This window comes from Carcharodon carcharias, chromosome 7 (genome assembly GCF_017639515.1).
Source record: "Carcharodon carcharias isolate sCarCar2 chromosome 7, sCarCar2.pri, whole genome shotgun sequence".
In the NCBI taxonomy this organism is placed as follows: domain Eukaryota; kingdom Metazoa; phylum Chordata; class Chondrichthyes; order Lamniformes; family Lamnidae; genus Carcharodon; species Carcharodon carcharias.
Window position 1 is genome coordinate 102,448,195 of NC_054473.1, and position 60,948 is coordinate 102,509,142.

Below are 60,948 nucleotides of genomic sequence, written 5' to 3' on the forward strand. Positions count from 1 at the left end.
AGTGTAGAGGGAGATTTACTCTGTCTCTTACCCCGTGCTGTAACTATCCGGGGAGTGTTTGATGGGGACAGTGTAGAGGGAGCTTTACTCTTTGTTGAACAAAGTGCTGTACCTGTCCTGGGAGTGTTTTCCGGGGACAGTGTAGAGGGAGATTTACTCTGTATCTAACACTGTGCTGTTCCTGTCCTGTGAGTGTTTGATGGGACGGTGTAGAGGGAGCTTTACTCTGTAACTAATCACGTTCTGTACTTGTCCTGGGAGTGGTTGCTGGGGACAGTTTAGAGGGAGCTTTACTCTGTATGTAACCCCGTGTTCTCCCTGCCCTGGGAGTGTTTGCTGGGCACAGTGTAGAGGTAGCGTTACCCTGTATCTAATCCTGTGCTGTACCTGTCCTGGGAGTCTTGGATGGGAACAGTGTAGAGGGAGCTTTACTCTGTATCTAACTCCGTGTTGCACCAGTTCTGTGAATGTTTGATGGGGACAGTAGAGAGAGCTTTAATCTGTATCGAACCAACTGCTGTGCCTGTCCTGGGACTGTTTGATGGGACAGATGTAGAGACAGCTTTACTCTGTATCTAACCCCGTGCTGTACCTGTCCTGGGAGTGTTTGTTGGGAACATTGTAGAAGGAGATTTACTCTGTATCTAACACCAAGCTCTAACTATGCTGTGAGTGTTTGATGGGGACATTGTACAGGGAGATTTGTTCTGTATCGAAACAATTGCTGTGCCTGTCCTGGGAGTTTTTGATGGGAGAGTGTAGAGGGAGCTTTACTCTGTATTTTACACAGTGCTGTACATGTCCCCGGAGAGTTTGATGGGGACAGTGTAGAGGGAGCTTTAATCTGTATCTAACCCCGTGCTGTACCTGTCCCTGGAGTTTTTGGTTGGGGCAGTGTAGAGGGAGATTTAGCTGTATCTAACACCGTGCTCTACTTGTTCTGTGAGTGTTTGATGGAGACAGTGAAGAGGGAGCTTTACTCTGTATCTAACCCCGTGCTGTACCTGTCCCCGGACTGTTTGATGGAAACAGTGTAGAGGAAGCTTTACTCTGTATCTAACCCTGTGTTGTACCTGTCCCCGGAGTGTTTGATGGGGACACTGTAGAGGGAGCTTTACTCTGGATCTGACGTTGTGCTTTACTTGTCCTGCGAGTGTTTGCTGGGGACTGTGTAGTAGGAGCTTTACTCTGTATCTAACCCGGTGCTGTACCTGTCCTGGGAGTGTTTAAACGGGGGAGTGTAGAGGGATCTTTACTCTGTATTTTACACCGTGCTGTACTTGTTCTGTGAATGTTTGATGGGGACATTGTAGAGGGAGTTTACTCTGTATCTAACCCTGTGCTGTACCTGTCCTGTGAGTTCTTGATGGGTTCAGTGTAGAGGGAGCTTTACTCTGTATCTAACCCCGTGCTGTACCTGTCCCCGGAGTGTATGATGGGTTCAGTGTAGAGGGAGATTTACTCTGTCTCTTACCCCGTGCTGTAACTATCCGGGGAGTGTTTGATGGGGACAGTGTAGAGGGAGCTTTACTCTTTGTTGAACAAAGTGCTGTACCTGTCCTGGGAGTGTTTTCCGGGGACAGTGTAGAGGGAGATTTACTCTGTATCTAACACTGTGCTATTCCTGTCCTGTGAGTGTTTGATGGGACGGTGTAGAGGGAGCTTTACTCTGTAACTAATCACGTTCTGTACTTGTCCTGGGAGTGGTTGCTGGGGACAGTTTAGAGGGAGCTTTACTCTGTAAGTAACCCCGTGTTCTACCTGCCCTGGGAGTGTTTGCTGGGCACAGTGTAGAGGTAGCGTTACCCTGTATCTAATCCTGTGCTGTACCTGTCCTGGGAGTCTTGGATGGGAACAGTGTAGAGGGAGCTTTACTCTGTATCTAACTCCGTGTTGCACCAGTTCTGTGAATGTTTGATGGGGACAGTAGAGAGAGCTTTAATCTGTATCGAACCAACTGCTGTGCCTGTCCTGGGACTGTTTGATGGGACAGTTGTAGAGACAGCTTTACTCTGTATCTAACCCCGTGCTGTAACTGTCCTCGGAGTGTTTGATGGGGACAGTGTAGAAGAAGCTTTATTCTGTATCTAATCCCATGCTGTACTGGTCCTGGGAGAGTTTACAGGGGACAGTGTAGAGGGAGATTTAAGCTGTGTCTAATCTCGTGCTGTACCTGTCCTGGGAGTGTTTGTTGGGAACATTGTAGAAGGAGATTTACTCTGTATCTAACACCAAGCTCTAACTATGCTGTGAGTGTTTGATGGGGACATTGTACAGGGAGATTTGTTCTGTATCGAAACAATTGCTGTGCCTGTCCTGGGAGTGTTTGATGGGAGAGTGTAGAGGGAGCTTTACTGTGTATTTTACACAGTGCTGTACATGTCCCCGGAGAGTTTGATGGGGACAGTGTAGAGGGAGCTTTAATCTGTATCTAACCCCGTGCTGTACCTTTCCCTGGAGTCTTTGGTTGGGGCAGTGTAGAGGGAGATTTAGCTGTATCTAACACCGTGCTCTACTTGTTCTGTGAGTGTTTGATGGAGACAGTGTAGAGGGAGCTTTACTCTGTATCTAACCCCGTGCTGTCCCTGTCCCCGGAGTGTTTGATGGAGACAGTGTAGAGGAAGCTTTACTCTGTATCTAACCCTGTGTTGTACCTGTCCCCGGAGTGTTTGATGGGGACACTGTAGAGGGAGCTTTACTCTGGATCTGACGTCGTGCTTTACTTGTCCTGCGAGTGTTTGCTGGGGACTGTGTAGTAGGAGCTTTACTCTGTATCTAACCCGGTGCTGTACCTGTCCTGGGAGTGTTTAAACGGGGGAGTGTAGAGGGATCTTTACTCTGTATTTTACACCGTGCTGTACTTGTTCTGTGAGTGTTTGATGGGGACAGTGTAGAGGGAGCTTTACTCTGTATCTAAACCCGTGCTGTACCTGTCCCCGGAGTGTATGATGGGTTCAGTGTAGAGGGAGATTTACTCTGTAGCTAAACCTGTGCTGTACCTGTCCTGTGAGTACTTGATGGGGACAGTGTAGAGGGAGATTTAGCTGTATCTAACACCATGCTCTACTTGTTCTGTGAGTGTTTGATGGAGACAGTGTAGAGGGAGATTTACTCTGTATCTAAACCCGTGCTGTACCTGGCCCCGGAATGTATGATGGTTCAGTGTAGAGGGAGCTTTACTCTGTATCTAACCCCATGCTGTATATGTCCTGGGAGTGTTTGATGGGGAGGGCGTAGAGGGAGCTTTACTCTGTATCTAAACCCATGGTGTACCTGCCCCCAGAGTGTTTGATGGGGACACTGTAGAGGGAGCTTTACTCTGTATTGAACCAAGTGCTGTGCATGTCGTGTGAGTGTTTGATGGAGACAGTGGATAGGGAGCTTTACACTCTATTTTAGACAGTGATGTATGTGTCCTGTAAGAGTTTGATGGGGACAGTGTAGAGGGATCTTTCCTCTGTATCTAACCCCGTGCTGTACCTGTCCCCGGAGTGTTTGATGGGACAGTATAGAAGGAGCTTTACTCTGTATCTAACCCGTGCTGTACCTGTCCTGGGAGTGTTTACCGGGGACAGTGTAGAGGGAGATTTACTCTGTATCTAACACTGTGCTGTTCCTGTCCTGGGAGTGATTGATGGGGAGAATGTAGATGTAGCTTTAGTCAGTATCTAACCCCGTGCTGTACCTGTCCTGTGAGTGTTTGATGGGACGGTGTAGAGGGAGCTTTAATCTGTATCTAATCACGTTCTGTACTTGTCCTCGGAGTGGTTGCTGGGGACAGTTTAGAGGGAGCTTTACTCTGCATATAACCCCGTGTTGTACCTGCCCTGGGAGTGTTTGCTGGGGACAGTGTAGAGGTAGCTTTAGCCTGTATCTAATCCTGTGCTGTACGTGTCCTGGGAGTCTTTGATGGGAACAGTGTAGAGGGACCTTCACTCTGTATCTAACTCCGTGCTGTACCAGTTTTGTGAGTGTTTGATGGGGACAGTAGAGGTAGCGTTATTCTGTATGGAACCAACTGCTGTGCCTGTCCTGGGACTGTTTGATGGGACAGTTGTAGAGACAGCTTTACTCTGTATCTAACCCCGTGCTGTACCTATCCAGGGAGAGTATACAGGGGACAGTGTAGAGGGAGATTTACTCTGTATCTAACCCCGTACAGTACCTGTCCTGGGATTGTTTGTTGGGAACATTGTAGAAGAAGATTTACTCTGTATCTAACACCAAGCTCTAACTATGCTGTGAGTGTTTGATGGGGACAGTGTACAGGGAGATTTATTCTGTATCGAAACAATTGCTGTGCCTGTCCTGGGAGTTGTTGATGGGACAGTAGAAGGGGAGCTTTACTCTGTATCTAACTCCGTGCTTTACTTGTTCTGGGAGTATTTGTTGGGGACAGTGTAGAAGGAGCTTTATTCAGTATCTAACCACTTGCTGTACCTGTCCTGGGAGTGTTTGATGGGCACAGTGTAGAGATAGCATTACTCTATATCTTAACCAGTGCTGCACCTGTCCTAGGAGTGTTTGATTGGGACATTGTAGAGGGAGCATTACTCTATATCTAAGCCTGTGCTTTACCTGTCCTGGAAGTGCTTGATGGGGACAGTGCGGAGGGAGATTTACTCTGTGTCTAACCCCGTGCCGTAACATTCCTGGGAGTGTTTGTTGGGGACAGTGTAGAGGGAGCTTTACTCTGTATCTAAGCCTGTGCTGTACCTGTCCCCGGAGTGTTTGATGGGGACAGTGTAGAGGGAGCTTTACTCTGTATCTAAGCCTGTGCTGTACCTGTCCCCGGAGTGTTTGATGGGGACAGTGTAGAGGGATCTTTACTCTGTATCTAAGCCTGTGCTGTACCTGTCCCCAGAGTGTTTGATGGGGACAGTGTAGAGGGAGCTTTACTCTGTATCTAACCCAGTGCTTTACCTGTCCCCGGAGTGTTTGATGGGTACACTGTAGAGGGAGCTTTACTCAGTATCTAACCCCCTGCTTTAACTGTCCCTGAAGTGTTGGATGGGGACACTGTAGAGGGAGCTTTACTCTGTATCTAACACTGTGCTTTACCTGTCCCTGGAGTGTTTGATGGGAACAGTGTAGAGGGAGCTTTACTCTGGAGCTGACGTCGTGCTGTACTTGTCCTGCGAGTGTTTGCTGGGGACTGTGTAGTAGGAGCTTTACTCTGTATCTAAACCCGTGCTTGACCTGTCCTTGGAGTGTTTAAAGGGGGGACTGTAGAGGCAGCTTTACTCTGTATTTTACACAGTGCTGTACCTGTCCTGATAGCGTTTGATGGGGTCAGTGTAGATGGAGCTTTACTCAGTATCTAACCCTGTGCTGTAACTGTCCAGGGAATGTTTGATGGTGAGAATGTAGATGGAGCTCTACTCTGTATCTAACCCCCTGCTGTACCTGTCCTGGGAGTGATTGATGGTACGGTGTAGAGGGAGCTTTAGTCTGTATCTAACCCCCTGCATTACCTGTCCCTTGACTGTTTGCTGGGGACAGAGTAGAGGGAGCATTACTCTGGATCTGACGTCGTGCTGTACTTGTCCTGCGAGTGTTTGCAGGGGACTGTGTAGTAGGAGCTTTAATCTGTATCTAACCCTGTGCTGTACCTGTCCTGTGAGTGCTTGATGGGGACAGTGCAAAGGGAGATATAGCTGTATCCAACACCGTGCTGTACTTGTTCTGGGAGTGTTTGATGGGGACAGTGTAGAGGGAGCTTTACTCTGTATCTAACCCCGTACTGTACCTGTCCCCGGAGTGCTTGATGGGGACACTGTAGAGGGAGCTTTACTTTGTATTTTACACAGTGCTGTACCTGTCCCCGAAGAGTTTGATGGAGATAGTGTAGAGGGAGCTTTACTCTGCATCTAACCCCGTGCTGTACCTGTCCCTGGAGTGTTTGATGGGAACAGTGTAGAGGGAGCTTTACTCTGGAGCTGACGTCGTGCTGTACTTGTCCTGCGAGTGTTTGCTGGGGACTGTGTAGTAGGAGCTTTACTCTGTATCTAAACCCATGCTCGACCTGTCCTTGGAGTGTTTAAAGGGGGGACTGTAGAGGCAGCTTTACTCTGTATTTTACACAGTGCTATACCTGTCCTGATAGCGTTTGATGGGGACAGTGTAGATGGAGCTTTACTCAGTATCTAACCCCCTGCTGTACCTGTCCTGGGAGTGATTGATGGTACGGTGTAGAGGGAGCTTTAGTCTGTATCTAACCCCCTGCATTACCTGTCCCTTGACTGTTTGCTGGGGACAGAGTAGAGGGAGCACTACACTGGATCTGACGTCGTGCTGTACTTGTCCTGCGAGTGTTTGCAGGGGACTGTGTAGTAGGAGCTTTAATCTGTATCTAACCCTGTGCTGTACCTGTCCTGTGAGTGCTTGATGGGGACAGTGCAAAGGGAGATATAGCTGTATCCAACACCGTGCTGTACTTGTTCTGGGAGTGTTTGATGGGGACAGTGTAGAGGGAGCTTTACTCTCTATCTAACCCCGTACTGTACTTGTCCCCGGAGTGCTTGATGGGGACACTGTAGATGGAGCTTTACTTTGTATTTTACACAGTGCTGTACCTGTCCCCGAAGAGTTTGATGGAGACAGTGTAGAGGGAGCTTTACTCTGCATCTAACCCCGTGCTGTACCTGTCCCCAGAGTGTTTGATGGGGACACTGTAGAGGGAGCTTTACACTGGGTCTGACGTCATGCTTTACTTGTCCTGCGAGTGTTTGCTGGGGACTGTGTAGTAGGAGCTTTACTCTGTATCTAACCCGGTGCTGTACCTGTCCTGGGAGTGTTTAAACGGGGGAGTGTAGAGGGATCTTTACTCTGTATTTTACACCGTGCTGTACTTGTTCTGTGAATGTTTGATGGGGACATTGTAGAGGGAGCTTTACTCTGTATCTAACCCTGTGCTGTACCTGTCCTGTGAGTTCTTGATGGCGACAGTGTAGAGGGAGATTTAACTGCATCTAACACCGTGCTCTACTTGTTCTGTGAGTGTTTGATGGGGACAGTGTAGAGGGAGCTTTACTCTGTATCTAAACCCGTGCTGTACCTGTCCCCGGCGTGTATGATTGGTTCAGTGTAGAGGGAGATTTACTCTGTAGCTAAACCTGTGCTGTACCTGTCCTGTGAGAACTTGATGGGGACAGTGTAGAGAGAGATTTAGCTGTATCTAACACCGTGCTCTACTTGTTCTGTGAGTGTTTGATGGGGAAAGTGTAGAGGGAGCTTTACTCTGTATTGAACCAAGTGCTGTGCATGTCCTGTGAGTGTTTGATGGAGACAGTGGATAGGGAGCTTTACACTGTATTTTAGGCAGTGCTCTATGTGTCCTGTAAGAGATTGATGGGGACAGTGTAGAGGGATCTTTCCTCTGTATCTAACCCCGTGCTGTACCTGTCCCCGGAGTGTTTGATGGGACAGTATAGAAGGAGCTTTACTCTGTATCTAACCCGTGCTGCAACTGTCCTGGGAGTGTTTACAGGGAACGGTGTAGAGGGAGATTTACTCTGTATCTAAAACTGTGCTGTTCCTGTCCTGGGAGTGATTGATGGGGAGAATGTAGATGGAGCTTTAGTCTGTATCTATCCCCGTGCTGTACCTGTCCTGTGAGTGTTTGATGGGACGGTGTAGAGGGAGCTTTACTCTGTATCTAATCACGTTCTGTACTTGTCCTGGGACTGGTTGCTGGGGACAGTTTAGAGGGAGCATTACTCTGTATATAACCCCGTGTTATACCTGCCCTGGGAGTGTTTGCTGGGGACAGTGTAGAGGTAGCTTTAGCCTGTATCTAATCCTGTGCTGTACCTGTCCTGGGAGTCTTTGATGGGAACATTGTAGAGGGACCTTTACTCTGTATCTAACTCCGTGCTGTACCAGTTCTGTGAGTGTTTGATGGGGACAGTAGAGGGAGCGTTAATCTGTATCAAACCAACTGCTGTGCCTGTCCTGGGACTGTTTGATGGGACAGATGTGGAGACAGCTTTGCTCTGTATCTAAACCCATGCTGTACCTCTCCCCGGAGTGTATGATGGTTCAGTGTAGTGGGAGCTAAACTCTGTATCTAACCCCATGCTGAACCTGTCCTGGGAGAGTTTACAGGGGACATTGTAGAGGGAGATTTACTCTGTATCTAACCCCGTGCTGTACCTGTCCTGGGAGTGTTTGTTGGGAAAAGTGTAGAAGGAGCTTTACTCTGTATCTAACGCCAAGCTCTAACTATGCTGTGAGTGTTTGATGGGGACAGTGGAAGGGGAGCTTTACTCTGTATCTAACCCCGTGCTTTACTTGTCCTGGGAGTATTTGAGGGGGACAGTGTAGAAGGAGCTTTATTCAGTATCTAACCACTTGCTGTACCTGTCCTGGGAGTGTTTGATGGGCACAGTGTAGATATAGCATTACTCTATATCTTGACCAGTGCTGCACCTGTCCTAGGAGTGTTTAATTGGGACATTGTAGGGGGAGCTTTACTCTATATCTAAGCCTGTGCTGTACCTGTCCTGGAAGTGCTTGATGGGGACAGTGCAGAGGGAGATTTAATCTGTGTCTAACCCCGTGCAGTAACGTTCCTGGGAGTGTTTGATGGGGACCGTGTAGAGGGAGCTTTACTCTGTATCTAACCCCGAGCTGTACCTGTCCCCGGAGTGCTTGATGGGGACACTGTAGAGGGAGCTTTACTCTGTATCTAACACTGTGCTTTACCTGTCCCCGGAGTGTTTGATGTGTACACTGTAGAGGGAGATTTACTCTGTATCTAACCCCGTGCTTTAACTGTCCCCGGAGTGTTGGATGGGGACAGTGTAGAGGGAGCTTTACTCTGTATCTAACACTGTGCTTTACCTGTCCTTGGAGTGTTTGATGGGGACAGTGTAGAGGGAGCATTACTCTGGAGCTGACGTCGTGCTGTAATTGTCCTGCGAGTGTTTGCTGGGGACTGTGTAGTAGGAGCTTTACTCTGTATCTAAACCCGTACTCAACCTGTCCTTGGAGTGTTTAAAGGGGGGAGTGGAGAGGTAGCTTTACTCTGTATCTAACCCTGTGCTGTAACTGTCCTGGGAATGTTTGATGGTGAGAATGTAGATGGAGATTTACTCTGTATCTAACCAACTGCTGTGCCTGTCCTGGGACTGTTTGATGGGACAGTTGTAGAGACAGCTTTACTCTGTATCTAACCCCATGCTGTAACTGTCCTCGGAGTGTTTAATGGGGACAGTGTAGAAGAAGCTTTACTCTGTATCTAACCCCATGCTGTACCTGTCCTGGGAGAGTTTACAGGGGACAGTGTAGAGGGAGATTTACACTGTATCTAAGCCCGTGCTGTACCTGTCCTGGGAGTGTTTGTTGGGAACATTGTAGAAGGAGATTTACTCTGTATCTATCACCAAGCTCTAACTATGCTGTGAGTGTGTGATGGGGACAGCGTACAGGGAGATTTATTCTGTATCGAAACAATTGCTGTGCCTGTCCTTGGAGTGTTTGATGGGACAGTGTAGAGGGAGCTTTACTCTGTATTTTACACAGTGCTGTACATGTCCCCGGAGAGTTTGATGGGGACAGTGTAATGGGAGCTTTAATCTGTTTCTAACCCCGTGCTGTACCTGTCCCTGGAGTGTTTGGTGAGGACAGTGTAAAGGGAGCTTTACTCTGTATCTAACCCCGTGCTGTACCTGTCCCTGGAGTGTATGATGGTTCAGTGTAGAGGGAGCTTTACTCTGTATCTAACCCCAAGCAGTACATGTCCTGGGAATGTTTGATGGGGAGGGTGTAGCGGGAGCTTTACTCTGTATCTAAACCCGTGCTGTACCTGTCCTGGGATTGTTTAAACGGGGGAGTGTAGAGGGAGCTTTACTCTGTATTTTAGACCGTGCTGTACTTGTTCTGTGAGTGTTTGATGGGGCCAGTGTAGTGGTAGCTTTACTCTGTATCTAACCCTGTGCTGTACCTTTCCTGTGAGTGCTTGATGGGGAGAGTGTAGAGAGAGATTTAGCTGTATGTAACACCGTGCTCTACTTTTCTGTGAGTGTTTGATGGGGAAAGTGTAGGGGGAGCTTTACTCTGTATCTAACCCCGTGCTGTACCTGTCCCCGGAGTGTATGATGGGTTCAGTGTAGAGGGAGATTTACTCTGTCTCTTACCCCGTGCTGTACCTCTCCGGGGAGTGTTTGATGGGGAGAGTTTAGAGGGATCTTTACTCTGTATTGAACCAAGTGCTGTACCTGTCCTGGGAGTGTTTACCGGGGACAGTGTAGAGGGAGATTTACTCTGTATCTAACACTGTGCTGTTCCTGTCCTGGGAGTGTTTGATGGGACGGTGTAGAGGGAGCTTTACTCTGTAACTAGTCACGTTCTGTACTTGTCCTGGGAGTGGTTGCTGGGGACAGTTTAGAATAAGCTTTACTCTGTATCTAACCCCGTGTTCTACCTGCCCTGGGAGTGTTTGCTGGGCACAGTGTAGAGGTAGCGTTACCCTGTATCTAATCCTGTGCTGTACCTGTCCTGGGAGTCTTTGATGGGAACAGTGTATAGGGAGCTTTACTCTGTATCTAACTCTGTGTTGCACCAGTTCTGTGAATGTTTGATGGGGACAGTAGAGGGAGCGTTAATCTGTATCAAACCAACTGCTGTGCCTGTCCTGGGACTGTTTGATGGGACAGTTGTAGAGACAGCTTTACTCTGTATCTAACCCCGTGCTGCAACTGTCCTCGGAGTGTTTGATGGGGACAGTGTAGAAGAAGCTTTATTCTGTATCTAATCCCATGCTGTACTGGTCCTGGGAGAGTTTACAGGGGACAGTGTAGAGGGAGATTTACTCTGTATCTAACCCCGTGCTGTACCTGTCCTGGGAGTGTTTGTTGGGAACATTGTAGAAGGAGATTTACTCTGTATCTATCACCAAGCTCTAACTATGCTGTGAGTGTTTGATGGGGACATTGTACAGGGAGATTTGTTCTGTATCGAAACAATTGCTGTGCCTGTCCTGGGAGTGTTTGATGGGAGAGTGTAGAGGGAGCTTTACTCTGTATTTTACACAGTGCTATACATGTCCCCGGAGAGTTTGATGGGGACAGTGTAGAGGGAGCTTTAATCTGTATCTAACCCCGTGCTGTACCTGTCCCCGGATTGTTTGATGGGTACACTGTAGAGGGAGATTTACTCAGTATCTAACCCCGTGCTTTAACTGTCCCCGAAGTGTTGGATGGGGACACTGTAGAGGGAGCTTTACTCTGTATCTAACACTGTGCTTTACCTGTCTCCGGAGTGTTTGATGGGAACAGTGTAGAGGGAGCTTTACTCTGGAGCTGATGTCGTGCTGTACTTGTCCTGCGAGTTTTTGCTAGGGACTGTGTAGTAGGAGCTTTACTCTGTATCAAAACCCGCGCTCGACCTGTCCTTGGAGTGTTTAAAGGGGGGACTGTAGAGGCAGCCTTACTCTGTATTTTACACAGTGCTGTACCTGTCCTGATAGCGTTTGATGGGGACAGTGTAGATGGAGCTTTACTCAGTATCTAACCCTGTGCTGTAACTATCCAGGGAATGTTTGATGGTGAGAATGTAGATGGAGCTCTACTCTGTATCTAACCCCCTGCTGTACCTGTCCTGGGAGTGATTGATGGTACGGTGTAGAGGGAGCTTTAGTCTGTATCTAACCCCCTGCATTACCTGTCCCTTGACTGTTTGCTGGGGACAGAGTAGAGGGAGCATTACTCTGGATCTGACGTCGTGCTGTACTTGTCCTGCGATTGTTTGCAGGGGACTGTGTAGTAGGAGCTTTAATCTGTATCTAACCCTGTGCTGTACCTGCCCTGTGAGTGCTTGATGGGGACAGTGTAGAGGGAGATATAGCTGTATCCAACACCGTGCTGTATTTGTTCTGTGAGTGTTTGATGGGGACAGTGTAGAGGGAGCTTTACTCTGTATCTAACCCCGTACTGTACCTGTCCCCGGAGTGCTTGATGGGGACACTGTAGAGGGAGCTTTACTTTGTATTTTACACAGTGCTATACCTGTCCCCGAAGAGTTTGATGGAGACAGTGTAGAGGGAGATTTACTCTGTATCTAACCCCGTGCTGTACATGTCCTGGGAGTGTTTGATGGGGAGGGTGTACAGGCAGCTTTACTCTGCATCTAACCCCGTGCTGTACCTGTCCCCGGAGTGTTTGATGGAGACAGTGTAGAGGAAGCTTTACTCTGTATCTAACCCCGTGCTGTACATGTCCTGGGAGTGTTTGATGGGGAGGGTGTACAGGCAGCTTTACTCGGCATCTAACCCCGTGCTGTACCTGTCCCCGGAGTGTTTGATGGGGACACTGTAGAGGGAGCTTTACTCTGGATCTGACGTCGTGCTTTACTTGTCCTGCGACTGTTTGCTGGGGACTGTGTAGTAGGAGCTTTACTCTGTATCTAACCCGGTACTGTACCTGTCCTGGAAGTGTTTAAACGGGGGAGTGTAGAGGAATCTTTACTCTGTATTTTACACCGTGCTGTACTTGTTCTGTGAATGTTTGATGGGGACATTGTAGAGGGAGCTTTACTCTGTATCTAAACCCGTGCTGTACCTGTCCCCAGAGTGTATGATGGGTTCAGTGTAGAGGGAGATTTACTCTGTAGCTAAACCTGTGCTGTACCTGTCCTGTGAGTGCTTGATGGGGACAGTGTAGAGGGAGATTTAGTTGTATCTAACACCGTGCTCTACTTGTTCTGTGAGTGTTTGATGGAGATAGTGTAGAGGGAGCTTTACTCTGTATCTAAACCCGTGCTGTACCTGTCCCCGGAGTGAATGATGGTTCAGTGTAGTGGGAGCTTTACTCTGTATCTAACCCCATGCTGTACATGTCCTGGGATTTTTTGATGGGGAGGGTGTAGAGGGAGCATTACTCTGGAGCTGACGTCGTGCTGTACTTGTCCTGCGAGTGTTTGCTGGGGACTCAGTAGTAGGAGCTTTATTCTGTATCTAAACCCGTACTCAACCTGTCCTTGGAGTGTTTAAAGGGGGGAGTGGAGAGGTAGCTTTACTCTGTAGCTAACCCTGTGCTGTAACTGTCCTGGGAATGTTTGATGGTGAGAATGTAGATGGAGCTTTACTCTGTATCTAACCCCGTGCTGTACCTGTCCTGGGAGTGTTTGATGGGATGGTGTATAGGGAACTTTACACTGTATCTAACCCCCTGCTTTACCTGTCCCTGGACTATTTGCTGGGGACAGTGTAGGGGGAGCATTACTCTGGATCTGACGTCTTGCTGTACTTGTCCTGTGAGTGTTTGCTGGGGACTGTGTAGTAGGAGCTTTAATCTGTATCTAACCCTGTGCTGTACCTGTATTGTGAGTGCTTGATGGGGACAGTGTAGAGGGAGATTTAGCTGTATGTAACACCGTGCTGTACTTGTCCTGTGAGTGTTTGATGGGGACAGTGTAGAGGGAGCTTTACTCTGTATCTAACCCCGTGCTGTACCTGTCCCCGCAGTGTATGATGGGTTCAGTGTAGAGGGAGCTTTTCTCTGTCTCTAACCCCGTGCTGTACCTGTCCCCGGAGTGTTTGATGGGGACAGTGTAGAGGGAGATTTACTCTGTATTGAACCAATTGCTGTACATGTCCTGGGAGTGTTTACCGGGGACAGTGTAGAGTGAGATTTACTCTGTATCTAACACTGTGCTGTACCAGTTCTGTGAGTGTTTGATGGGGACAGTAGAGGGAGCTTTAATCTGTATCGAACCAACAGCTGTGCCTGTCCTGGGACTGTTTGATGGGACAGTTGTAGAGACAGCTTTACTCTGTATCTAACCCCGTGCTGTAACTGTCCTCGGAGTGTTTGATGGGGACAGTGTAGAAGAAGCTTTACTCTGTATCTAACCACATGCTGTACTTGTCCTGCGAGTGTTTGCTGGGGACTGTATAGTAGGAGCTTTACTCTGTATCTAACCCGGTGCTGTACCTGTCCTGGGAGTGTTTAAACGGGGGAGTGTAGAGGGAGCTTTACTCTGTATTTTACACCGTGCTGTACTTGTTCTGTGAGTGTTTGATGGGGACAGTGTAGAGAGAGATTTACTCTGTATCTAACCCTGTGCTGTACCTGTCCTGTGAGTGCTTGATGGGGACAGTGTAGAGGGAGATTTAGCTGTATCTAACACCGTGCTCTGCTTGTTCTGTGAGTGTTTGATGGAGGTAGTGTAGAGGGAGCTTTACTCTGTATCTAACCCCGTGCTGTACCTGTCCCCGGAGTGTATGATGGTTCAGTGTAGTGGGAGCATTACTCTGTATCTAACCCCATGCTGTACATGTCCTGGGATTGTTTGATGGGGAGGGTGTAGAGGGAGCTTTACTCTGTATCTAACCCCGTGCTGTACCTGTCCCCGGAGTGTTTGATGGGGACAGTGTAGAGGAAGCTTTACTCTGTATCTAATCCTGTGCTGTACCTGTCCTGGGAGTCTTTGATGGGAACAGTGTGGAGGGACCTTTACTCTGTATCTAACTCCGTGCTGTACCAGTTCTGTGAGTGTTTGATGGGGACAGTAGAGGGAGCTTTAATCTGTATCGAACCAACTGCTGTGCCTCTCCTGGGACTGTTTGATGGGACAGTTGTAGAGACAGCTTTACTCTTTATCTAACCCCGTGCTGTAACAGTCCTCGTAGTGTTTGATGGGGTCAGTGTAGAAGAAGCTTTACTCTGTATCTAACCCCATGCTGTACCTGTCCTGGGAGAGTTTACAGGGGACATTGTAGAGGGAGATTTACACTGCATCTAAACCCGTGCTGTACGTGTCCTAGGAGTGTTTGTTGGGAACATTGTAGAAGGAGATTTACTCTGTATCTAACACCAAGCTCTAACTATGCTGTGAGTGTTTGATGGGGACAGTGTAGAGGGAGCTTTACTCTGGATCTGACGTCGTGCTATACTTGTCCTGCGAGTGTTTGCTGGGGACTGTATAGTAGGAGCTTTACTCTGTATCTAACTCCGTGCAGTACCTGTCCTGGGAGTGTTTGATGTGGAGAGTGTACAGGGAGCTTTACTCTGCATCTAACCCCGTGCTGTACCTGTCCCCGGAGTGTTTGATGGGGACAGTGTAGAGGAAGCTTTACTCTGTATCTAACACCATGCTTTACCTTTACCCGCAGTGTTTGAGGGGGAAAGTGTAGAGCGAGCTTTACTCTGGATCTGACGCCGTGCTGTATTTGTACTGTGAGTGTTTGCTGGGGACTGTGTAGTAGGAGCTTTACTCTGTATCTAACCCCGTGCTGGACCTGTCCTGGGAGTGTTTAAACGGGGGTGTGTAGAGGGAGATTTGCTCTGTATTTTACACAGTGCTGTACCTGACCCCGGAGAGTTTGATGGGGACAGAGTAGTGGGAGCTTTACTCTGTATCTACCCCAGTGCTGTACATGTCCTGGGTGTGTTTGATGGAGACAGTGTAGAGGAAGCTTTACTCTGTATCTAACCCCGTGCTTTACCTTTCCCCGGATTGTTTGAGGGGGACAGTGTAGAGGGAGCTTTACTCTGTGTCTAACACTGTGTTTTACCTGTCCCCGGAGTGTTTGATGGGGACACTGTAGAGGGAGCTTTATTCTGCATCTAACCCCGTGCTTTAACTGTCCCCGGAGTGTTTGATGGGTACAGTGTAGAGGGAGCTTTACTCTGTATCTAACTCTGTGCTTTACCTCTCCCCGGAGTGTTTGATGGGGAAAGTGGAGAGGGAGCTTTACTCTGGATCTGACGTCGTGCTGTGTTTGTCCTGCGAGTGTTTGCTGGGGACTGTGTAGTAGGAGCTTTACTCTGTATCTAACCCCGTGCTGGACCTGTCCTGGGAGTGTTTAAACCGGGGGACTGTAGAGGGAGCTTTACTCTGGATCTGACTTCGTGCTGTACTTGTCCTGCGAGTGTTTGCTGGGGACTGTGTAGTAGGAGCTTTACTCTTTATTTAACCCCGTGCAGTCCCTGTCCTGGGAGTGTTTGATGTGGAGGGTGTTCAGGGAGCTTTACTCTGCATCTAACTCCGTGCTGTACCTGTCCCCGGAGTGTTTGATGGAGACAGTTTAGAGGAAGCTTCACTCTGTATCTAACCCCGTGCTTTAAATTTCCCCGAAGTGTTTGAAGGGGACAGTGTAGAGGGAGCTTTACTCTGGATCTGACGTCGTGCTGTATTGGTCCTGCGAGTGTTTGCTGGGGACTGTGTAGTAGGAGCTTTACTCTGTATCTAACCCCGTGCTGGACCTGTCCTGGGAGTGTTTAAACGGTGGTGTGTAGAGGGAGCTTTGCTCTGTATTTTACACAGTGCTGTACATGTCCTGGGTGTGTTTGATGTGGAGGGTGTACAGGGAGCTTTACTCTGCATCTAAAACAGTGCTGTACCTGTCCCCGGAGTGTTTGATGGAGACAGTGTAGAGGAAGATTTACTCTGTATCTAACCCCGTGCTGTACCTGTCCCCGGAGTGTTTGATGGGGACACTGTAGAGGGAGCTTTACTCTGTATCTAACCCCGTGCTTTACCTGTCCTGGGAGTGTTTGATGGGGACAGTGTAGAGACAGCAATACTCTATATCTTAACCAGTGCTGCACCTGTCCTAGGAGTTTTTGATAGGGACATTGTAGAGGGAGTTTTACTCTATATCTATGCCTGTGCTGTACCTGTCCTGGAAGTGCTTGATGGGGACAGTGCAGAGGGAGATTCACTCTGTATCTAACCCCGTGCCGTAACATTGCTGGGAGTGTTTGATGGGGACAGTATAGAGGGAGCTTTAGTCTGTATCTAACCCTGTGCTTTACCTGTCCACGGAGTGTTGGATGGGGACAGTGTAGAGGGAGCTTTACTCTGTATCTAAGCCTGTGCTTTACCTGTCACCAGAGTGTTTGATAGGGAGAGTGTAGAGGGAGCTTTACTCTGTATCTAACACTGTGCTTTACCTGTCACCAGAGTGTTTGATAGGGAGAGTGTAGAGGGAGCTTTACTCTGGAGCTGACGTCGTGCTGTACTTGTCCTACGAGTGTTTACTGGGGACTGTGTAGTAGGAGCTTTAATCTTTATCTAACCCCGTGCTGTACCTGTCCCTGGACTGTTTGGTGGGGACAGTGTAGAGGGAGCATTACTCTCTATCTAACCCCATGCTGTACCTGTCCCCAGAGTGTTTGATGGTTCAGTGTAGATGGAGCTTTACTCTGTATCGAACCCCATGCTGTACATGTCCTGGGAGCGTTTGATGGGGAGGGTGTAGAGTGAGCTTTACTCTGTATCTAAACCCGTGCTGTACCTGTCCCTGGAGTGTTTGATGGGAATTGTTAGAGGAAGCTTTACTCTGTATCTAACACCGTGCTGTGTTTGTCCTGGGAGTGTTTGATGTGTAGGGTGTAGAGGGAGCTTTACTCTGTATCTAAACCCGTGCTGTACCTGTCCGCGGAGTGTTTGATGGGGACAGTGTAGAGGGAGCTTTACTCTGTATTGAACCAAGTGCTGTGCATGTCCTGTGAGTGTTTGATGGGGACAGTGTAGAGGGATCTTTCCTCTGTATCTAACGCCGTGCTGTACCTGTCCCCAGAGTGTTTGATGGGACAGTATAGAAGGAGCTTTACTCTGTATCTAACCCGTGCTGCAACTGTCCTGGGAGTGTTTACTGGGGACAGTGTAGCGGGAGATTAACTCTGTATCTAACACTGTGCTGTTCCTGTCCTATGAGTGTCTGATGGGACGGTGTAGAGGGAGCTTTACTCTGTATCTATTCAGGTTCTGTACTTGTCCAGGGAGTGGTTGCTGGGGATAGTTTAGAGGGAGCTTTACTCTGTATATAACCCGGTGTTGTACCTGCCCTGGGAGTGTTTGCTGGGCACAGTGTAGAGATAGCTTTACCCTGTATCTATTCCTGTGCTGTACGTGTCCTGGGAGTCTTTGATGGGAACAGTGTGGAGGGACCTTTACTCTGTATCTAACTCCGTGCTGTACCAGTTCTGTGAGTGTTTGATGGGGACAATAGAGGGAGCTTTAATCTGTTTCGAACCAACTGCTGTGCCTGCCCTGGGAGAGTTTACCGGGGACATTGTAGAGGGAGATTTACTCTGCATCTAACCCCGTGCTGTACCTGTCCTGGGAGTGTTTGTTGGGAACAGTGTAGAAGGAGCTTTACTCTGTATCTAACACCAAGCTTTAACTATGATGTGAGTGTTTGATGGGGACAGTGTACAGGGAGATTTACTCTGTGTCTAACCCTGTGTTGTAACTGTCCCAGGCGTATTTGATGGAGACAGTGTAGAGGGAGATTTACTCTGTATCTTACCCCGTTCTTTAACTGTCCCCGGAGTGTTTGATGGGGACAGTGTAGAGGGAGCTTTACTGTGGAGCTGACTTCGTGCTGTACTTGTCCTGGGAGTGTTTGCTGGGGATGGGTAGTAGGAGCTTTACGCTGTATCTTACCCCGTGCTGGATCTGTCCTGCGAGTGTTTAAACGGGGGAGAGTAGAGGGAGCTTTACTCTGCATCTAACCCCGTGCTGTACCTGTCCCCGGAGTGTATGATGGTTCAGTGTAGAGGGAGCTTTACTCTGTATCTAACCCCATGCTATACATGTCCTGGGAGCGTTTGATGGGGAGGGTGTAGAGGGAGCTTTACTCTGTATCTAAACCCGTGCTGTACCTGTCCACGGAGTGTTTGATGGGGACAGTGTAGAGGGAGCTTTACTCTGTATCTAACACTGTGCTTTACCTGTCCCCGGACTGTTTGCTGGGGACAGTGTAGAGGTAGCTTTAATCTGGATCTGACGTCATGCTGTACCTGTCCTGCGAGTGTTTGCTTGGGACTGTGTAGTAGGAGCTTTACTCTGTATCTAACCCCATGCTGTACCTGTCCTGGGAGTGTTTCAATGGGGGAGTGTAGAGGGAGCTTTACTCTGTATTTTACACCGTGCTGTACTTGTTCTGTGAGTGTTGATGGGGACAGTGTAGAGGGCGCTTTACTCTGTATCTAAACTTGTGCTGTACCTGTCCTGTGAGTGCTTGATGGGGACAGTGTAGAGGGAGATTTAGCTGTATCTAAACCCGTGCTGTACCTGTCCCCAGAGTGTATGATGGGTTCAGTGTAGAGGGAGCTTTACTCTGTCTCTAACCCCGTGCTGTACCTGTCCTGGGAGTGTTTGATGAGGAGGGTGTAGAGGGAGCTTTACTCTGTATCTAAACCCGTGGTGCACCTGTCCCCGGAGTGTTTGATGGGGACAGTGTAGAGGGAGCTTTACTCTGTATTGAACCAACTGCTGTGCATGTCCTGTGAGTGTTTGATGGGGACAGTGGATAAGGAGCTTTGCACTGTATTTTAGACCGTGCTGTATGTGTCCTGTAAGAGTTTGATGGGGACAGTGTAGAGGGATCTTTCTTCTGTATCTAACCCCGTGTTATACCTGTCCCCGGAGTCTTTGATGGGACAGTATAGAAGGAGCTTTACTCTGTATCTAACCCGTGCTGCACCTGTCCTGGGAGTGTTTACCGGGGACAGTGTAGAGGGAGCTTTAATCTGTATCTAACCAACTGCTGTGCCTGCCCTGGGACTGTTTGATGGGACAGTTGTAAAGACAGCTTTACTCTGTATCTAACCCCGTGCTGTAACTGTCCTCGGAGTGTTTGATGGGGACAGTGTAGAAGAAGCTTTACTCTGTATCTAACCCCATGCTGTACCTGTCCTTGGAGAGTTTACCGGGGACAGTGTAGAGGGACCTTTACTCTGTATCTAACTCCGTGCTGTACCAGTTCTGTGAGTGTTTGATGGGGAGAGTGGAGGGAGCTTTAATCTGTTTCGAACCAACTGCTGTGCATGCCCTGGGAGAGTTTACCGGGGACATTGTAGAGGGAGATTTACTCTGCATCTAACCCCATGCTGTACCTGTCCTGGGAGTGTTTGTTGGGAACAGTGTAGAAGAAGCTTTACTCTGTATCTAACACCAAGCTCTAACTATGATGTGAGTGTTTGATGGGGACAGTGTACAGGGAGCTTTACTCTGTATCTAACGCAGTGCTTTAACTGTCCCCGGAGTGTTTGATGGGGACAGTGTAGAGGGAGCTTTACTGTGGAGCTGACTTCGTGCTGTACTTGTCCTGGGAGTGTTTGCTGGGGATGGGTAGTAGGAGCTTTATGCTGTATCTAACACCTTGCTGGACCTGTCCTGCGAGTGTTTAAATGGGGGAGAGTAGAGGGAACTTTACTCTGCATCTAACCCCGTGCTGTACCTGTCCCCGGAGTGTATGATGGTTCAGTGTAGAGGGAGCTTTACTCTGTATCTAACCCCATGCTGTACATGTCCTGGGAGCGTTTGATGGGGAGGGTGTAGAGGGAGCTTTACTCTGTATCTAAACCCGTGCTGTATCTGTCCCCGGAGTGTTTGATGGGGACAGTGTAGAGGAAGGCTTTACTCTGAATCTAACCCCGTGTTGTGCATGTACTGGGAGTGTTTGATGCGGAGGGTGTAGAGGGAGCTTTACTCTGTATCTAAACCCATGCTGCACCTGTCCGCGGAGTGTTTGATGGGGACAGTGTAGAGGGAGCTTTACTCTGTATCTAACACTGTGCTTTACCTGTCCCCGGACTGTTTGCTGGGGACAGTATAGAGGGAGCTTTACTCTGGATCTGACGTCATGCTGTACCTGTCCTGCGAGTGTTTGCTTGGGACTGTGTAGTAGGAGCTTTACTCTGTATCTAACCCCATGCTGTACCTATCCTGGGAGTGTTTCAACGGGGGAGTGTAGAGGGAGCTTTACTCTGTATTTTACACCGTGCTGTATTGGTTCTGTGAGTGTTGATGGGGACAGTGTAGAGGGCGCTTTATTCTGTATCTAAACTTGCGCTGTACCTGTCCTGTGAGTGCTTGATGGGGACAGTGTAGAGGGAGATTTAGCTGTATCTAAACCCGTGCTGTACCTGTCCCCGGAGTGTATGATGGGTTAAGTGTAGAGGGAGCTTTACTCTGTCTCTAACCCTGTGCTGTACCTGTCCTGGGAGTGTTTGATGAGGAGGGTGTAGAGGCAGCTTTATTCTGTATTGAACCAATTGCTGTGCATGTCCTGTGAGTGTTTGATGGGGACAGTGGATAAGGAGCTTTGCACTGTATTTTAGACCGTGCTGTATGTGTCCTGTAAGAGTTTGACGGGGACAGTGTAGAGGGATCTTTCCTCTGTATCTAACCCCGTGCTGTACCTGTCCCCGGAGTGTTTGATGGGACAGTATAGAAGGAGCTTTACTCTGTATCTAACCCGTGCTGCACCTGTCCTGGGAGTGTTTACCGGGGACAGTGTAGAGGGAGCTTTAATCTGTATCGAACCAACTGCTGTGCCTGACCTGGGACTGTTTGATGGGACAGTTGTAGAGACAGCTTTGCTCTGTATCTAACCCTGTGCTGTAACTGTCCGCGGAGTGTTTGATGGGGACAGTGTAGAGGGAGATTTACTCTGTATCTAACACTGTGCTTTACCTGTCCCCGGACTGTTTGCTGGGGACAAGGTAGAGGGAGCTTTAATCTGGATCTGACGTCATGCTGTACCTGTCCTGCGAGTGTTTGCTTGGGACTGTGTAGTAGAAGCTTTACTCTGTATCTAACCCCATGCTGTACCTGTCCTGGGAGTGTTTCAACGGGAGAGTGTAGAGGGAGCTTTACTCTGTATTTTACACCGTGCTGTATTTGTTCTGTGAGTGTTGATGGGGACAGTGTAGAGGGCGCTTTACTCTGTATCTAAACTTGTGCTGTACCTGTCCTGTGAGTGCTTGATGGGTCCGTGTAGAGGGAAATTTAGCTGTATCTAACACCGTGCTCTACTTGTTCTGTGAGTGTTTGATGGGTACAGTGTAGAGGGAGCTTTACTCTGTATCTAAACCCATGCTATACCTGTCCCCGGAGTGTATGATGGGTTCAGTGTAGAGGGAGATTTACTCTGTCTCTAACCCCATGCTGTACCTGTCCTGGGTGTGTTTGATGAGGAGGGTGTAGAGGGAGCTTTACTCTATATCTAAACCCGTGGTGCACCTGTCCCCGGAGTGTTTGATGGGGACAGTGTAGAGGGAGCTTTACTCTGTATTGAACCAATTGCTGTGCATGTCCTGTGAGTGTTTGATGGGGACATTGGATAAGGAGCTTTGCACTGTATTTTAGACCGTGCTGTATGTGTCCTGTAAGAGTTTGATGGGGACAGTGTAGAGGGATCTTTCCTCTGTATCTAACCTTGTGCTGTACCTGTCCCCGGAGTCTTTGATGGGACAGTATAGAAGGAGCTTTACTCTGTATCTAACCCGTGCTGCACCTGTCCTGGGAGTGTTTACCGGGAACAGTGTAGAGGGAGATTTACTCTGTATCTAACACTGTGCTGTTCCTGTCCTTTGAGTGTTTGATGAGACGGTGTAGAGGGAGCATTACTCAGTAACTAATCACGTTCTTTACTTTTCCTGGGAGTGGTAGCTGGGGATAGTTTAGACGGAGCTTTACTCTGTATCTAACCCCGTGTTGTACCTGCCCTGGGAGTGTTTGCTGGGCACAGTGTAGAAGTAGCTTTACCCTGTATCTATTCCTGTGCTGTACGTGTCCTGGGAGTCTTTGATGGGAACAGTGTAGAGGGACCTTTACTCTGTATCTAACTCCGTGCTGTACCAGTTCTGTTTTTGTTTGCTGGGCACAGTAGAGGGAGCTTTAATGTGTATCGAACCAACTGCTGTGCCTGTCCTGGGACTGTTTGATGGGACAGTTGTAGAGACAGCTTTACTCTGTATCTAACCCCGTGCTGTAACTGTCCTCGGAGTGTTTGATGGGGACAGTGTAGAAGCAGCTTTACTCTGTATCTAACCCCATGCTGTACCTGTGCTGGGAGAGTTTACCGGGGACAGTGTAGAGGGACCTTTACTCTGTATCTAACTCCGTGCTGTACCTGTGCTGGGAGTCTTTGATGGGAACAGTGTAGAGGGAGCTTTACACTGTATCTAACACCAAGCTCTACCTATGCTGTTAGTGGCTGATGGGGACAGTGTACTGGGAGATTTACTCTGTATCGAAACAAGTGCTGTGTCTGTCATGGGAGTGTTTGGTGGGACAGTGGAAGGGGAGCTTAACTCTGTATCTAACCCCGTGCTGTCCCTGTCCTGGGAGCGTTTGATGGGGACAGTGTAGAGGGAGCTTTACTCTTTATCTAACCATGTGCTGTAACTTTCCTGGGAGTTTTTGATGGGACGGAGTAGAGTGAGCTTTACTCTGTATCAAACCCCATGCTGTACCTGTCCCCGGAGAATATAATGCGTTTAGTGTAGAGGGAGCATTACTCTGTATCTAACCCCGTGCTGTACATGTCCTGGGAGTGTTTGATGGGGAGGGTGTACAGGGAGCTTCACTCTGCATCTAACCCCGTGCTGTAATTGTCCCCAGAGTGCTTGATGGGACATTGTAGAGGGAGCTTTACTCTGTATCTAACCCCGTGCTTTACCTGTCCACAGAGTGTTTGATGGGGACAGTGTAGAGGGAGCTTTACTCTGTATCTAATACTGTGCTTTACCTGTCCCCGGAGTGTTTGATGGGGACAGTGCAGAGGGAGCTTTACTCTGGATCTGACGTCGTGCTGTAACTGTCCTGGGAATGTTTGATGGGAAGAATGTAGATGGAGCTTTACTCTGTATCTAACCCCGTGCTGTACCCGTCCTGGGAGGGTTTGATGGGGACAGTGTAGAGGGAGCTCTTCCCTGTATCTAATCCTGTGCTGTACCTGCCCTGGGAGTCTTTGATGGGAACAGTGTAGAGGGAGCTTTACACTGTATCTAACACCAAGCTCTACCTATGCTGTTAGTGGCTGATGGGGTCAGTGTACTGGGAGATTTACTCTGTATCGAAACAAGTGCTGTGTCTGTCATGGGAGTGTTTGATGGGACAGTGGAAGGGGAGCTTAACTCTGTATCAAACTCCGTGCTGTCCCTGTCCTGGGAGCGTTTGATGGGGACAGTGTAGAGGGAGCTTTACTCTTTATCTAACCATGTGCTGTAACTTTCCTGGGAGTTTTTGATGGGACGGTGCAGAGTGACTTTACTCTGCATCTAACCCTATGCTGTACCTGTCCCCGGAGAATATGATGGATTTAGTGTAGAGGGAGCATTACACTGTATCTAACCCCGTGCTGTACATGTCCTGGGAGTGTTTGATGTGGAGGGTGTACAGGGAGCCTTACGCTGCATCTAACCCCGTGCTGTAATTGTCCCCGGAGTGTTTGATGGGGACATTGTAGAGGGAGCTTTACTCTGTATCTAACCCCGTGCTTTACCTGTCCCCGGAGTGTTTGATGGGGACAGTGTAGAGGGAGCTTTACTCTGTATCTAAACCCATGCTTTACCTGTCCCCAGAGTGTTTGATGGGACAGTGTAGAGACAGCTCTACTCTGTATCTAACCCTGTGCTGTACCTGTCCTGGGAGTGTTTGATGGGGACAATGTAGAGGGAGCTTTACTCTGTATCTAACCCCGTGCTGTACCTGTCCTGGGAGAGTTTACCGGGGACAGTGTAGAGGGAGATTTACTGTGTATCTAACCCTGTGCTGTCCCTGTCCTGGGAGTGTTTGATGGGGAGAATGTAGATGGAGCTTTACTCTGTATCAAACCCCGTGCTGTACCTGTCCTGTGAGTGTTTGATGGGACAGTGTAGAGGGAGCTTTACTCTGTATCTAACCCCGTTTTGTACCTGCCCAGGGAGTGTTTGCTCGGGACAGTGTAGAGGGAGCTTTACCCTGTATCTAATCCTGTGCTGTACCTGTCCTGGGAGTCTTTGATGGGAACAGTGTAGAGGGAGCTTTACACTGTATCTAACACCAAGCTCTACCTATGCTGTTAGTGGTTGATGGGGACAGTGTACTGGGAGATTTACTCTGTATCGAAACAAGTGATGTGTCTGTCATGGGAGTGTTTGATGGGACAGTGGAAGGGGAGCATAACTCTGTATCTAACCCCGTGCTGTCCCTGTCCTGGGAGCGTTTGATGGGGACAGTGTAGAGGGAGCTTTACTCTTTAGCTAACCATGTGCTGTAACTTTCCTGGGAGTTTTTGATGGGACTGAGTAGTGTGAGCTTTACTCTGTATCTAACCCCATGCTGTACCTGTCCCCGGAGAATATGATGGGTTTAGTGTAGAGGGAGCATTACTCTGTATCTAACCCCGTGCTGTACATGTCCTGGGAGTGTTTGATGGGGAGGGTGTACAGGGAGCTTTACTCTGTATCTAACCCCGTGCTTTACCTGTCCACAGAGTGTTTGATGGGGACAGTGTAGAGGGAGCTTTACTCTGTATCTAATACTGTGCTTTACCTGTCCCCGGAATGTTTGATGGGGACAGTGCAGAGGGAACTTTACTCTGGATCTGACGTCGTGCTGTAACTGTCCTGGGAATGTTTGATGGGAAGAATGTAGATGGAGCTTTACTCTGTATCTAACCCCATGCTGTACCCGTTTTGGGAGGGTTTGATGGGACGGTGTAGAGGGAGTTTTAATCTGTATCTACACCCGTGCTGTACCTGCTCCCGGAGTGTTTGATGGGGACAGTGTAGAGGAAGCTTTACTCTGCATCTAACCCCGTGCTGTACCTGTCCCCGGAGTGTTTGATGGGGACACTGTAGGGGGAGCGTTAATCGGTATCTAGACCCGTGCTGTACCTGTCCCCGGAGTGATTGATGGGGACAGTGTAGAAAAAGCTTTATTCTGTATCTAACCCCGTGCTGTACCTGTCCCCGAATTGTTTGCTGGGGACAGTGTAGAGGGATCTTTACTCTGGATCTGACGTTGTGCTGTACTTGTCCTGCCAGTGTTTGCAGGGGACTGTGTAGTAGGAGCTTTACTCTGTATCTAACCCCGTTCTCGACATGTCCTGGGAGTGTTTAAAGCGGGGCGTGTAGAGGGTGCTTTACTCTGTATTTTACACCGTGCTGTACCTGTCCTGAGAGCGGTTGATGGGGACAGTGTAGAGGGTGCTTTACTCTGTATCTAACCCCGTGCTGTACCCGTCCTGGGAGTGTTTGATGGGACGGTGAAGAGGGAGCTTTACTCTGTATCTAAACCATTGCTTTACCTGTCCCCGGAGTGTTTGATGGGGACACTATAGAGGGCGCTTTAATCTGTATCTAAACCCTTGCTTTACCTGTCCCCGGAATGTTTGATGGGGACAGTGTAGAGGGAGCTTTACTCTGTATCTAAACCCATGTTTTACCTGTCCCCGGAGTGTTTGTTGGGGACAGTGTAGAGGGATCTTTACTCTGTATCTTACCTTTGCTGTACCTGCCAGGGAATGTTTGATGGGGTGAATGTAGATGAAGCTTTACTCTGTATCTAATCCCTTGCTGTACCTGTCCTGGGATTGTTTAATGGCACTGTGTAGAGGGAGCTTTACTCTGTATCTAACCCCTTGCTGTACCTGTAATGGTAGTCTTTGTTGGGGACAGTGTAGAGGGAGCTTTAATCTGTATCAAACCAAGTGCTGTGCCTGTCCTGGGAGTGTTTGATGGGACTTTGTAGTGACAGCTCTACTCTGTATCTAACCCCGTGCTGTACCTGTCCTGGGAGTGTTTGATGGGGACAATGTCGAGGGAGCTTTACTCTGTATCTAACCCCGTGCTGTAGCTGTGCTGGGAGAGTTTACCGGGGACAGTGTAGAGGGAGATTCACTCTGTATCTAACCCTGTGCAGTACCTGTCCTGGGAGTTTTTGATGGGACGGTGTAGAGTGAGCTTTACTATGTATCTAACCCTGTGCTGTACCTGTCCTGCGAGTGTTTGATGGGGACAATGTAGAGGGAGCTTTACTCTGTATCAAACCCCGTGCTGTACCTGTCCTGTGAGTGTTTGATGGGACGGTGTAGAAGGAGCATTACTATGTATCTAACCCCGTTTTGTAACTGACCTGGGAGTGTTTGCTGGCGACAGTGTAGAGGTAGCTTTACCCTGTATCTAATCCTGTGCTGTACCTGTCCTGGGAGTCTTTGATCGGAACAGTGTAGAGGGAGATTTACTCTGTATCTAATACCAAGCTCTACCTATGCTTTTAGTGTTTGACGGGACAGTGTACAGTGAGATTTACTCTGTATCGAAAAAAGTGCTGTGTCTGTCATGGGAGTGTTTGATGGGACAGTGGAAGGGGAGCTTTACTCTGTATCTAAACCCGTGCTGTACCTGTCCTGGGAGCGTTTGATGGGGACAGTGTTGAGGGAGCTTTACTCTTTATCTAACCCCGTGCTGTAACTTTTCTGCACGTTTTTGATGGGACGGTGTAGAGGGATCTTTACTCTGTATGTAACCCCCTGCTGTACCTGTCCCCGGAGTGTATGATGGGTTCCGTGTAGAGGGATCTTTACTCTGTATCTAACACCGTGCTGTACCTGTCCCCGGAGTGTTTGATGGTTCATTGTAGAGGGAGCTTTACTCTATTTCTAACCCCGTGCTTCATCTGTCCACAGAGTGTTTGATGGGGACAGTGTAGAGGGAGCTTTACTCTGTACATAATACTGTGCTTACCTGTCCCCAGAGTGTTTGATGGGACAGTGTAGAGCCAGCTCTACTCTGTATCTAACCCCGTGCTGTACCTGTCCTGGGAGTGTTTGATGGGGACAAGGTAGAGACAGCTCTACTCTGTATCAAACCCCGTGCTGTACCTGTCCTGGGAGAGTTTACCGGGGACAGTGTAGAGGGAGAGTTACTGTATATCTAACCCTGTGCTGTCAATGTCCTGGGAGCGTTTGATGGGGAGAATGTAGATGGAGCTTTACTCTGTATCTAACCCCGTTTTGTACCTGCCCAGGGAGTGTTTGCTGGGGACATCGTAGAGGGAGCTTTACCCTGTATCTAATCCTGTGCTGTACCTGTCCTGGGAGTCTTTGATGGGAACAGTGTAGAGGGAGCTTTACACTGTATCTAACACCAAGCTCTACCTATGCTGTTAGTGGCTGATGGGGTCAGTGTACTGGGAGATTTACTCTGTATCGAAACAAGTGCTGTGTCTGTCATGGGAGTGTTTGATGGGACAGTGGAAGGGGAGCTTAACTCTGTATCAAACTCCGTGCTGTCCCTGTCCTGGGAGCGTTTGATGGGGACAGTGTAGAGGGAGCTTTACTCTTTATCTAACCATGTGCTGTAACTTTCCTGGGAGTTTTTGATGGGACGGTGCAGAGTGACTTTACTCTGCATCTAACCCTATGCTGTACCTGTCCCCGGAGAATATGATGGATTTAGTGTAGAGGGAGCATTACTCTGTATCTAACCCCGTGCTGTACATGTCCTGGGAGTGTTTGATGTGGAGGGTGTACAGGGAGCCTTACGCTGCATCTAACCCCGTGCTGTAATTGTCCCCGGAGTGTTTGATGGGGACATTGTAGAGGGAGCTTTACTCTGTATCTAACCCCGTGCTTTACCTGTCCCCGGAGTGTTTGATGGGGACAGTGTAGAGGGAGCTTTACTCTGTATCTAAACCCATGCTTTACCTGTCCCCAGAGTGTTTGATGGGACAGTGTAGAGACAGCTCTACTCTGTATCTAACCCCGTGCTGTACCTGTCCTGGGAGTGTTTGATGGGGACAATGTAGAGGGAGCTTTACTCTGTATCTAACCCCGTGCTGTACCTGTCCTGGGAGAGTTTACCGGGGACAGTGTAGAGGGAGAGTAACTGTGTATCTAACCCTGTGCTGTCAATGTCCTGGGAGCGTTTGATGGGGAGAATGTAGATGGAGCTTTACTCTGTATCTAACCCCGTTTTGTACCTGCCCAGGGAGTGTTTGCTGGGGACAGTGTAGAGGGAGCTTTACACTGTATCTAATCCTGTGCTGTACCTGTCCTGGGAGTCTTTGATGGGAACAGTGTAGAGGGAGCTTTACACTGTATCTAACACCAAGCTCTACCTATGCTGTTAGTGGCTGATGGGGTCAGTGTACTGGGAGATTTACTCTGTATCGAAACAAGTGCTGTGTCTGTCATGGGAGTGTTTGATGGGACAGTGGAAGGGGAGCTTAATTCTGTATCTAAACCCGTGCTGTCCCTGTCCTGGGAGCGTTTGATGGGGACAGTGTAGAGGGAGCTTTACTCTTTATCTAACCATGTGCTGTAACTTTCCTGGGAGTTTTTGATGGGACGGTGTAGAGTGAGCTTTTCTCTGTATCTAACCCCATGCTGTACCTGTCACCGGAGAATATGATGGGTTTAGAATAGAGGGAGCATTACTCTGTATCTAACCCCGTGCTGTACATGTCCTGGGAGTGTTTGATGTGGAGGGTGTGCAGGGAGCTTTACTCTGCATCTAACCCCGTGCTGTAATTGTCCCCGGAGTGTTTGATGGGGACATTGTAGAGGGAGCTTTACTCTGTATCTAACCCCGTGCTTTACCTGTCCACAGAGTGTTTGAAGGGGACAGTGTAGAGGGAGCTTTACTCTGTATCTAATACTGTGCTTTACCTGTCCCCGGAGTGTTTGATGGGGACAGTGCAGAGGGAGCTTTACTCTGGATCTGACATCGTGCTGTAACTGTCCTGGGAACGTTTGATGGGAAGAATGTAGATGCAGCTTTACTCTGTATCTAACCCTGTGCTGTAACCGTCCTGGGAGGGTTTGATGGGACGGTGTAGAGGGAGTTTTACTCTTTATCTAAACCCGTGCTGTACCTGCTCCCGGAGTGTTTGATGGGGACAGTGTAGAGGAAGCTTTACTCTGTATCTAATCCCGTGCTGTACCTGTCCCCGGAGTGTTTGATGGGGACACTGTAGGGGGAGCTTTACTCTGTATCTGAACCCTTGCTTTACCTGTCCCCGGAATGTTTGATGGGGACAGTGTAGAGGGAGCTTTACTCTGTATCTAAACCCATGTTTTACCTGTCCCCGGAGTGTTTGTTGGGGACAGTGCAGAGGGAGCTTTACTCTGTATCTAACCTTTGCTGTACCTGCCAGGGAATGTTTGATGGGGTGAATGTAGATGAAGCTTTACTCTGTATCTAACCCCTTGCTGTACCTGTCCTGTGAGTGTTTGATGGGACGGTGTAGAAGGAGCATTACTATGTATCTAACCCCGTTTTGTAACTGCCCTGGGAGTGTTTGCTGGGGACAGTGTAGATGTAGCTTTACCCTGTATCTAATCCTGTCCTGTACCTGTCCTGGGAGTCTTTGATCGGAACAGTGTAGAGGGAGATTTACTCTGTATCTAATACCAAGCTCTACCTATGCTTTTAGTATTTGACGGGACAGTGTACAGTGAGATTTACTCTGTATCGAAAAAAGTGCTGTGTCTGTCATGGGAGTGTTTGATGGGAGAGTGGAAGGGGAGCTTTACTCTTTATCTAAACCCGTGCTGTACCTGTCCTGGGAGCGTTTGATGGGGACAGTGTTGAGGGAGCTTTACTCTTTATCTAACCCCGTGCTGTAACTTTCCTGCGCGTTTTTGATGGGACGGTGTAGAGGGAGCTTTACTCTGTATGTAACCCCGTGCTGTACCTGACCCCGGAGTGTTTGATGGGGTCATTGTAGAGGGAGCTTTACTCTGTATCTAACCCCGTGCTTCACATGTCCACAGAGTGTTTGATGGGGACAGTATAGAGGGAGCTTTACTCTGTAAATAATACTGTGCTTACCTGTCCCCGGAGTGTTTGATGGGATAGTGTAGAGACAGCTCTACTCTGTCTCTAACCCCGTGCTGTACCTGTCCTGGGAGAGTTTACCGGGGACAGTGTAGAGGGAGATTTACTGTGTATCTAACCCTGTGCTGTCCCTGTCCTGGGAGTGTTTGATGGGGAGAATGTAGATGGAGCTTTACTCTGTATCAAACCCCGTGCTGTACCTGTCCTGTGAGTGTTTGATGGGACGGTGTAGAAGTAGCATTACTATGTATCTAACCCCGTTTTGTAACTGCCCTGGGAGTGTTTGATCGGAACAGTGTAGAGGGAGATTTACTCTGTATCTAATACCAAGCTCTACCTACGCTTTTAGTGTTTGACGGGACAGTGTACAGTGAGATTTACTCTGTATCGAAACAAGTGCTGTGTCTGTCATGGGAGTGTTTGATGGGACAGTGGAAGGGGAGCTTAACTCTGTATCTAACCCCGTGCTGTCCCTGTCCTGGGAGCGTTTGATGGGGACAGTGTAGAGGGAGCTTTACTCTTTATCTAACCATGTGCTGTAACTTTCCTGGGAGTTTTTGATGGGACGGTGTAGAGTGAGCTTTACTCTGTATCTAACCCCATGCTGTACCTGCCCCTGGAGAATATGATGGGTTTAGTGTAGAGGGAGCATTACTCTGTATCTAACCCCGTGCTGTACATGTCCTCGGAGTGTTTGATGGGGAGGGTGTACAGGGAGCTTTACTCTGTATCTAATACTGTGCTTTACCTGTCCCCGGAGTGTTTGATGGGGACAGTGCAGAGGGAGCTTTACTCTGGATCTGACGTCGTGCTGTAACTGTCCTGGGAATGTTTGATGGGAAGAATGTAGATGGAGCTTTACTCTGTATCTAACAACGTGCTGTGCCCGTCCTGGGAGGGTTTGATGGGACGGTGTAGAGGGAGTTTTACTCTGTATCTAAACCCGTGCTGTACCTGCTCCCGGAGTATTTGATGGGGACAGTGTAGAGGAAGCTTTACTCTGTATCTAACCCCGTGCTGTACCTGTCCCCGGAGTGTTTGATGGGGACACTGTAGAGGGAGCGTTAATCGGTATCTAGACCCGTGCTTACCTATCCCCGGAGTGATTGATGGGGACAGTGTAGAAAAAGCTTTACTCTGTATCTAACCACGTGCTGTACCTGTATCCGGATGGTTTGCTGGGGACAGTGTAGAGGGAGCTTTACTCTGGATCTGACGTCGTGCTGTACTTGTCCTGCCAGTGTTTGCAGGGGACTGTGTAGTAGGAGCTTTACTCTGTATCTAACCCCGTTCTCGACATGTCCTGGGAGTGTTTAAAGGGGGGAGTGTAGAGGGTGCTTTACTCTGCATTTTACACCGTGCTGTACCTGTCCTGAGAGCGTTTGATGGGGACAGTGTAGAGGGTGCTTTACTCTTTATCTAACCCCGTGCTGTACCCGTCCTGGGAGTGTTTGATGGGACGGTGAAGAGGGAGCTTTACTCTGTATCTAAACCCTTGCTTTACCTGTCCCCTGAATGTTTGATGGGGACAGTGTAGAGGGAGCTTTACTCTGGATCTGACGTCGTGCTGTACTTGTCTTGCCAGTGTTTGCTGGGGACTGTGTAGTAGGAGCTTTACTCTGTAGCTAACCCCGTTCTCGTCATGTCCTGGGAGTTTTTAAAGGGAGGAGTGTAGAGGGTGCTTTACTCTGTATTTTACACCGTGCTGTACCTGTCCTGAGAGCGTTTGATGGGGACAGTGTAGAGGGAGCTTTACTCTTTATCTAACCATGTGCTGTAACTTTCCTGGGAGTTTTTGATGGGACGGTGTAGAGTGACCTTTTCTCTGTATCTAACCCCATGCTGTACCTGTCACCGGAGAATATGATGGGTTTAGAATAGAGGGAGCATTACTCTGTATCTAACCCCGTGCTGTACATGTCCTGGGAGTGTTTGATGTGGAGGGTGTGCAGGGAGCTTTACTCTGCATCTAACCCCGTGCTGTAATTGTCCCCGGAGTGTTTGATGGGGACATTGTAGAGGGAGCTTTACTCTGTATCTAACCCCGTGCTTTACCTGTCCATAGAGTGTTTGAAGGGGCCAGTGTAGAGGGAGCTTTACTCTGTATCTAATACTGTGCTTTACCTGTCCCCGGAGTGTTTGCTGGGGACAGTGCAGAGGGAGCTTTACTCTGGATCTGACGTGTGCTGTAACTGTCCTGGGAATGTTTGATGGGAAGAATGTAGATGCAGCTTTACTCTGTATCTAACCCTGTGCTGTTACCGTCCTGGGAGGGTTTGATGGGACGGTGTAGAGGGAGTTTTACTCTTTATCTAAACCCGTGCTGTACCTGCTCCCGGAGTGTTTGATGGGGACAGTGTAGAGGAAGCTTTACTCTGTATCTAATCCCGTGCTGTACCTGTCCCCAGAGTGTTTGATGGGGACACTGTAGGGGGAGCGTTAATCGGTATCTAGACCCGTTCTGCACCTGTCCCCGGAGTGATTGATGGGGACAGTGTAGAAAAAGCTTTACTCTGTATCTAACCCCGTGCTGTACCTGTCCCCGGATGGTTTGCTGGGGACAGTGTAGAGGGAACTTTACTCTGGATCTGACATCGTGCTGTACTTGTCCTGCCAGTGTTTGCTGGGAACTGTGTAGTAGGAGCTTTACTCTGTATCTAACCCCGTTCTCGACATGTCCTGGGAGTGTTTAAATGGGGGAGTGTAGAGGGTGCTTTACTCTGTATTTTACACCATGATGTACCTGTCCTGAGAGCGTTTGATGGGGACAGTGTAGAGGGTGCTTTACTCTGTATCTAAACCCGTGCTGTACCTGTCCCCGGAATGTTTGATGGGGACAGTGTAGAGGAAGCTTTACTCTGTATCTAATCCCGTGCTGTACCTGTCCCCGGAGTGTTTGATGGGGACACTGTAGAGGGAGCTTTACTCTGTATCTGAACCCTTGCTTTACCTGTCCCCGGAATGTTTGATGGGGACAGTGTAGAGGGAGCTTTACTCTGTATCTAAACCCATGTTTTACCTGTCCCCGGAGTGTTTGTTGGGGACAGTGCAGAGGGAGCTTTACTCTGTATCTAACCTTTGCTGTACCTGCCAGGGAATGTTTGATGGGGTGAATGTAGATGAAGCTTTACTCTGTATCTAACCCCTTGCTGTACCTGTCCTGTGAGTGTTTGATGGGACGGTGTAGAAGGAGCATTACTATGTATCTAACCCCGTTTTGTAACTGCCCTGGGAGTGTTTGCTGGGGACAGTGTAGATGTAGCTTTACCCTGTATCTAATCCTGTGCTGTACCTGTCCTGGGAGTCTTTGATCGGAACAGTGTAGAGGGAGATTTACTCTGTATCTAATACCAAGCTCTACCTATGCTTTTAGTATTTGACGGGACAGTGTACAGTGAGATTTACTCTGTATCGAAAAAAGTGCTGTGTCTGTCATGGGAGTGTTTGATGGGAGAGTGGAAGGGGAGCTTTACTCTTTATCTAAACCCGTGCTGTACCTGTCCTGGGAGCGTTTGATGGGGACAGTGTTGAGGGAGCTTTACTCTTTATCTAACCCCGTGCTGTAACTTTCCTGCGCGTTTTTGATGGGACGGTGTAGAGGGAGCTTTACTCTGTATGTAACCCCGTGCTGTACCTGACCCCGGAGTGTTTGATGGGGTCATTGTAGAGGGAGCTTTACTCTGTATCTAACCCCGTGCTTCACCTGTCCACAGAGTGTTTGATGGGGACAATGTAGAGGGAGCTTTACTCTGTAAATAATACTGTGCTTACCTGTCCCCGGAGTGTTTGATGGGATAGTGTAGAGACAGCTCTACTCTGTATCTAACCCCGTGCTGTACCTGTCCTGGGAGAGTTTACCGGGGACAGTGTAGAGGGAGATTTACTCTGTATCTAACCTTGTGCTGTCCCTGTCCTGGGAGTGTTTGATGGGGAGAATGTAGATGGAGCTTTACTCTGTATCAAACCCCGTTTTGTAACTGCCCTGGGAGTGTTTGATGGGACGGTGTAGAAGTAGCATTACTATGTATCTAACCCCGTTTTGTAACTGCCCTGGGAGTGTTTGATCGGAACAGTGTAGAGGGAGATTTACTCTGTATCTAATACCAAGCTCTACCTACGCTTTTAGTGTTTGACGGGACAGTGTACAGTGAGATTTACTCTGTATCGAAACAAGTGCTGTGTCTGTCATGGGAGTGTTTGATGGGACAGTGGAAGGGGAGCTTAACTCTGTATCTAACCCCGTGCTGTCCCTGTCCTGGGAGCGTTTGATGGGGACAGTGTAGAGGGAGCTTTACTCTTTATCTAACCATGTGCTGTAACTTTCCTGGGAGTTTTTGATGGGACGGTGTAGAGTGAGCTTTACTTTGTATCTAACCCCATGCTGTACCTGCCCCTGGAGAATATGATGGGTTTAGTGTAGAGGGAGCATTACTCTGTATCTAACCCCGTGCTGTACATGTCCTCGGAGTGTTTGATGGGGAGGGTGTACAGGGAGCTTTACTCTGTATCTAATACTGTGCTTTACCTGTCCCCGGAGTGTTTGATGGGGACAGTGCAGAGGGAGCTTTACTCTGGATCTGACGTCGTGCTGTAACTGTCCTGGGAATGTTTGATGGGAAGAATGTAGATGGAGCTTTACTCTGTATCTAACAACGTGCTGTACCCGTCCTGGGAGGGTTTGATGGGACGGTGTAGAGGGAGTTTTACTCTGTATCTAAACCCGTGCTGTACCTGCTCCCGGAGTGTTTGATGGGGACAGTGTAGAGGAAGCTTTACTCTGTATTTAACCCCGTGCTGTTCCTGTCCCCGGAGTGTTTGATGGGGACACTGTAGAGGGAGCGTTAATCGGTATCTAGACCCGTGCTTACCTGTCCCCGGAGTGATTGATGGGGACAGTGTAGAAAAAGCTTTACTCTGTATCTAACCCCATGCTGTACCTGTCCCCAGATGGTTTGCTGGGGACAGTGTAGAGGGAGCTTTACTCTGGATCTGACGTCGTGCTGTACTTGTCCTGCCAGTGTTTGCAGGGGACTGTGTAGTAGGAGCTTTACTCTGTATCTAACCCCGTTCTCGACATGTCCTGGGAGTTTTTAAAGGGAGGAGTGTAGAGGGTGCTTTACTCTGTATTTTACACCGTGCTGTACCTGTCCTGAGAGCGTTTGATGGGGACAGTGTAGAGGGTGCTTTACTCTTTATCTAACCCCGTGCTGTACCCGTCCTGGGAGTGTTTGATGGGAAGGTGAAGAGGGAGCTTTACTCTGTATCTAAACCCTTGCTTTACCTGTCCCCTGAATGTTTGATGGGGACAGTGTAGAGGGAGCTTTACTCTGTATCTAAACTCAAGTTTTACCTGTCCCCAGACTGTTTGATGGGGACAGTGTAGAGGGAGCTTTACTCTGTATCTAACCTTTGCTGTACCTGCCAGGGAATGTTTGATGGGGTGAATGTAGATGAAGCTTTACTCTGTATCTAACCCCTTGCTGTACCTGTCCTGGGATTGTTTGATGGGACTGTGTAGAGGTAGCTTTACTCTGTATCTAACCCCTTGCTGTACCTGTAATGGTAGTCTTTGTTGGGGACAGTGTAGAGGGAGCTTTAATCTGTATCAAACCAATTGCTGTGCCTGTCCTGGGAGTGTTTGATGGGACATTGTAGAGACAGCTCTACTCTGTATCTAACCCCATGCTGTACCTGTCCTGGGAGTGTTTGATGGGGACAATGTCGAGGGAGCTTTACTCTGTATCTAACCCCGTGTTGTACCTGTCCTGGGAGAGTTTACCGGGGACAGTGTGGAGGGCGATTTATTCTGTATCTAACCCTGTGCTGTCCCTGTCCTGGGAGTGTTTGATGTTGAGAATGTAGAGGGAGCTTTACTCTGTATCAAACCCCGTGCTGTACCTGTCCTGTGAGTGTTTGATGGGACGGTGTAGAAGGAGCATTACTATGTATCTAACCCCGTTTTGTAACTGCCCTGGGAGTGTTTGCTGGGGACAGTGTAGAGGTAGCTTTACCCTGTATCTAATCCTGTGCTGCACCTGTCCTGGGAGTCTTTGATCGGAACAGTGTAGAGGGAGATTTACTCTGTATCTAATACCAAGCTCTACCTATGCTTTTAGTATTTGACGGGACAGTGTACAGTGAGATTTACTCTGTATCGAAAAAAGTGCTGTGTCTGTCATGGGAGTGTTTGATGGGAGAGTGGAAGGGGAGCTTTACTCTTTATCTAAACCCGTGCTGTACCTGTCCTGGGAGTGTTTGATGGGGACAGTGTTGAGGGAGCTTTACTCTTTATCTAACCCCGTGCTGTAACTTTCCTGCGCGTTTTTGATGGGACGGTGTAGAGGGAGCTTTACTCTGTATGTAACCCCGTGCTGTACCTGACCCCAGAGTGTATGATGGGTTCAGTGCAGAGGGATCTTTACTCTGTATCTAACACCGTGCTGTACCTGTCCCCGGAGTGTTTGATGGGGTCATTGTGGAGGGAGCTTTACTCTGTATCTAACCCCGTGCTTCACCTGTCCACAGAGTGTTGATGGGGACAGTGTAGAGGGAGCTTTACTCTGTAAATAATACTGTGCTTACCTGTCCCCGGAGTGTTTGATGGGACAGTGTAGAGACAGCTCTACTCTGTATCTAACCCCGTGCTGTACCTGTCCTGGGAGAGTTTACCGGGGACAGTGTAGAGGGAGAGTAACTGTATATCTAACCCTGTGCTGTCAATGTCCTGGGAGTGTTTGATGGGGAGAATGTAGATGGAGCTTTACTCTGTATCTAACCCCGTTTTGTACCTGCCCAGGGAGTGTTTGCTGGGGACAGTGTAGAGGGAGCTTTACCCTGTATCTAATCCTGTGCTGTACCTGTCCTGGGAGTCTTTGATGGGAACAGTGTAGAGGGAGCTTTACACTGTATCTAACACCAAGCTCTACCTATGCTGTTAGTGGCTGATGGGGTCAGTGTACTGGGAGATTTACTCTGTATCGAAACAAGTGCTGTGTCTGTCATGGGAGTGTTTGATGGGACAGTGGAAGGGGAGCTTAATTCTGTATCTAAACCCGTGCTGTCCCTGTCCTGGGAGCGTTTGATGGGGACAGTGTTGAGGGAGCTTTACTCTTTATCTAACCCCGTGCTGTAACTTTCCTGCGCGTTTTTGATGGGGACACTGTAGGGGGAGCTTTACTCTGTATCTGAACCCTTGCTTTACCTGTCCCCGGAATGTTTGATGGGGACAGTGTAGAGGGAGCTTTACTCTGTATCTAAACCCATGTTTTACCTGTCCCCGGAGTGTTTGTTGGGGACAGTGCAGAGGGAGCTTTACTCTGTATCTAACCTTTGCTGTACCTGCCAGGGAATGTTTGATGGGGTGAATGTAGATGAAGCTTTACTCTGTATCTAACCCCTTGCTGTACCTGTCCTGTGAGTGTTTGATGGGACGGTGTAGAAGGAGCATTACTATGTATCTAACCCCGTTTTGTAACTGCCCTGGGAGTGTTTGCTGGGGACAGTGTAGATGTAGCTTTACCCTGTATCTAATCCTGTCCTGTACCTGTCCTGGGAGTCTTTGATCGGAACAGTGTAGAGGGAGATTTACTCTGTATCTAATACCAAGCTCTACCTATGCTTTTAGTATTTGACGGGACAGTGTACAGTGAGATTTACTCTGTATCGAAAAAAGTGCTGTGTCTGTCATGGGAGTGTTTGATGGGAGAGTGGAAGGGGAGCTTTACTCTTTATCTAAACCCGTGCTGTACCTGTCCTGGGAGCGTTTGATGGGGACAGTGTTGAGGGAGCTTTACTCTTTATCTAACCCCGTGCTGTAACTTTCCTGCGCGTTTTTGATGGGACGGTGTAGAGGGAGCTTTACTCTGTATGTAACCCCGTGCTGTACCTGACCCCGGAGTGTATGATGGGTTCAGTGTAGAGGGATCTTTACTCTGTATCTAACACCGTGCTGTACCTGTCCCCGTGGTGTTTGATGGGGTCATTGTAGAGGGAGCTTTACTCTGTAAATAATACTGTGCTTCACCTGTCCACAGAGTGTTTGATGGGGGCAGTGTAGAGGGAGCTTTACTCTGTATCTAACCTTTGCTGTACCTGCCTGGGAATGTTTGATGGCGAGAATGTAGATGAAGCTTTACTCTGTATCTAACCCCGTGCTGTACCCGTCCTGGGAGTGTTTGATGGGACGTTGTAGAGGGAGCTTTACTCTATATCTAAAACCCTGCTGTACCTGTCCCCGGAGTGTTTGATGGGGACAGTGTAGAGGAAGCTTTACTCTGTATCTAACCCCGTGCTGTACCTGTCCTGAGAGTGTTTGATGGGGACAGTGTAGAGGGAGCTTTACTCTGTATCTAACCTTTGCTGTACCTGCCTGGGAATGTTTGATGGGGAGAATGTAGATGAAGCTTTACTCTGTATCTAACCCCTTGCTGTACCTGCCCTGAGAGTGTTTGATGGGGAGAGTGTAGAGGGAGCTCTGCCCTGTATCTAATCCTGTGCTGTACCTGTCCTGGGAGTCTTTGATGGGAACAGTGTAGTGGGATCTTTACTCTTTATCTAACCCCGTGCTATACCTTTCCTGGGAGTGTTTAAGGGTTCAGTGTAGAGGGAGCTTTACTCTGCATCGAAACCCGTGTTGTACCTGTCCCCGGAGTGTTTGATGGAGACAGTGAAGAGGAAGCTTTACTGTGTATCTAACCCCGTGCTTTACCTGTCCCCGGAGTGTTTGATGGGGACATTGTAGATGGAGCTTTACTCTGGAACTGACGTCGTGCTATACTTGTCCTGCGATTGTTTGCTGGGGACTGTGTAGTAGGAGCTTTACTCTGTATCTAACCCCGTGCTCGACCTGTACTGGGAGTGTTTAAAGGGGTGAGTGTAGAGGGATTTTTACTCTGTATTTTACACCGTGCTGTACCTGTCCTGAGAGCGTTTGATGGGGACAGTGTAGAGGGAGCTTTACTCTGTATCTAACCCATGCTGTACCTGTCCTGGGAGTGTTTGATGGGGACAATGTAGAGGGAGCTTTGCTCTGTATCTAACCCAGTGCTTTAACTGTCCCAGGAGTGTTTGATGGGGACAGTGTAGAGGGAGCTTTACTCTGTATCTAACACTGTGCTTTACCTGTCCCCGGTGTGTTTGCTGGGGACTGTGTAGTAGGAGCTTTACTCTGTATCTAACCCCGTGCTGGACCTGTCCTAGGAATGTTTAAACGGGGCAGTGTAGAGGGAGCTTTACTCTCTATTTTACACCGTGCTGTACCTGTCCTGGGAATGTTTGATAGGGAGAATGTAGATAGAGCTTTACTCTGTATCTAACCCCTTGCTGTACCTTTAGTGGGATTCTTTGATGGGGACAGTGTAGAGGGAGCTATACTCTATATCGAACCATGTGCTGTACCTGTCCTATGAGTGTTTGATAGGGACAGTGTAGATGGAGCCTTACTCTGTACCTAACCCCATGCTGTACCTGTCCTGGGAGAGTTTACCGGGGACATTGTAGAGGGAGATTTACTCTGTACCTAACCCTGTGCTGTATGTGTCCTGTGAGTGATTGATGGGGACAGTGTAGAGGGAGCTTTACTCTGTACCTAACCCCGTGCTGTACCTGTCCCCGGAGTGTTTGATGGGGACAGTGTAGAGGGAGCTTTACTCTGTATCTAACCTTTGCTGTACCAGCCTGGGAATGTTTGATGGCGAGAATGTAGATGAAGCTTTACTCTGTATCTAACCCCGTGCTGTACCCGTCCTGGGAGTGTTTGATGGGACGGTGTAGAGGGAGCTTTACTCTATATCTAAACCCCTGCTGTACCTGTCCCCGGAGTGTTTGATGGGGACAGTGTAGAGGGAGCTTTACTCTGTATCTAACCCCGTGCTGTACCTGTCCCCGGAGTGTTTGATGGGAACACTGTAGAGGGAGCTGTACTCTCTATCTAAACCTATGCTTTAGCTGTCCCCGGAGTGGTTGATGGGGACATTGTAGAGGGAGCTTTACTCTGTATCTAACCCCGTGCTGTACCTGTCCTGAGAGTGTTTGATGGGGACAGTGTAGAGGGAGCTTTACTCTGTATCTAACCTTTGCTGTACCTGCCTGGGAATGTTTGATGTGGAGAATGTAAATGAAGCTTTACTCTGTATCTAACCCCTTGCTGTACCTGTCCTGGGATTGTTTGATGGGACGGTGTAGAGGGAGCTTTCATCTGTATCGAACCAAGTGCTGTGCCTGTCCTGGGAGTGTTTGATGGGACAGTGTAGAGACAGCTCTACTCTGTATCTAACCCCGTGCTGTACCTGTCCCCAGAGTTTTTGATGGAGACAGTGTAGAGGAAGCTTTACTGTGTATCTAACCCTGTGCTGTACCTATCCCCAGAGTGTTTGATGGGGACATTTTAGAGGGACCTTTACTCTGTATCTAACCCTGTGCTTTACCTGTCCACAGAGTGTTTGATGGGGGCAGTGTAGAGGGAGCTTTACTCTGTATCTAACCCCGTGCTGTACCTGTCCCCGGAGGGTTTGCTGGGGACAGTGTAGAGGGAGATTTACTCTGTATCTAACCCCGTGCTCGACCTGTCCTGGGAGTGTTTAAAGGGGTGAGTGTAGAGGGAGATTTACTCTGTATTTTACACGGTGCTGTACCTGTCCTGAGAGCGTTTGATGGGGACAGTGTAGAGGGAGCTTTACGCTGTATCTAACCTGTGCTGTAGTTGTCCTGGGAGTGTTTGATGGGGACAATATATTGGGAGCTTTACTCTGTATCTAACCCCATGCTGTACCTGTCCTGGGAGAGTTTACCGGGGACAGTGTAGAGGGAGATTTACTCTGTATCTAACCCTGTGCTGTACCTGTCCTGGGAGTGTTTGATGGGGAGAATGTAGATGGAGCTTTACTCTGTATCTAACACTGTGCTTTACCTGTCCCCGGTGTGTTTGCTGGGGATGTGTAGTAGGAGCTTTACTCTGGATCTGACGTCGTGCTGGACCTGTCATGGGAGTGTTTAAACGGGGGAGTGTAGAGGGAGCTTTACTCTCTATTTTATATCGTGCTGTACCTGTCCTGGGAATGTTTGATAGGGAGAATGTAGATGGATTTTTACTCTGTATCTATCCCCTTGCTGTACCTGTCCTGGGAGCGTTTGATGGGGACAGTGTAGATGGAGCCTTACTCTGTACCTAACCCCATGCTGTACCTGTCCTGGGAGAGTTTACTGGGGACAGTGTAGAGGGAGATTTACTCTGTACCTAACTCTGTGCTGCACCTGTCCTGTGAGTGCTTAATGGGGACAGTGTACAGGAAGCTTTACTCTGTATCTTACCCCGTGCTGTACTTGTCCCCGTAGTGTATGATGGGTTCAGTGTAGAGGGAGCTTTACTCTGTATCTAACCCCGTGCTGTACCTGTCCCCGGAGTGTTTGCTGGGGACAGTGTAGAGGGAGCTTTACTCTGTATCTAACCCCGTGCTCAACCTGTCCCCGGAGTGTTTAAAGGGGTGAGTGCAGAGGGAGCTTTACTCTGTATTTTACACCGTGCTGTACCTGTCCCGAGAGCGTTCGATGGGGACAGTGTAGAGGGAGCTTTACTCTGTATCTAACCCGTGCTGTACCTGTCCTGGGAGTGTTTGATGGGGACAATGTCGAGGGAGCTTTACTCTGTATCTAACCCCGTGCTGTACCTGTCCTGGGAGAGTTTACCGGGGACAGTGTAGAGGGAGATTTACTCTGTATCTAACCCTGTGCTGTACCTGCCCTGGGAGTGTTTGATGGGGAGAATGTAGATGGAGCTTTACTCTGTATCTAACACTGTGCTTTACCTGTCCCCGGTGTGTTTGCTGGGGACTGTGTAGTAGGAGCTTTACTCTGTATCTAACCCCGTGCTGGACCTGTCCTGGGAGTGTTTAAACGGGGCAGTGTAGAGGGATCTTTACTCTCTATTTTACACCGTGCTGTACCTGTCCTGGGAATGTTTGATAGGGAGAATGTAGATAGAGCTTTACTCTGTATCTAACCCCTTGCTGTACCTGTAGTGGGATTCTTTGATGGGGACAGTGTAGAGGGAGCTATACTCTGTATCGAACCATGTGCTGTACCTGTCCTATGAGTGTTTGATAGGGACAGTGTAGAAGGAGCCTTACTCTGTACCTAACCCCATGCTCTACCTGTCCTGGGAGAGTTTACCGGGGACATTGTAGAGGGAGATTTACTCTGTACCTAACCCTGTGCTGTACGTGTCCTGTGAGTGCTTGATGGGGACAGAGTAGAGGGAGCTTTACTCTGTATCTTACCCCGTGCTGTACCTGTCCCCGTAGTGTATGATGGGTTCAGTGTAGAGGGAGCTTTACTCTGCATCTAACCCCGTGCTGTACCTGTCCCCGGAGTGTTTGATGGAGACAGTGTAGAGGGAGCTTTACTCTGTATCTAACCTTTGCTGTACCTGCCTGGGAATGTTTGATGGCGAGAATGTAGATGAAGCTTTACTCTGTATCTAACCCCGTGCTGTACCCGTCCTGGGAGTGTTTGATGGGACGGTGTAGAGGGAGCTTTACTCTATATCTAAACCACTGCTGTACCTGTCCCCGGTGTGTTTGATGGGGACAGTGTAGAGGAAGCTTTACTCTGTATCTAACCCCGTGCTGTACCTGTCCCCGGAGTGTTTGATGGGGACACTGTAGAGGGAGCTTTACTCTCTATCTAAACCCATGCTTTACCTGTCCCCGGAGTGGTCGATGGGGACATTGTAGAGGGAGCATTACTCTATATCTAACCCCGTGCTGTACCTGTCCTGAGAGTGTTTGATGGGGACAGTGTAGAGGGAGCTTTACTCTGTATCTAACCTTTGCTGTACCTGCCTGGGAATGTTTGATGGGGAGAATGTAGATGAAGCTTTACTCTGTATCTAACCCCTTGCTGTACCTGTCCTGGGATTGTTTGATGGGACGGTGTAGAGGGAGCTTTCATCTGTATCGAACCAAGTGCTGTGCCTGTCCTGGGAGTGTTTGATGGGACAGTGTAGAGACAGCTCTACTCTGTATCTAACCCCGTGCTGTACCTGTCCCCAGAGTTTTTGATGGAGACAGTGTAGAGGAAGCTTTACTGTGTATCTAACCCCGTGCTGTACCTATCCCCAGAGTGTTTGATGGGTTCATTGCAGAGGGACCTTTACTCTGTATCTAACCCCGTGCTTTACCTGTCCACAGAGTGTTTGATGGGGACAGTGTAGAGGGAGCTTTACTCTGTATCTAATACTGTGCTTTACCTGTCCCCGGAGGTTTTGCTGGGGACAGTGTAGAGGGAGCTTTACTCTGTATCTAACCCCGTGCTCGACCTGTCCTGGGAATGTTTAAAGGGGTGAGTGCAGAGGGAGCTTTACTCTGTATTTTACACCGTGCTGTACCTGTCCTGAGAGCGTTTGATGGGGACAGTGTAGAGGGAGCTTTACTCTGTATCTAACCCGTGCTGTACCTGTCCTGGGAGTGTTTGATGGGGACAATGTCGAGGGAGCTTTACTCTGTATCTAACCCCGTGCTGTACCTGTCCTGGGAGAGTTTACCGGGGACAGTGTAGAGGGAGATTAACTCTGTATCTAACCCTGTGCTGTACCTGCCCTGGGAGTGTTTGATGGGGAGAATGTAGATGGAGCTTTACTCTGTATCTAACCCAGTGCTTTAACTGTCCCAGGAGTGTTTGATGGGGACAGTGTAGAGGGAGCTTTACTCTGTATCTAACCCCTTGCTGGACCTGTCCTGGGAGTGTTTAAACGGGGCAGTGTAGAGGGAGCTTTACTCTCTATTTTACACCGTGCTGTACCTGTCCTGGGAATGTTTGATAGGGAGAATGTAGATAGAGCTTTACTCTGTATCTAACCCCTTGCTGTACCGGTAGTGCAAGTCTTTGATGGGGACAGTGTAGAGGGAGCTATACTCTGTATCGAACCACGTGCTGTACCTGACCTATGAGTGTTTGATAGGGACAGTGTAGAAGGAGCCTTACTCTGTACCTAACCCCATGCTGTACCTGTCCTGGGAGAGTTTACCGGGGACATTGTAGAGGGAGATTTACTCTGTACCTAACCCTGTGCTGTACGTGTCCTGTGAGTGCTTGATGGGGACAGTGTAGAGGGAGCTTTACTCTGTATCTAACCCCGTGCTGTACCTGTCCCCGGAGTGTTTGATGGAGACAGTGTAGAGGAAGCTTTACTCTGTATCTAACCCTGTGCTGTACCTGTCCTGGGAGAGTTTACCGGGGACAGTGTAGAGGGAGATTTACTCTGTATTTCACTCTGTGCTGTACCTGTCCTGGGAGTGTTTGATGGGGAGAATGTAGATCGAGCTTTACTCTGTATCTAACACTGTGCTTTACCTGTCCCCGGTGTGTTTGCTGGGGACTGTGTACTAGGAGCTTTACTCTGGATCTGACGTCGTGCTGGACCTGTCCTGGGAGTGTTTAAACGGGGGAGTGTTGAGGGAGCTTTACTCTCTATTTTATACCGTGCTGTACCTGTCCTGGGAATGTTTGATAGAGAGAATGTAGATGGATTTTTACTCTGTATCTATCCCCTTGTTGTACCTGTCCTGGGAGCGTACAGAGTAAAGCTCCCTCTAAACTGTCCCCTTCAAACACTCGCAGGACCGGCACAGCACGGGGTTAGGTACAGAGTAAATGCACACTTCACTTTCCCCAGCAAACAATCCCAGGACAGGCACAGCACGGGGTTAGAAATCCTCTAAACCCCAACCCCCCCAATTTATAAATATCCCATCCTATCAACACCAACCCCCCCCCCAATTTATAAATATCCCATCCTATCAACACCAACCCCCCCAATTTATAAATATCCCATCATCTCAACACCAACCTCCCCAATTTATAAATATCCCATCATCTCAACACCAACCCCCCCAATTTATAAATATCCCATCATCTCAACGCCAACCCCCCCAATTTATAAATATCCCATCATCTCAACACCAACCCCCCCCCAATTCATAAATATCCCATCCTATCAACACCAACCCCCCCAATTTATAAATTTCCCATCATCTCAACACCAACCCCCCCAATTTATAATATCCCATCATCTCAACGCCAACCCCCCCAATTTATAAATATCCCACCATCTCAACACCAACCTCCCCAATTTATAAATATCCCATCATGTCAACACCAACCCCAATTTATAAATATCCCATCCTATCAACACCAACCCCACCAATTTATAAATATCCCATCCTTTAAACACCATCCACATGTTTAACCCATCAATTAATACAGTAATAAGCATCTTTAATCCCCATTCTCTCCCAGTTCAGTAAACCCCACCTTAAATTGCCATTCTCCCCCAGAAAGAAACCCGGTTTTAATTGATAATCTCCCCTACTGTAACCCTCAGCTTCAATCCCCATACAGTGGACCTAGCTTTAATCCCCATTCTCCCCCATACTGTAACCCCCAACTCTAATCCCCATACTGTAATCCCCATTCTCCCCCATACTGTAACCCCCAGCTTTAATCCCCATACTCCCCACATACAGTAACCTCCAGCATTAATCCCCATTCTCCCCACACAGTAACCTCCAGCATTAATCCCCATTCTCCCAACACAGTAACCCCCAGCATTAATCTCCATTCTCTTCGTACAGTAACCCCCAGGATTAATCCCCATACAGTAACCACTGGCTTTACTTCCCATTCTCCCCCATACAGTCAGCCCCATTCTCCCCATAGTGAACCCCCATTCTCTTCCCTACAAGTAACCCCCAGCATTTAATCCCCATTCTCCCCCTAAATCAACCCCCAGCTTTAATCCCCATTCTCCCCCTAAATCAACCCCCAGCATTTAATCCCCATTCTCCCCCTAAATCAACCCCCAGCTTTAATCCCCATTCTCCCCCTAAATCAACCCCCAGCTTTAATCCCCATTCTCCCCCTACAGCAACCCCCAGCTTTAATCCCCATCCTCCCCCTACAGCAACCCCCAGTTTTAATCCCCATTCTCTCACATACGGTAACCCACACTTTAATTCTCTGTCTGCAGAATTCCCACGTTTGATTATGAAAATAGAAAATGCTGGAAATACTCAGCAGCTCTGGCAGCATCGTTGATGAGACAAAGAGTTCACGTTCCTGGTCTTGACCTATCATCAGAAACACAAAGATCTTTGAAAGCTTAACCATTTCTTTCACCACAGTTACAGTCTGACCTGCTGTGGATATCCAGCATCCACAATATTCGTATTGCATCCCCACATTCGATGTGTGGCCAAACTTCAAATAATCCCCTTACTTTTAGCAAAAAGAGACAGCACTGGGACCAAAACAGATTTAATCATGTTTACAAATCAACAAAGGAAAGGTGAAAGCACCAAAACACAGCGGTGCAAACATACAGCTTATACACGAGTGCAGAGAGTCTGGAACAGCCACCCCTGCGGTCCAGGCAAGCTCAGACCACCCGCCCCAACCTGAGTTTGGAGAGAGACGGACACTCCCCACACCACTAGCACCGGGCCAGTGGTCAACGTCAGTCTGGACCTTGCTAATTGATGGTGAGAACATCACTCTGGATTTCATGACTCAGCATTGTCTGCAGGTCACTCAATTTCTTCTTCAGTCCAGAGAGAGCTGATAGTACGATGGTCTCAGGGCGTAGTGCTCCCGAAGATTCCACATTGAAATAAAACCTGATGGGAACAAAACTCAAAAACATGATCCACACTGGAAAGGTTAAATAGACCCTCATGTATCAGAGCTAAAAACAAATCTTCATAGTTCAATAATATTTGCGCCACACAGGTACCAGGCAATGACCATCTCCAACAAGAGAGAATCTAACCATCATCCCTTGACATTACCATCACTGAATCCCTCACTATCAACATCCTGGGGGTTAACATTGACCAGAAACTGAACTGCACTAGCCATATAAATACTGTGACTACAAGAGCAGGTCAGAGGCTGGGAATCCGGCAGAGAGTAACTTACCTCCTGACTCCCCAAAACCTGTCCACCATCTACGAGGCACAAGTTAGGAGTGTGATGGAATACTTCCCACTTGCCTGGATGAGCACAGCTCCCACAACACTCAAGGAGCTTGACAACATCCAGGACAAAGCATCCCACTTGATTAGCACCACATCCACAAGCATTCACTCCCTCCAACACTAAAACACAGTAGCAGCAGTGTGTACCATTTACAAGATGTACTGCAGGAACTCACCAAGGCTCCTTAGACAGCATGTTCCAAACCCACAACCGCTACCATCTAGAAGGACAAGGGCAGCAGACACATGGGAACATCACCACCTGGAAGTTAACCTCCAAGCCACTCATCATCCTGGCTTGGAAATATATCGCCGTTCCTTCACCGTCGCTGGGGTAAAACCCTGGAACTCCCTCCCTAACAGCACTGTGGATGTACCTGTTCAAGGGCAATTAGGGATTTGGAGCAAAGCTCACATCACAAAAATGAGAATGAAGTGTGTACCTTTCTGGTTTGCCATTAGGGTCATACGGAGCCTGAATTTCCTCATCATCCAGTTCAGAGTACTCACTTTTGGGCCTTAAAATTTCATAGAAACAATCAACATTTAGAAAAAGGAAGAATGCAGAATTTAAACATCTCCCTCCCCACCCCACCCCGCGACTCCCCTCCACTCCGCTCCCCTCCACTCCGCTCCCCTCCCCTCTCCACCCACCACCCCCCCTTCCCCTCTCCACTCCACCCCACCTGTCGCCTCCTCTCCCCACTCGTCCCCTCCTCTCCCCACCCCGCAACTCCCCTCTCCATCCCACCCCGCCACTCCCCTCCCCTCCCCACCCCTCTCGTCTCCACCCCACCCAGCCACTCTCCTCCCCTCTCCACCCCACCACTCCCCTCCCCTCGCCACACCCATCCACACCCCACTCCACCCGTCCACTCCACTCCCCACTCCACCCGTCCACTCCACTCCATCCCTCCCCTTCCTGCCCCGCCACTCACCGCCCCTCCCCTCTCTACCCCACACCGCCACTCCCCCCCCACACCTCCACTCCACCACACTCCCCTCCCTCTCTACCCCACACCCCACCACTCCCCTCGACTCTCCTCTCCTCCCCACACCACCACTCCCCCCACCTTCTCCACCCCACAGCGCCACTCTCCTCGACTCTCCTCTCCTCCCCACACCACCACTCCCACCCCCACTTCTCCACCCCACACCACCACTCCCCTCCCCACACCACCACGCAACTCCCCTCACTGTTCCACCAAGCCCGCACACCTCTCCGCCCCACGGGGCTGGATGAGGAATGGAAATGGGACTTGGTGCCAGTATAAATCCAGAGTGAGCCTCACCATTCCTCAGGTTTGGGGTACACTGTGTGCCTCAGGGCATTGTCAGGGTCGTACTCGAAGGACACCCCTGCTGTTGGGTTCCATTTGGCATGTTCCTTCCCGAAACCCTTCTTAGCGTAAGCTCGGAGCCTAAGCTCCTGCCCCTTCCGCAACTTCACAATCAGGATATCTGAGGGAGGCAGAGGAGACCCTCATCAGACCACCCGGCCAAGTCATTGCCCAACTGGATCACCCCATATCACTACCCGTTCATCAACACATCACACCCAGCCCCTGACATCAATGCCCCAACACCCAGTGATCAATGTCCACTGTCCGCCAACATAACCCACTCTGACAATCCATAAACCCCTCTCGCTGGCTATCAGCAGCGCCCTCCCCAAACTCCTCACCCACTGTAATCAGCACCACACCAGCAAACCCGCATTCTCCCAGTTACTCCCTCAAGGGCCCTCCCCTCACCCTGTCCGGCCCTCCAAAAGGTTCATATCGGAGCTTGAGCCCTGGTCCTTCCCATGGCCCCTTCTACCATTCCCTTCCTGTCCAGCGATCACATCTCCGGCTAACAGTCAATTCCGAGCTCTTATTTCTTTCAGCAAATATCATCATTTAAGATAAAGGATTCCTGCAGTAATCAACTCGAATGCACGCTTCAGCCCGGAGCAGCCCGGCCAGCTTCAGCCCGGAGCGGCCCGGCCAGCTTCAGCCCGGAGCGGCCCGGCCAGCTTCAGCCCGGAGCGGCCCGGCCAGCTTCAGCCCGGAGCGGCCCGGCCAGCTTCAGCCCGGAGCGGCCCGGCCAGCTTCAGCCCGGGGCGGCCCGGCCAGCTTCAGCCCGGGGCGGCCCGGCCAGCTTCAGCCCGGAGCGGCCCGGCCAGCTTCAGCCCGGAGCGGCCCGGCCAGCTTCAGCCCGGAGCGGCCCGGCCAGCTTCAGCCCGGAGCGGCCCGGCCAGCTTCAGCCCGGAGCGGCCCGGCCAGCTTCAGCCCGGAGCGGCCCGGCCAGCTTCAGCCCGGAGCGGCCCGGCCAGCTTCAGCCCGGAGCAATCGAGTAGGACTGCCAGCTTCAGCCCGGAGCAATCCAGCAGCACTGCCAGCTTCAGCCCAGAGCAATCCAGCATCACTTCCAGTATCAGGCCAGAGCAGTTCAGCATCACTTCCAGCATCAGGCCAGAGTAATCCAGCAGCACTGCCAGCTTCAGCCCAAAGCAATCGAGTAGGACTGCCAGCTTCAGCCCAGAGCAGTCCAGCGGCACTTCCAGCATCAGGCCAGAGCAGTCCAGCGGCACTGCCAGCATCAGGCCAGAGCAGTCCAGCGGCACTGCCAGCATCAGGCCAGAGCAGTCCAGCGGCACTGCCAGCATCAGGCCAGAGCAGTCCAGCGGCACTGCCAGCATCAGGCCAGAGCAGTCCAGCGGCACTGCCAGCATCAGGCCAGAGCAGTCCAGCGGCACTGCCAGCATCAGGCCAGAGCAGTCCAGCGGCACTGCCAGCATCAGGCCAGAGCAGTCCAGCGGCACTGCCAGCATCAGGCCAGAGCGGTCCAGCGGCACTGCCAGCATCAGGCCAGAGCGGTCCAGCGGCACTGCCAGCATCAGGCCAGAGCGGTCCAGCGGCACTGCCAGCATCAGGCCAGAGCGGTCCAGCGGCACTGCCAGCATCAGGCCAGAGCGGTCCAGCGGCACTGCCAGCATCAGGCCAGAGCGGTCCAGCGGCACTGCCAGCATCAGGCCAGAGCGGTCCAGCGGCACTGCCAGCATCAGGCCAGAGCGGTCCAGCGGCACTGCCAGCATCAGGCCAGAGCGGTCCAGCGGCACTGCCAGCATCAGGCCAGAGCGGTCCAGCGGCACTGCCAGCATCAGGCCAGAGCGGTCCAGCGGCACTGCCAGCATCAGGCCAGAGCGGTCCAGCGGCACTGCCAGCATCAGGCCAGAGCGGTCCAGCGGCACTGCCAGCATCAGGCCAGAGCGGTCCAGCGGCACTGCCAGCTTCAGCCCACAGCGGTCCAGCGGCACTGCCAGCTTCAGCCCACAGCGGTCCAGCGGCACTGCCAGCTTCAGCCCACAGCGGTCCAGCGGCACTGCCAGCTTCAGCCCACAGCGGTCCAGCGGCACTGCCAGCTTCAGCCCACAGCGGTCCAGCGGCACTGCCAGCTTCAGCCCACAGCGGTCCAGCGGCACTGCCAGCTTCAGCCCACAGCGGTCCAGCGGCACTGCCAGCTTCAGCCCACAGCGGTCCAGCGGCACTGCCAGCTTCAGCCCACAGCGGTCCAGCGGCACTGCCAGCTTCAGCCCACAGCGGTCCAGCGGCACTGCCAGCTTCAGCCCACAGCGGTCCAGCGGCACTGCCAGCTTCAGCCCACAGCGGTCCAGCGGCACTGCCAGCTTCAGCCCACAGCGGTCCAGCGGCACTGCCAGCTTCAGCCCACAGCGGTCCAGCGGCACTGCCAGCTTCAGCCCACAGCGGTCCAGCGGCACTGCCAGCTTCAGCCCACAGCGGTCCAGCGGCACTGCCAGCTTCAGCCCACAGCGGTCCAGCGGCACTGCCAGCTTCAGCCCACAGCGGTCCAGCGGCACTGCCAGCTTCAACCCAGAGCGGTCCAGCGGCACTGCCAGCTTCAACCCAGAGCGGTCCAGCGGCACTGCCAGCTTCAGCCCAGAGCGGTCCAGCATCACTTCCAGCATCAGGCCAGAGCAGTTCAGCATCACTTCCAGCATCAGGCCAGAGCAATCCAGCAGCACTGCCAGCTTCAGCCCAGAGCAATCGAGTAGGACTGCCAGCTTCAGCCCAGAGCAATCCAGCAGCACTGCCAGCTTCAGCCCAGAGCAGTTTAGCAGCACTGCCATCTTCAGCCCAGAGCAGTTCAGCATCACTTCCAGTATCAGGCCAGAGCAATCCAGCAGCACTGCCAACTTCAGCCCAGAGCAATTGAGCAGGACTGCCAGCTTCAGCCCAGAGCGGTCCAGCAGCACTGCCAGCTTCAGCCCAGAGCAGTCCAGCAGCACTGCCAGCTTCAGCCCAGAGCAGTTTAGCAGCACTGCCATCTTCAGCCCAGAGCAGTTCAGCATCACTTCCAGTATCAGGCCAGAGCAATCCAGCAGCACTGCCAACTTCAGCCCAGAGCAATTGAGCAGGACTGCCAGCTTCAGCCCAGAGCGGTCCAGCAGCACTGCCAGCTTCAGCCCAGAGCAGTCCAGCAGCACTGCCAGCTTCAGCCCAGAGCAGTTTAGCAGCACTGCCATCTTCAGCCCAGAGCAGTTCAGCATCACTTCCAGTATCAGGCCAGAGCAATCCAGCAGCACTGCCAACTTCAGCCCAGAGCAATCGAGCAGGACTGCCAGCTTTAGCCCAGAGAAGTTCAGCGGCACTGCCAGCTTCAGCCCACAGCAGTCCAGCGGCACTGCCAGCTTCAGCCCACAGCAGTCCAGCGGCACTGCCAGCTTCAGCCCACAGCAGTCCAGCGGCACTGCCAGCTTCAGCCCACAGCAGTCCAGCGGCACTGCCAGCTTCAGCCCACAGCAGTCCAGCGGCACTGCCAGCTTCAGCCCACAGCAGTCCAGCGGCACTGCCAGCTTCAGCCCACAGCAGTCCAGCGGCACTGCCAGCTTCAGCCCACAGCAGTCCAGCGGCACTGCCAGCTTCAGCCCACAGCAGTCCAGCGGCACTGCCAGCTTCAGCCCAGAGCAGTTTAGCGGCACTGCCATCTTCAGCCCAGAGCAATCCAGCAGCACTGCCAGCTTCAGCCCAGAGCAATCGAGCAGGACTGCCAGCTTCAGCCCACAGCAGTCCAGCGGCACTGCCAGCTTCAGCCCACAGCAGTCCAGCGGCACTGCCAGTTTCAGCCCACAGCAGTCCAGCGGCACTGCCAGCTTCAGCCCACAGCAGTCCAGCGGCACTGCCAGCTTCAGCCCACAGCAGTCCAGCGGCACTGCCAGCTTCAGCCCACAGCAGTCCAGCGGCACTGCCAGCTTCAGCCCACAGCAGTCCAGCGGCACTGCCAGCTTCAGCCCACAGCAGTCCAGCGGCACTGCCAGCTTCAGCCCACAGCAGCTCAGCATGGCACCAGACACGCGCGGTCGAGCCGGATGGCACCAGACACGCGCGGTCGAGCCGGATGGCACCAGACACGCGCGGTCGAGCCGGATGGCACCAGACACGCGCGGTCGAGCCGGATGGCACCAGACACGCGCGGTCGAGCCGGATGGCACCAGACACGCGCGGTCGAGCCGGATGGCACCAGACACGCGCGGTCGAGCCGGATGGCACCAGACACGCGCGGTCGAGCCGGATGGCACCAGACACGCGCGGTCGAGCCGGATGGCACCAGACACGCGCGGTCGAGCCGGATGGCACCAGACACGCGCGGTCGAGCCGGATGGCACCAGACACGCGCGGTCGAGCCGGATGGCACCAGACACGCGCGGTCGAGCCGGATGGCACCAGACACGCGCGGTCGAGCCGGATGGCACCAGACACGCGCGGTCGAGCCGGATGGCACCAGACACGCGCGGTCGAGCCGGATGGCACCAGACACGCGCGGTCGAGCCGGATGGCACCAGACACGCGCGGTCGAGCCGGATGGCACCAGACACGCGCGGTCGAGCCGGATGGCACCAGACACGCGCGGTCGAGCCGGATGGCACCAGACACACTCCCCATAGACAGCCCATATTAACCCAGAACAAACTGCTTCTACTCACCATCCTGTTCCACATAGTCATTGGGATCATTGTCTCGGCTGCGAGATGTGACCTGGTTGAATGAAAAGAAAAGCAGTCAGCAGTAATGTTAGTGATTGTTATCACGCTGGGGGAGGTTGGGCTGATAGCCTGGCACCTTGATTAAGGCAGTTCCCATTACAACTGGAAAGACAACAAGAATTGAACCCCATGTAAAGGACTGGTGCAATCAGCTCACATTGCGAGCTGGAGAGGTTTCACGGGTTTCTAACTCAAAGGCATACAGCTCTGCCCAAACTCTCTATTTCACCCATGCCAGCTTCAGCCCCTTGCGGCTGACAATCCTAACTAAGATCCTGAGTTTAATTTATCTCCTTCCCGCCGTACTTATTAAAGTCATTATCACAGTGCCCAGAATTACACACAAACACGTGGAGACGGACTGGACCCATCCCCCATACAATAAAGCTTATTCCCAGCCCCCAACGGGACATGGTGCACACACCCTAACCATCCACTCCACCCCACAACCACCTTCAGGACCCTCCTGACCTTAATAGAATGGCCCCGGCCTAAACACTGCACCCCCCCATCCTCAGTAGTCCCTGCTAGAAGTGGAGCACTTCGATTGATAGTTGTATAGAGTCCTTGCTGATTGTGGTGTGCTGTAAAAATTCATCTCCCATCCCCACCCGGTATTGAGTCAGGTTGGAATTGCTCTCTCTGGGAATGAGCTACAGCTGATTATACTCCTACAGTCACTGAACTGTGGAAAGGGATGAAGAATCAGGTGTTCAGCACTCACAGGGATAACCCGGGAATTGTTAGACAGTAGATCCCGTGAGGTGACGTGTCGAGTCTGATCTTCATTACACTTCACATCGAGCGTCAGCTCCACTGAGCATTCCGGGCAGAACTCATCACATGTACAGTCCTGGGGAAGAAACGAGCAGTCAGTGCCACATGGTTTCTGAGAAATACAGCACTGCCTCTCAATGTTATACACACACAAATTGGGGGAAGACAGACAGACAACACGCGCAGGCAGGCAGACGGACAACACGCGCAGGCAGGCAGACGGACAACACGCGCAGGCAGGCAGACGGACAACACGCGCAGGCAGGCAGACGGACAACACGCGCAGGCAGGCAGACGGACAACACGCGCAGGCAGGCAGACGGACAACACGCGCAGGCAGGCAGACGGACAACACGCGCAGGCAGGCAGACGGACAACACGCGCAGGCAGGCAGACGGACAACACGCGCAGGCAGGCAGACGGACAACACGCGCAGGCAGGCAGGCAGACGGACAGCGCACACAGGCCAGCAAACACACACACACAGCCATGCACCCACGCATGTTCTCCTGCTAACCAGCAACGTTGCTGATCTTCCTCCACAGCACCTTGTCACATTATCATTCTACCATACATCCCTCCCATGTCTTGCTCCGATATTCACATACCCTTGAATACTGCATCTTATCCACAATGTCATCACTTGTAAGAGGAATTAATCCTGAAAATGAAGAAAAAACATTTCCCTGAGATTGACTCAGCAGCTATTTCGAAATGGTAACTAGAAATAGTGGAGCTCCAAAAAAGTCATAGACAGATTCAGAAAATGACCTAAAAGGCTTTTGGAAAGTTAGTTTTTGTGTCCAGAAGACTCAAACACACAGGGCTAGAAGACTGCTTCAGTTATACAAAGCCGTAGAGTCACTGTGAGCAGTTCTGGGCCTACACAGGAGAAAGGATATATTGGCCTTGGAGGGAGTGCAGTGTAGATTTACCAGAATGATACCAGAACTCCAAGGTTAAAGTATAAGGAGAGATTAAAGAAACCAGGGTAGTTTATCTTGGAATTTAGAAGGTTAAGGATGATTTGAAAATAGGAGACCTGTTTACACATAAAGGCTGCTGGAAGTTTGGAACTCGCCCACAAATGACCTCCGATGTGAAATCGGGAGGGGAGAAGTCATGGAGGCAGCTGAAAACATGGATTAGGGTTTTAAAAGTGGGGCAGTGCTAAACCAGGAGCCAATGGAGCTCAGCGAGCACAGGGTTAATGCAATCTGGTGTGAACTAAGAAACAGACAGCTTTGAATGAGTACAAGTTTATATGCCATGGTTTTGGGAGGCTGACAGCACTGCAGCAGGGTCGAGGTAACAAAGGCATGGATGAGAGTTCTCGGTAAGCTGAGGCAGGAGTTGAGTGATGTTGGAGGTGAAAGTAGGTGCCCAGCAAGAGATGGTGCACATCTGAGGTTGGAAACTCACCAGGGCTCAAAGACAAGATGGTCTCCATCAGTTTCAAGCAGTTCCCAGGGATGGAGACAGTGGCTACAGCAAGAGCCAAAACCAATGGAATGGCTTCAGTCCTCCCAGTAATCAACTGGAGGAAATTTCTGCTCAGTGGAGTACTGGATGCCAGATAAGGATCTGATAACTTAGCAACAGTGGGGGAATTGAGAGGGATGGTAGAGAGGTAGAGCTGGGTGTCATCAGTGTACGTGTGAAAATTAACGCTGTGCTTTCGGATCAAGTGACATCAGCAGATGGGAAGTGAGTGGCTGGTGAATCTTTTATAAGGAGTAAGGTTTATTATCTAATGGATAGAGGAATGGCAGGGCAGCTCCAATCTCTCGAGTGCACATTCTGTGCCACGTGGGAACTTCACAATGTTTCCGGTCTCCTCGATAACCATATCTGCAACAGCTCAAACTCTGGGTTTTGGAGCTTGAGCAGCAGCTGCCATCACTGAGGTACATCTGTGAGGTTGAGAGCTTTGTGGATAGCACATTTATAGATGTGGTCACCCTGCAGCTTAAGCTTTGGCAAGGACAAAGGGAATGAGTGACCATCAGGCAGTTAAGAAGAAACAGGCAGGGAGTGCAGGAGTCCCCTAGAGTGCATCCCACTCCCCAACCAGTATTCAGTTCTGAATGCTGATGAGAGTGATGGTTCATCTGGGGAGTGCAGCCAGAGCCAAGTCCAAGCACCACATGTGGCCAGATGTACAGGGGGTCTTGAAAAAGACTGGAAGAACAATAGTGATAGGTGGTTCAATAGTTAGAGGAACAGACTGCTGTTTGTGCAGCCAGAGATGTGAATCCAGGATGGTATATTGCCCCTCTAGTGTCAGGGTCAAGGATGTCATGAAAAAGCATCAAGAACATAGGTAGAAAGAGGTGTGTGGCCCTGCAGTCAGAAGTTAGGGAGCTAAGAAATTAGCAAGCAGGTCCACAAAATTAGGAACCTCCGGATTACTCCCAAGACCACGTGCGAGTATAGAAATAAGAGGATAAAGCAGATGAATGCATGGCTGGAAAGATGGTGCAGGGGGAGGGCTTTAGGTTCCTGGGACAGGCTCTGGGGAGATTTATTCCTGTACAGGCTACAGGCAGGACAGGTTGCACCTGAACAGAGCTAGGAGCAATTTCACTTTAGGACACTTTGTTAGTGCTATTGGGGAGGATTTAAACTAATTTGGCAGGAGGTAATATCAGAGAGGAACACTGAGGTGCACAACACACGGAGAGATAGATAACGCTAGCGTAGGAAATAGTAAGTTATTAATTGGGTTTAGTGTAAAGGAATAAGTAACAAAGTCTAAATCAGTGTTACTGTGCATGTTTCTGAATGCACAGTGTGGTCAATAGAATTGGTGAGTTACAGGTGTAAATTGCCCTGTGGAAATATAATGTTGTTGCTATAATAGAGTCCAGGCTCAAAATAGGGCAGGACTGGGTGTTAGATATTCCAGAGAAAAAGAGACATGCTGTAGAAGCTTTTCGTCTTGCACTCATCATTCACAAGAATACCAAATCTCAAAGGGATTGTGAATCTGCCAATATAAAAAGCTTCAACAACTTGTCCCTCTTTTCAGGAATATTCAAGTTCTGCATGAGCAAACAACAATTTAATATTCCTCGATACAGAGTGTTCAGGAAAGATAGGAAAGGAATGAAAGGAGGGTGGGTGTGGTGGGGGGAGGGGGAGAGAGAAGGTGGTGCTATTGATTAGGGAGAATATTGCAGTGCTGGAGGGGGGTGTGTGGGGGGGAGTGTTGTGTGGCACTACCACTGTACTAAATGGGATAGATTTCAAACAGATCTATCAACTCAAGACTGGGCATCCCTGAGGCACTGTGGGCCATCAACAACAGCAGCAGAATTGTACTCGAACATAACCTGTAACCTCATGGCCTGGCACATCCCACACTACCATTACCATCAAGCCAGGGGATCAACCCTGGGCATACCAGGAGCAGCACCAGGCACACCTAAAAATGAGGTGTCAACCTGGTGAAGCTATGACACAGGAATACTTGCATGCTAAACAGCATAGGCAGCAAGTGATAGACAGAGCTAAGCGATCCCACAACCAACAGATCAGATCTAAGCTCTGCAGTCCTGCCACATCCAGTCATGAACGGTGGTGGACAATTAAACAACTCACTAGAGGAGGAGGCTCCACAAATATCCCCATCCTCAATGATGAAGGAGCCCAGCACATCAGTGTAAAACATAAGGCTGAAGCATTCACGGCAATCTTCAGCCAGAAGTGCCGAGTGGATGATCCATCTTGATCTCCTTTGGAGGTCCCCAGTATCACAGGTGCCAATCTTCAGCCAATTCGATTCACTCCACGTGATATCAAGAAATGGTTGAAAGCACTGGATACAGCAAAGGCTATGGACCCTGACAATATTCCGGCAATATCACTGAAGACTTGTGCTCCAGAACTTGCCGCGTTCCTAGCTAAGCTGTTCCAGTACAGCGACAACATTGGCACCTACCCGGCTATGTGGAAAATTGCCCAGGTATGTCCTGTACACAAAAAGGATAACAAATCCAACCAGGCCAATTACCATCCCATCAGTCTACTCTTGATCATTAGTAAAGTGATGGAAATTGTCACTGACAGTGCAATCAAGCAGCACTTACACAGCAATAACGTGCTCACTGATGACCAGTTTGGGTTCCGCCAGGGGCACTCAGCTCCTGACCTCATTACAGCCTTGGTTCAAACATGGAGCTGAACTTCAGAGGTGAGGTGAAAGTAACTGCCCTTGACATCAAGGCAGCATTTGACTGAGTGTGGCATCAAGGAGCCCTAGCAAAACCAGAGTCAATGGGAATCAAGGGGAAAATTCTCCACTGGTTTGACTCATACCTAGCATAACGGAAGATGGTTGCGGTTGTTGTCATCTCAGCTCCAGGACATCACTGCAGGAGTTCCTCAGGGTAGTGTCCTCGGCCCAACCATCTTCAGCTGCTTCATCAATGAACTTCCTTCCATCATAAGGTCAAATGTGGGGATGTTCGCTGATGATTGCACAATGATCAGCACCATTCGTGACTCCTCAGATACTAAACTAGTCCATGTCCAAATGCAGCAAGACCTGGACAATATCCAGGCTTGGGCTGACACTTGGCAAGTAATATTTGTGCCACACAAGTGCCAGGCAATTACCATCTCCAGCAAGAGAGAATTTAACCATCATCCCTTGACATTCAATGTCATTACCGTCACTGAATCCCCCACTATCAACATCCTGGGGATTACCATTCACCAGAACCTGAACTGGACTAACCATATAAATATTGTGGCTACAAGAACAAGTCAGAGGCTAGGAATCCTGCAGAGAATAACTCACTTCCCGACTCCCCAAAGTCTGTCCACCATCTACAAGGCACAAGTCAGGAGTGTGATGGAATAGTCCCTACTTGCCTGGATAAGTACAGCTCCCTCAACACTCAAGAAGCTTGACACCATCCAGGAGAAAGCAGCCCACTTGATTGGCACCACATCCACAAATATTCACTCCCTCCACCACCGACGCACAGCAGCAGCAGTGTATACCATCCACAAGATGCACTGCAGGAACTCACCAAGCCTCCTTCGACAGCACCTTCCAAACCCACAACCACTACCATCTAGAAGGACAAGGGCAGCAGACATATGGGAACACCACCATCTGGAAGTTTCCCTCCAGGCCACTCACCATCCTGGCTTGGAAATATATCGCCATTCCTTCACTGTCGCTGGGTCAAAATCCTGGAACTCCCTCCTTAACAACATTGTGGGTGTACCACATGGACTGCAGTGGTTCAAGAAGGCAGCTCACCACTACTTTCTCAAGGGAATTAGGGATGGATGATAAATGCTGGCCCAGCCAGTGATGCCCACATCCCCCAAAGAGTAAAAACCTCCCAGCTCCTTTATTTTCCTGAACTTTTAGAGAGATGAAATGCTTTGGTTACACTTACCGATTCTGTGTGCAATGAATTCATCATGGAGCACTGAGGAATTTGCATCAATCTGAACCCAGTCAATGGCTGCAACACAAAACAGAGACAATAGAAAAGCACACAACGCTAAAGACAGAGGGCGAGGGTGTCACAAAGAGAGAGAGAGAGAGAAAGATATTGAGAATATATAATTACCCAAAGTTGCCACTTCTGCCATGAGGACTCTCCGTAGGGCATTTGCCACTCTGCAAAGAAGCATCAAGATCAGTGACAGAGAACTTTGTGCAGGACAGACACCCAACTCCCCCCCACCCCCCCCCCCCCGCCCCCCGCCCCCAACCCCCCAACCCCAACCCCAACCCGCAACCCCGCCCCCTCGTCTCTCCCTATCTTTCTCCCATGTCTCCCCCGCCCCCTCCGTCTCCCCCTCTCCCCAACCCCGCCCGCCCCCCCTCCGTCTCCCCCTCTCCTCAACCCCGCCCCCCCAGTCTCCCCCTCCCCTCAACCCCGCCTCCCTCCCTCCGTCCGTCTCCCCCTCTCCTCAACCCCGCCTCCCTCTCTCCATCCGTCTCCCCCTCTCCTCAACCCCGCCTCCCTATCTTCCCCCCATCTCCTCCACGCCTCTCTCCCTCTCTGGGACTCACGATAACTCTGTATTTTCTACGATGAATTTCACATTCTCGTCTGTCAGCTCCGTGATCCGCACTGTCGGCTGGTTCGCGTACGGCATGTCAGCGAAAGCGCGATTCCTCCGATGGACTCCGCCAGCATCCCACCAGGCCCCGCGTGACTCACTCCACCAGTATCGCACCAGACCCCCGCGTGACCTGCTCTGCCAGTATCCCATCAGGCGCCGCGGTCTTGAGTTGAGAGTTTATTTTGAAAAGCAATGCGAGAAGGAGCGCATTCCATCCTGGGCTGTACAAATAAAGCAGAGGCTTATGAACATACGAAATAGAAGTAGCCGCCCATTCGGTCCCCCAAGCCTGCTGCACCATTCAATAAGATCATGGTTAATCCGTTAGTGTTTCGAATTCCACATTCCCATCTAAACCCGATAACCTTTGATTCCCTGAACAAGAATTTACCTACCTCCACCTTAAAAATATTCAATGACCCAACACTTCCAC

At 50.2% G+C, this 60,948-nt stretch overlaps 1 protein-coding gene across 1 annotated transcript; it reads right to left on the reverse strand.

Annotated features, from left to right (window-relative positions):
* Window positions 1-46,861: 46,861 nt before the first annotated feature.
* Window positions 46,862-60,726, reverse strand: polr2c (RNA polymerase II subunit C). Its single transcript, XM_041192501.1, has 9 exons — window positions 60,463-60,726; window positions 60,014-60,063; window positions 59,837-59,905; window positions 55,028-55,080; window positions 54,367-54,495; window positions 53,583-53,634; window positions 48,889-49,057; window positions 48,040-48,114; window positions 46,862-47,236 (listed from the first exon to the last, which is right to left on the reverse strand). The coding sequence occupies exons 1-9, from the start codon at window positions 60,663-60,665 to the stop codon at window positions 47,092-47,094; spliced, it is 945 nt and encodes a 314-aa protein (XP_041048435.1). The 5' UTR covers window positions 60,666-60,726; the 3' UTR covers window positions 46,862-47,091.
* Window positions 60,727-60,948: the final 222 nt, after the last annotated feature.

Bases quoted from the DNA above. Each gene is read 5' to 3' on its own strand.
- polr2c (XM_041192501.1), bottom strand. From the start codon at position 60,665: ATGGGATACTGGCAGAGCAGGTCACGCGGGGGTCTGGTGCGATACTGG. The intron at 48,115-48,888 runs GTGAGGCTCACT...TGAAATTTTAAG, and splicing joins TACCCCAAACCTGAGGAATG to GCCCAAAAGTGAGTACTCTG. The intron at 47,237-48,039 runs GTACACACTTCA...TGTTCCCATCAG, and splicing joins CCTAATGGCAAACCAGAAAG to GTTTTATTTCAATGTGGAAT.